This window comes from Fundulus heteroclitus, chromosome 16 (genome assembly GCF_011125445.2).
Source record: "Fundulus heteroclitus isolate FHET01 chromosome 16, MU-UCD_Fhet_4.1, whole genome shotgun sequence".
NCBI classification, from domain to species: Eukaryota; Metazoa; Chordata; class Actinopteri; order Cyprinodontiformes; family Fundulidae; genus Fundulus; species Fundulus heteroclitus.
In genome coordinates this window covers 27594257-27663927 of record NC_046376.1, presented here as the reverse complement: position 1 = coordinate 27663927, position 69671 = coordinate 27594257, and the positions used below count along the sequence as shown (strand labels likewise).

Sequence of the window (69671 nt, the reverse complement as noted above, 5' to 3'; positions counted from 1 at the left end):
AGGAGGAAACGGGGGGATGCTTTCCGTCCGCTAGGGGACAGAGAGATGAAAAGAGAAATTAAAATCCTGAAAGAAAACCTGTTACATGCTGCAGACAGCCCAAAACAGTTGATCAAGTTATGGTTTAGATTACAACTCAAACGTCCTAACAACGCTTATAAATCTGAGTCTGACGCACAATTTACGCCGCAAAATACAAACACGGTGCAGTTTGATTTTTGTCCGATGACGAGCGAGCGAGAACTGGTGAAGCAGCACAGAGTAACAATAAGTCTAGCGCTCCATAAAGATGTTATTAATCAGAGAAATCTTTCTGATTGTTTTACAGCGTTTACTTTCAGCGGGTAAACACGGCAACACACCTCGGCTCCCCGCAGCCCATTTCTGTCTCAATATGCGTTAAAACTGCCTCTTTAAAATTAACTGCATGGTGCAGTCTGCGCCTGTCTGAATCGCAATGAGAAGTATTACAGCTCCTTGAGTGAGCATAATCAAGAAATCCCCCCAGGACCGCGTGGTAACAACAGCGGTGTGCATGTCTCTGCGTGTCAGAGCTTGTCACCGGTTCAAAGTCGCGGCACCATGAGCAGCGCGGCGCTTGTGTAGGCGCTGCGCCATCCATAGAGACTGAGTCACTCAATTTAATCTCGTAAATAAAACTTTCGGCCCGAATTAAATGTTTCCTCTGCTGACGTAAACGACGTAAAGCCAGGAGAGAGGAAGAGACATTTTCTGATTCTGACTCGGTTTCTTCTCCCGGATCCGTTGCGATTCTCTCCTCTGTTGCCTCCAATTTCTCTCTCACTCTCTTCCTCTCCTCTTTAATGACTAACTTTCACCTTAGATGTCTCACCTGTTCCCCTGATTTCAGCCTATTGAGCATATTTGCGAGAACTATTGAACCAGAGACCACAAGCCATATGCGGATATACAGCACAATGTGGAATTTTCATCTTAAAATGAAGCGTAGAAGAAGATTTCTTCTAAATAAATACAGTTTATTAAGATTTTCGTGTTAATAATGTATCATTCCGTTATGACACCCAAGCACCAGACTGAGATTTTGCTGCTAACACTTTATTTTACGAAGAACAGGACAGGAAAGCTTTCACTCCGCCGGTCCCCCGAATCACGACTCCTCTACCCGGAAGCCACACATTTCTTCCGGTATGACCCCAAAGAAATTTGATTTAAAGGAACAGTAAGTGTGCAACAGCACTTAGCAATAAAGTCTAATAAGGATCATTACAATACTTTTTTATTTATTGATTAAATTAAATTTTTTTTTTTAGCTTTACAAAAGAAATGCTTATTTACACATCTTTATTGTGTGTGTGTGTGTGTGTGTGTGTGTGGGGAAACACAGTCAGACAGTTTTCGCTGCCGCACCCCCTAGTGGCAGCTCGCGCACCCCCATCGGTGCGCGCACCACACTTTGGGAAACCCTGGTTTAGATCATGTTTGACCATTAAAAGACAAATTTGAGAATGTATGGCAAGGACTTAAATATTGATGTTCATAGAACACACAAGTGAACTTTTCTAGATATGTGGAGGCATACCCAAACCAATACAAACTTTAGAGATGTCTATTTGGAAAACCTGTTTCAATACCATGACTACTTTTTCACCTTTTTGTATTTGTTTGACACAATATCGAGTAAAATGCACAGAAGTTTGAGGCTGTGACCAAACGTGATGAAGTCCAAGTAGTATGAAGCACTGTGGTGGCACCACTGTGGGGCCATTATAAAATATTGCCAAATAATTGAAACCAACCTCCCAAGGCACAGGGAGGTTGGTTTCTGAACAGCAATGACCATCTGAATTCTCCGTAAAACAAGTACAGACTGCACAGATATGATCAGTGTTTTTTTTTTTTTGGAGCTGAGTGCAACTGCTCTCCAGCTATACTACTCACCCAAGGTGTCATCTGTGGGTATCCATCCATCCCATTTTCTTCCGCTTATCCAGGGGTCCCGGGATCGTCGGGGGTAGCAGCTTCAGTAGGGAGGCCCAGACGTCCCTCTCCCCGGCCACTTGGGCCAGCTCCTCAGGAGGAATCCCAAGGTGTTCCCAGGCCAGCCGGGAGACATAGTCCCTCCAGCGTGTCCTGGGTCTTCCCCTGGGCCTCCTCCTGGTGGGACGTGCCCGGAACACCTCACCAGGGAGGCGTCCAGGAGGCATCCTGACCAGATGCCCGAGCCACTCAAACTGGCTCCTCTCGACGTGGAGGAGCAGCGGCTCTACTCTGAGTCCTCCCCGGATGACTGAGCTCCTCACCCTATCTCTAAGGGAGAGCCCAGACACACTACGGAGAAAACTAATTTCGTCCGCTTGTATCTGGGATCTCGTATTTTGGTCACGATCCAAAGCTCATTATGATAGATGAGGGTAGGAATGTAGATCGACTGGTAGATAGAGAACCTCGCCTTTTGGCTCAGCTCTCTTTTCACTAAAACGGACCGGTACAGCGCCCGCTTCACAGCAGACGCCGCACCAGTCCGCCTGTTGATATCCCCCTCATTCTTGAAAAGACCCCAAGATCTTAAATTCCTCTATTAGGGGCAGCACATCTGTGGGTAAGAAAACCTAATTTATTAAGAATTAACAATCTATATCAAGCAGCTTAAGCTGTTTGAACTCAGTTTTAGACATTCAGCCGCTGCTAAATTAAATCTACTTGGTCGGGTCTAAGGGTTGGAAAAAAAAAAAACAGGCTGTCTTGGAAAGCTTCAAAGCCTGAACAGATGAGGACACAACAGCAGACCGGGCTGCAAAAAACAAAATTAAAGGGGTGGTGGTGGTGGTGGTGGTGGTGGGGGGTAGGCATTCGTTTTCAGGGGGGGCACACTTTTTCAAAAAGCATTTTTAGGCCTCAGGCTGAACAGTGGTTCTGTGACCACTCCTACAGAGCTGAGAAAGAAATTCTCATTAAAATCTAAAAAACACAAACAACAAAAAGCATAGTGTAGTCAGTGTTGTCAAATTAGGCAGGTTTTCACCCAATTAGGCTTCTTTTGAGCACATTGAGCTTGAAAAAAAGAGCTTATGGGCAGGTTTGTAAAAATCTGGAAAGCTTTTCACAACATTTGTTGGGCTTTTGAAAGAATTACTAATGAAATATATCAAAAAAGTTTCAAAGTCTAGCAGAAACTAAAAACCATTTTAATAAAATGCCATCTCCTTGAACTCATTTTACTGGTACAATTTAGTTTTGGAATGAGTCGAATCTGACCTCATCAATGAATAATAGTTATAATGAATAATATTCATAGTTATAATAAAACAAGAAAAGGAATAATGGTTATCAAGTGTCACTGTCAAATTGTATTGGTCAATGTAAACAACCCCCAAGAGGGGTTGAGTTCCACTGATCAACTTAAAAATATTTCATGGCTGTGAAAGAGAAATGTTTGATGGAGCTATACTCTGTAAGAGAAATGAAGTTTATATTGAGGTAGATTTACAACTCATGCTGGGAAGCTATTGATAAAAGTTTTTTTCCGGTTGATATATCATGATTTTTAATCTGATCTTATGTGTTATTAGGTTGTCTGATTGTACATTTTGTGCGGAGACGGTATGCGCAACATTTTTTCTTTGCTTCAGCACAGTTGTGTACTAATGGCATGTTCTGATGTGTTTAAAAGTTCTATGCTTTTAACATGAGAGGGTTTGAGATTTGAGCTTGTTTTATTCTTTTAAATTGGGCAGGTTTTAATGGTGGTTTGGGCTGGAAACCATCAGTGAGAAATGCAACCTGTAGCACTGTCTTGACTCAAAAGTCAAGCATAAGTTACACACTGATAACATGAGCGCTGGGGATCAGGCTGAACACTGAAGTAAAAATTCATACTAGCAGAGGTTCTGTCAGCAGCTAGGAGAACAAGGATCAGAACAAAGCAGAGTTCCCTTCTGCCTGCAAGAAGAACAAACCTAAGTTTCTTCAGTTTGGCAGAGTTTTACTCCTTGGTTCTGCTCCTTGTGCTTCTAGCTGTCTAGCTAACCCTCCTATCCTGAATGTTTACTCCAGTGTTGACTTCAATGCTGACATTTCAAACAGAAATTTCAGCTCGCTCTTGCTTGCTTCTTTGTCACTTCTTGTAATTGTTTGGTAATCAGACCGAATATCCATCCCGCCCTACTGACACCGACATTGACCACAACCGAACCGCGGAGTCTCTGAAGGCTATGAATGTATGACTGAGCGACCCTCCCCTCTCCAGCTGTAATCGCCCAGTATGTTACCTTTAGTCGTTGATTTGATAGACATTATATACGTTGGCGCCCCCTTGGGCGCAGGTTTGCACATCGACGTCACCGCCATATTGTATGTGGCAGAAAGTAGTGAATATATGTTCCCTGTAAATATGTTTTAGGTATTCAGATGTAAAGATTTAGATGGAGCTTATATATACTTGTAAAAAAATATCTAGAGATTAATTGATAGAGATTGGGAACCAGATTGGCCTTTGATCGATGTGCATATATAGATTTTGAAGTATTCTAAATAAATAGGCAAGGCAAATTTAATTATATAGCACATTTCAGTACAGAGACAATGCAAAGTGCTTTACATGATTAAAATATAGGAAAATAAAACTGAATAAAAGCAAGCAGGAATAAAATGCAGAAACAAAATAGAACATGGGAATTTTTTAAAAAAAGCAAACAAGTAAAAACAGTTGAAATACAAAGTAAAAGAACTATATTCCAGTAATGCAGTTCAATTAGAACAGTCGAAGGCAATCCTAAGCAGATTTGTTTTTAACCTTGATTTAAAGGAACTCAGGCTTTCAGCACTTTTACAGTTTCCTGGAAGTTTGCTCCAGATCAGTGGAGCATAGGAATTAAATGCTGCTTCTCCTTGTTTGGTTCTGGTTCTGGGTATGCAGAGCAGGCTGGAGCCAGAAGACCTGAGTGTTCTGGAGGGTTGATACCCTGATAACAAGCCTGTGATGTATTTAGGTGCTAAGCTATCCAGTGATTTATTGACTAACAGAAGTATTTTAAAGTCTATTCTCTGAGATACAGGGAGCCAGTGTAAAGACTTTAGAACTGGGGTGATGTTCTCTACTTTCTTAGTCTTAGTGAGGACGCGGTCAGCAGCGTTCTGGATCAGCTGCAGCTGTTTGATCCACTTTTTAGGCAGACCTGTGAAAACACCATTGCAGTAATCAATTCTACTAAAAATAAACGCATGGATTAGTTTTTCCAGATCCTTCTGAGTCATTAGTCCTTTAATCCTGGAAATGTTCCTCAGGTGATAGAAAGCCGACCTTGTAATTGTCTTTAGATGCTTTTGAACGTTCAGGTCTGAGTCCATCACTACTCCCAGATTTCGGGCCTGATCAGTGGTTTCTAGCTGAAGCAGCTGAAGCTGTGTGCTAACTTTTGATCTCTCTACTATTACTATTTGTCCAAAGATTATTACTTCAGTTTTGTTTTTATTCAACTGAAGAAAATTTTGGCACATCCATGCATTGATTTCTTCAAGGCATTTATTCAGTGCTTGAACTGGTTGATAGTCACCAGGTGACATGGTGATGTAAAGCTGTGTGTCGTCTGCATAGTTATGGTAGCTGATAATGTTGTTTTTTATTATCGGAGCTAAGGGGAGCATATAGATATTGAAGAGGAGGGGACCCAGGATGGACCCTTGGGGAACCCCACATGTAATTTTTGTTGTCTGGGATGTAAAGTTACCTACTGATACAAAAAAGTCCCTGTCCTTAAAGTAGGATTGTTGAGAGCTGTACCAGAGAGGACGACCCAGTTCTCCAGGCGCTCTAACAGAATGGAGTGATCAACAGTATCAAATGCTGCGCTGAGATCCAATAGTACCAGCACGGTGGTTCTTCCACAGTCTGTATTTATATGGATGTCATTAAACACCTTGGGGCGGTCTCTGTACTGTGGTGAGCACGGAAGCCTGACTGGAATACGTCAAAGCGGCTGGTCGTTGTTAAGAAGGAGTTTAATTGTTGAAATACAGCTTTTTCAATAATCTTACTGATAAAGGGGGGGGGGGGGGGGGGGGGGGGGGGTTGAGATGGGCCTGTAGTTCTGGAGTAGTAGTTTGGCTAAATTGTTCGTTTTCAGCAGTGGTTTGATAATTGCTGTTTTTAGGGACAGGGGGGAAACACCTGACAGAAGGGATGTGTTTATTATGTGAGTCGAATAAGAAGCTATCACAGGCAAAACTTTCTTAAAGAAAACTGTGGGTAGAACATCAAGGCAGCAGGAGGAGGAACTTAGCTGCTGAATGATCTCCTCTGAGCTTTTGTAGTTTATTTGGCTGAATTGGGACATTTTGTCAGGATAAGTTCCAGCTGAATACAGCTTTGGTTCTGGAGTTGGTATGGATGTACGAACCCATCCTCTAATATTTAAGATTTTCTCAGTAAAGAAGTTAGCAAATTCATTGTCTTTAAAGGTGCGTTTTTTTTACGATGTCCCTTTGGCTAAACGAGTCACTGGAAATTATGCTTTCAAAGGTAACAAAAAAATGATCAGATAGGGCAACATCAGTTACATTGACTTTAGAAATCTTTAGACCTTTAGTGATGATCAAGTCTAAAATATGTCCCTGTTTGTGTTGGCTGTTTAACATGTTGAGTTAAATCAGAGTTTCTAAGTGTGTCACACAGTTATTTTGCACTTCTGTCTTCAGGGTTGTCAACGTGAAAGTTGAAGTCTCCCGCAATAATTAAACAGTCATAATCAACGCATATCACAGACAGGAGGTCACTAAAATCATTAAAAAAGTTTGATGTGGACTTAGGAGGCCTGTAAACATTCAGGAACGTAGTTTGTACCGGGCTCTTTATCTGGAGAGCCATCCATCCATCCATCCATTTTCCGAACCGCTTTATCCCTCATGGGGTCGCGGGGGGTGCTGGTGCCTATCTCCAGCGTTCACTGGGCGAGAGGCGGGGTACACCCTGAACAGGTCACCAGTCTGTCACAGGGCAACACAGAGACAAACAGGACAAACAACCATTCACTCACACACTCACACCTAAGGACAATTTGGAGAAGCCTCTGGAGAGCCAATGGATGTTCAAAAGATTTAAATTTTCCCAAAAACACCTTTTTACACTTTAGTGAATCATTAAACAATGTTGCTACTCCTCCACCTTTCCTTTGCTGTCTGCTCTCACAAAGAAAATTGTAGTTGGGAGGAGTTGACTCCATCAGAATATGTGCTTCATTAAATTCATGTGACCATGTTTCTGTTAATAACATTACATCAAGATTATTGTCAATAATGAAGTCATTAATTAAAATGGATTTTCCTGACAGAGATCTAATGTTTAGTAAACCCAGTTTATATGACTTGGTGGTTGATGATGTCTCTGTGGCAGGTTGCATCTGACAGTTTATGACTTTTAAGTACAATTGATTGTTCGTGTTTGTTTTCCTTTTGCTTTTCTTATTTCTGCCACGTATCATAACAGATATTCCATATTCTCCGTCAAGAGGCCCAGGCTGATGCTGGAAATGGTCTTGCCTGATAAACGTGCGGCCACGGCCCGGTGTGTATCACAGAAAAGTTATCTGAAGGTCCTGAACGTAGGAATGTTGGGGCTCTGAGGCTTTTAGAAGATGCTTGTTTAGTCACAGAGCTGCGGTTGTCAGAATGGCTATGTGGAGAGGATGTCAACTGTAGGCCAATCTTAAATACTTTGTTCATGTTGTGAGAAAATTCCAGAAAAGGAACATCTGGGCTTTGTGGAGAAGAAGGGGAGGTGGGGGCAGTACGGACCGGTGTTCGTGGCGATGGAGGTTTTTGGTTATCTTTGGGAGTGAAAGGGGAGTCCTCTCTTTGTCCTGCTGAGATCTGGGATGAATCTTCCTGTAATTCTGACGTAGCCTCTTTCTGTGACATCTTTCTGGCTATCTTTATCTTGGCTTGCTCGGGCTGTACTGGACTTATCATTTGTTTTGGCACTGGTTTGAGCTTTGTTTTGGGACAAAGCTGATGGTGCATGGTTCACAGAATAGAAGATGTTTGAAATCAGCCGTTTTGCACCTGACCTATTTAGAGAGAAACCATCTCTGTTGCACAGATGTCTCCTCTCCCAAAAGATCTTAAAGTTGTCTATGGAGGTTACGGTTGTTTGTTTGCTTGTTTTTTCCAGCCATTTGTTTAGCATCAGAACTCTGGAAAAATTCTCATCCCCACACTTAATGGGCACATGAGGGCCACTGAGAAATACGTTGACATTAAGGTCATCAACTAAATTTAGCAGATGAATATAATCCTCTTTCAATACTTCAGATTTTTTCCGGGTGGCGTCGCCCAGGGCTTCAGCTTGTATTATGAGTTTTTCCAAGGTCGCGTGTTCTTTCAAGATCCTTGGAAGGATATCTGATACATCAGACACCAGTCCACAGTTCGAATCGTTATAAATCAACACCTCTGTGTTTTTGTTGTTACAGAAATGTTCAATCCCACTTACAGATCCATTGCATAAAATCAGGGCCCTTGGCCCTGTGGCATGTTTTTCTCTGGTTGCTTAGAGCGAAAATTGTTGACATACCTTTGATTGTTGTCATGATCCTCCAGGGTCTCATGTTGGAGTGGAGCTAATCTGTTAGGTAACGGAATTCCAACATTTCCAGCAGGTTTACTCCTATTGTGGTGGATGGGTGTGGTATTGATCACGTCAGCAGTGATTGTAAGATTACCTGTTTTGCTCACCTGGGTAGTTGTCAGTGAGGGGGGTGATAGTGGATGTCTACTTTTTGCTGACCGCTTTAAGCTTTGGATGCCTTTTGTACCCTTTTTGCCTTTGATCACGGCTTGAACCTGTGGATTAATTTTTTTATGCTTCATTGCAACTGGTATTTTGAAGATCAACAATAAAAGGATCTTAACCGCAGCTTGGACTTAAGTTTTGAATAGCGAGCGCGTCAACAAGAATCCCCCTATTCAGCTGCTCGGCGACGCAGAGTTTGTTTGACTGTCGCCAATATTTGTCAGCAAAAAGTGGACGGCAACGCGAGCCCACACAACACCGCCATCCTACACCTACGAAAGCGGATCACTTGAGACGGAGAAGGAGAAGACAACGGGGGTATGTAACTTTGTGCCGTTTAAACCCAGCTTGGTTCCGCCAGGTGAAGCTGTTGTTGTGATGCGCCACGCGCCCCGCCCCCCGCTACGCTTTGCTGCTGGACTGTGGCCGTGGGATTTTGGTGTGCGTGTGTGCGTGGCTCTGCGTGATTTCAGCAAGCTGATGCTTTGAAGTTTCCTGTAATTTGGATTTTGGCAAATGACGTAAAATGAGTGGATCATCTGCTGCATCTGTTGGTGAAAAACCTGAAAAGGATAAAAGAACTATCTTTCTTACTTAGAAAGCTCACGCAAATAAAATTGAAACGATCCAAACAGAGCGGAAAAGGCATGTAAATAAAATGAAAGGTGTAATTGTGTCTCTCAAAGAGCTAATGAAAGATGATGAAAGTTATTCACAAGTAATGTTACAGTTGGATGAGTTAAGACACCTCTCTAAGGATGCCAATGCATTGCATGACTCACTGCTGACTTTAATTCCACTTGATGAGAAACATAAGCAAAACACATGGTTCTCAAGCATCACTAAGTACAACAAGGGGTTTATTGAGGATGTTGAAATATTGTTTTCTGAAACTAATAAATGCTCAAGCAGGCCATCCTACGGCATGTTACAGTCAGAGAAAACTCCAGTAGGAGGAAAAGTGGAGGTTAAAAAGCATATGGAACCTGAATTCTCTGTTAGTCTCCAGCATGACAACCACGAGGATGTGTTGCCATCTGATAGTGTTTCAAATCAAGGGAGCAGGTCAAGCTCTAAAGTATCATCAACTTCATCTGCACGTCTCAGTGCAGAAGCTGAAATGGCCGCCTTGCTCACGCGTTAAAATATGCTCAAAGAAAAACATGCTCTGGAAGATCAAGAGGAGCGACTGAGGAAAAGGAAAGAACAGCTTCAGCTTGAAGCGGAAATAGCTGCAACTGCTGCAAAAGTAAAAGTGCTGAAAACTGGATCTGCAAAGCAAAGCACAGCTTCATGGAAATCTAACGGAATGGAATCCTATTTCAAAACAGAAGGAAATGCTCTTGAGCTCCTTAAAGCAGATTCAAAGACTTGTTTCACAGACAATTCCCAAGAGAAGTAAAGATTTTGGAAATGCAGAGCTACAAGGAAAAACAGTGCAACAGAATGCGACAAGGGAAAAACCTGCACCTCTTCTTATGGGGCCTTCTGATGCTCTAACCAGGACAGCTTCATATATGCCTCTGCAGGAAGCAGCTCAACCAGTAGCCAATGAAACCCTGTTGTCCATCATGGAGAAACACAACGAGTTAACTTGTAACAACACCATACCTTTCTATGTCTTTCTTCACTGCCTAGAAGAGAAATTTAACCCCTTGATGGCGATCCTCTTCATTTCCAGGCCTTTATGCGTTCATTTGAACAGGTTATTGAAGCAAAGACAGACGATCCTTATGATTGACTGCATTATCTTGCACAGTACACTAGGGGTCAGCCCTGCGAACTTGTCAAAAGCTGTCAACATATGCCTGATGGTGCTGGATATGTAAGAGCAAAGACTATGTTGTATGAGCACTTTGGAAATGTGCATATTATTGCATCTGCTTATCTGAATAAAATTCACTCATTTGATTAAATCAGAAGATGGAAAGGCTCTTCAGGCATACTGTTTGTTCCTACGTGCATGTTGCAATGCAATGGAGGAGGTTTATGATCTTTCTGAATTAAATACACCTGCCAATATGCTTGCTGTGATTAGAAGTTTGCCTTATAAGTTGAAAGATAAATGGCGAACAGCAGCATGTGACATCCAGGAGAAGCAGCATCGCAGAGCTACATTTATTGACATCGTTTTCTTCCTTGAGCGTCAAGTTAAAATTACTACAGATCCTGTCTTTGGAAATCTATGTGATGCTCCATCAACATATTTAACAGTCAAGAAAAGTGATGGAGAGAAACGTTCTCCTCGTCCAAGAACTAGAGGAACTAGTTTTGGCACAACCATCTCTGCTGTTGAGAGAAATAATTCTTCAGAGGCTCAAGAACATCAGACTGCAGTGAAGACTTGTTTGTTTTGCAAAGGTGGACACAAACTGGATTTATGTTCTCTGTTTGATAAGAAACCTCATAATGAGAAGATTTTATTTCTTAGGAAGAATAATGTGTGTTTTGGTTGCCTGTGCACAGGGCACATCAGCAAAGAATACAGAAATCGCCTTTTATGTAAAATCTGTGGTTTCAGACATGCAAGCATACTTCATATCCACCACAAGAAAAACAAGGTCAAACTTGACACTGAGCCAGATAACACTCCTGTCACAGTCCAGACTAGTGGTCTTACTGGGGCCGGGGAACAAGACTGTAAGCTTTCCATTGTGCCAGTCAAAGTAAAATCAAAGAAAGGTCAAAGAATCGTGGAAACATGCCTTTCTAGACCAAGGGAGTTCAGCATCCTTTTGTACAGTGGGTCTTATGGACAAGCTGAATCTCACTGGGAGAAAAACAAAGATTCTTTTGCGCACCATGGGACAAGAGAAAGTGATGGACAGCTTTATTGTACCTGAACTGGAAATCGCTGGATTGCACAGCAATATGTATTGTGACATGCCTGACCTTTTCACTCAGCACAGAATGCCTGTAGACCTGAGTAACATCCCAAAGCAACGCGACCTGGATAAATGGCCACATTTGAAGGATGTTCATTTACCAGAGATAAAAGCACAGGTGGAGCTCCTAATTGGCATGAACATGCCCAGAACTCTAGAACCTTTGGAGGTCATCAGAAGTGAAGGTGACGTTTTTGCCATTAAAACGATGCTCGGTTGGACAGTGAATGGGCCACTTGAACAAGAATGCTGTGAAAAACCAATTTGTCCAATGTAACAGCAGATATCAATTGATATCTGCTGTTACATTGGACAAATTATGGAAACAACAGTTCAAGATGGACTTCCCTGAGAGCAGCTATGATGAGCATGTGGGGCTGTCACAGGAAGACTCTAGGTTTTTGGAGTTGGCTAATAAGACAGTGACCTTGAAGGATGGACACTACAGCATTGCCCTGCCTTTGAAAGACAGAGACATAAGAATGCCTGATAACCGTGTACTTGCTGAACAACGTGCCTTAAGCTTGAAGAAAAGGTTCATCAGAGATAAAGACTTTCACAAACATTACACTGTATTCATGAAAGATCTTATATCCAGAGGTTATGCAAAAGGAGTGCCAATTGCAGACTTGGAGCGACATGATGGGAAGGTTTGGTATATGCCTCATCACGGGGTTTACCATCCTACCAAAGGGAAGATCGGGGTCGTATTTGACTGTGCGGCATCATTCCAGGGCATTTCTCTTAATGCACAGCTCCTAAGTGGTCCTGATTTGACAAATAATTTGGTTGGTGTGCTGACTAGGTTCCGAAAAGAGCTTGTTGTTTTGATGTCTGATATTGAAGCCATGTTCCATCAAGTGTACGTACCAGAGGAAGACGCTGACCTATTGAGGTTTCTCTGGTGGCCGGGAGGTGACTTCAATCAGAGCATGCAGGAGTATAGGATGGGCATTCATTTGTTTGGAGCAACGTCCTCTCCGAGTTGTGCTAACTATGCTCTGCGGAAAAGTGTGGAAGACAACAAAGCACACTTCAACCAGCAGGTGATTGACACCATTCTACATAATTTCTACGTGGATGACTGCCTTGCTTCAGTAGGCACTGAAGAGGAAGCAATCTGTCTTTACACAGACCTCAGACTCATCTGCGCCAAGGGAGGCTTCCACTTAACAAAGTGGATAAGTAATAGCCGCAGGGTCCTGGCAGTAATACCTGAGGAGGAGAGAGCTAAGGAAGTTAAAAATCTAGATCTGGATTGTGACCTATTGCCTGTTGAGCGAGCATTAGGAGTTTGGTGGTGTTTACAGTCAGATGCGTTTAAGTTCTCCATTTCCATCCCAAACAGGCCATTGACCCGGAGAAGAATTCTTTCTATGGTCAGCTCCTCCTACGACCCTCTGGGATTCCTTGCTCCTGTCATTTTCACAGCTAAAAGGATACTTCAAGATCTGTGTCAGAGGGGGATTGGATGGGATGATGCTATTCCATCAGATGTTGCTCAAGAGTGGCAAAGGTGGGTGGAAGAACTGCACCTGTTGGACAACATCAGCATCAAATGATGTTTAAAACCTACTGAATTTGGAGAAAAAAACTACTGCTCAGTTGCACCACTTTACAAATGCGAGTGAGAAGGGGTATGGTGTTGTTACCTATTTGCTGCTGCACAACAGTCTCTTACAGGCACACAGTTCCTTCATAATGGGGAGGTCCAGGGTGGCACCTTTAAAACCAGTCACAATTCTCCGTATGGAATTGACAGTGGCTGTGCTAGCAGTTCGCATGGACAGACTTTGGAGAAGAGAGCTGAGACTACCTCTTTTGGACTCAATGTTTTGGACAGACATACATCAATAAGAAAACTACGAGGTTTCGTGTTTTTGAGATTCTCAAGTCTTCTGGAATATCACAGTGGAGGTATGTGAATACAACGCATAACCCTGCAGACCTTGCCTCCAGAGGTATGAAGGCAGAATCTTTTCTGCGTGACACTAAATGGTTATCTGATCCTGCATTCCTTACACAGCCAGAGACAGATTGGCCTGTTAACCCGGAGAACTTGCAGGAACTTTCACATGAAGACCCTGAAGTCAAGATGTGTGCCTCTGTGGTTGTCTCACCCACACATGATCATGACCGTCCATTGGATTCCTTGATTCATCGTACCTCATCCTGGACTCGTCTTGTCAGGGTGATGAGTTGGATTTTGAGATTCAAAACATTGCTCTTACATAGCAAGAAGAACAAGACACATTTCCAGCCTGCATCTAATACAGCTCAGTCTAAATGTGCTCATCCTAGGGTTGAGTTCTGTAATGACTTTCTCTCATTGGGAGAGATTGAGGATGCTGAGATGCAGATAATCAAGTTTTGTCAGAAGAAAAGATATGCTGAAGAGATCTTCTGTCTCCAAAAGGGAAAGAGCGTGAAGCGAAGCAGTCACATATACAAGTTGAATCCTGTTCTGACAGATAATGTGCTGCGTGTTGGAGGACGTCTCAGCAAGGCTGTCATGTCTGAAGATTCCAAACATCCTGTCATAATTCCTAAGGACCTTCACATTGCTGATCTCATTCTTCAGCATATCCATAAAAGTGTGGGTCATGGCGGTAGGAACTACATGCTCTCAAAGCTGCATCAGAAAGATTGGATTCCTGGTGCTGGAGCCTTGATTAGAAACATCCTGTCGAGGTGTGTGACCTGCAGACGGCTTCATGGAGCTACATGCCAGCAGCAAATGGCTGACTTGCCTGAAAGCAGAGTGACTCCTGAGAAACCCCCTTTTAGTTTTGTTGGAGTAGATTATTTTGGTCCATTTGAAGTCAAGCGTGGGAGAAGTCTTGTTAAGAGGTATGGAGTTCTCTTCACGTGTTTAGCAGTTAGAGCTGTACATATTGAGGTCGCCTCATCTCTTGACACAGACTCCTTCATTAATGCCTTACGCCGTTTTTTTGCAAGGCGAGGCCAAGTTCAAGAGCTGCGGTCTGATAATGGAACCAACTTTGTGGGTGCGGAGCGTGAGCTGAGACAAGCCATAGAAGAGTGGAATCAGGAAAAGATCACTGATACACTGTTGTTGAAGGGAGTGAAATGGACCTTCAATCCTCCAGCTGGATCGCACCATGGCGGAACATGGGAGAGATTGATTCGTTCCATCAGAAAGGTCCTTAATTCCACCCTGCAGACACAGCATTTGGACGAAGAAGGACTTCAAACTGCTCTCTGTGAAGTGGAATCAATCCTCAACAGTAGACCTATTACATTGAAATCTACCAATCCAAATGATCTGGAAGCTCCAACACCAAACCACCTCCTTCTGCTCAAGTCTAACCCATGCTTACCACCTGGTTTGTTCCAGAAAAGTGACCTTTACGCACGCAAACGATGGAGACAGGTCCAATACATATCTGATCTGTTTTGGAAACGATGGATTAAAGAATATTTGCCACTGCTTCAACAGCGCCAAAAATGGATGAAAATTAAATGCAACTTTGTTCCTTCCTGGAGACGTGGTCCTCATTGTGGATGACTCTGCACCTCGTGGTTCCTGGATCATCGGCAGAATCACAGAAAATGTACCAGACAAAAGGGGGCTTGTACGCCAGGTCTGGGTCAAGACTCCAACCAGCCATTTATGCAGACCCATCACAAAGATATGCCTTCTTCAGGAGAGTTCCGACCAATAAAGACGACACTTTTTTGACCTGGTTTGACATGACTCTTTGACTTGACTTTAATACTACTAGATGTACATCGCAGACTGACTATATTAGGCTAAGTGCTGGTAACCTCTGGCCTATGACTGACCACATATGGAAAAACGAAAAAAAAAAGGAAATGAGTTTATGGACTATTTCAATGTGTAATGTCTCATTCAGTGTTCTGATATAATGTATATCTTAGCATATGGTGTTGGATGTGTAATTATTACTGTTTAATGATGTAATAATTAGGGGCTGGAATGTGGTGGATGGGTGTGGTATTGATTGTAAGATCACCTGTTTTGCTCACCTGGGTAGTTGTCAGTGAGGGGGTGATGGGGGATGTCAACTTTTTGCTGACCGCTTTAAGCTTTGGATGCCTTTTGTACCCTTTTTAACTTTGATCATGGCTTGAACCTGTGGATTCATTTTTTTTATGTTTCATTGCAACTGGTGTTTTGAAGATCAACAATAAAAGGATCTTAACCGCAGCTTGGACTGAAGTTTTGAATAGCGAGTGCGTCAACAATAATTCCCCTATTCAGCTGCTCGGCGACGCAGAGTTTGTTTGACTGTCGCCAATACCTATCATTTGTTTTAAAGAACGGCCCGTTTTTGTTTCACTTGTCTTGGGACACCTCTCTGTGGTATAGGCCAGTTTCCTTTGTCTAAGTGGGGGTTTCCTTGATCCTTTGGGCTTGCACCCAGAGTGGTCCAGGGATTCTCATTTTCCTCAGGGAACTGTTTGTTCGCTGATTCGCTGGGCTGGTGGTCACCGTTCAGAATCACAGGCAGGGTTGTTTCATTTCCATACGCGGCGTTTACATCATAATTCACTTCGAGTCGGCAGATTTTCAGTTCCATAACAGCTATCTTCTGTAGAAGCTTGTCAAAGTCCACTGTGGTGAAGGTAGGCATCTTTTGAAAATCAAAATCAAAAATAAAGTAAAGAAAAATAAATAAATAAATAAATAAATATATATATATATATATATATGAGAAAAAAGTCAAAGGAGAATGAAGTAAAAAAAGGACAAAAGTGGTAATATTATGAGAAAAACGTCATATTGAGACAATTAAGGGGGAACATTTCAAAAATAGTCACAGTTTGTAGAACTATCTTAGTCCTGGAGTAATAGGGCCAGGACAGATTCTTATAATTGTTTGTATTCTTTACGAGAACAAAGTCAGAAGAAAGAAGCTAAGAGGGATACGAAAATAAACTCTCAAATATCTGTTTTTTTACTTTAAACTCTAAAAATATAAAGAAGCTAATGGTTCTTCAAAAATGACAAGAAGTTTCCTGTAGTAGAGTTTCATCAAAAATAAAAAGTTGTCTTTTTTCAAAAGGTCATGTAATGTGTGGCTCCAGATGGGTTTTATTTAGCTGGACTGAAGGGAAAAATGGCTCTTTAGATTTTAAAAGTTGCAGAACCCTGGGCAAAACATGCTTGTGTGACATGTTTAGATTTTGAGCTCCAAATTCTGAGGGGCCAAACCATTTCAGGTTCTACTGTGGCATCTTCATCACAGCCGCTTAGCTCCAACCACAGATCTGGTGTGTAGCTGTGAGGATGAGCCTGGTGGTAATGTCAGTCTAGATCAAGCTATGAAAGAGTCCAGCCATTAATATTAACCAGCCTCCAAATGTTACCTGTCATACCACTTCTAATTTTAACCACTGCTACTGAACGAAGATACTGTGAGAAAAATCCCAGATAGTGCCAGTTCTCCCACTGACAGATAAAAGGGATCCTTTTGGGTCAGGAGACCTGTCCATGGAGAAAAAGAGACATGATCAAAACTGCCACTGTATTTTGTGTGTCTATAAGATGTTTCATGCATTTCTTTGATTAAAGAGATCAAAATTTACTCTTTGTTTAGATTTCTACCCTTTCTGACCAGAAAAGCAGCAACTATGTCTCAATCAAATGGCTTCACTGTGAGTGACGAAGGGTGGGAGTCACACAAGAAAATGATGGTGGAGCCCCTGGCTATCAGCGACTCAGAGGTTTGTTTTCACAGCATCTTGAGTGAATGGTCGATTTCTTTGTAACTTTGATAAATATTGCTACAGATGATTAGGAAAAAATACCACAATAATCCCTAAATCACAGTGGTTATGTTTCAGGTGTTCTCTATCATAAAGAATGAGAAGCACAAGCAGATTTATTGTCTGGAGCTAATAGCAGCTGAGAACTTTACCAGCAGAGCTGTTCTTGAGGCTCTTGGCTCCTGTTTGACCAACAAGTACTCGAAAGGGTTTCCTGGCCAGAGGTACAGTTCCTGCTCCAGTTATTAGAGGTTTGACTCTACCTTATGGTAGATGCCATTTACCGTGCATTTTGTACAATAAATGTAGGTGTATTGCACCTGTTTAGCTACTACTACAATGGTTTGGAGTATAATGATGACCTGGAGACACTTTGTCAGAGGAGGGCACTGGAGGCCTTTGGTTTGGATTCAGAGAAATGGGGAGTCAACGTGCGTCCATACTCAGGTATGACATCCTGATGAAACTTGCCTCTCTCAAATTTCTTATGTCCTGCATTCACATGTGTCTTTGTTTCTGTGTTAGGTTCCCCTGCTAACTTTGCTGTGTACACGGCTGTTGTGGAACCAAGTGGTAGGATCATGGCCCTAGATGTTCCTGATGGAGGCCACATGTCGCATGGTTTCATGACTGATGAAAAGAAAATCGCAGCAACATCCATCTTTTTTGAAACTATGCCATACAAGGTTCGAGGTCATTTGGATGTCCAGGAAAAAGTTTCTTAAAGATTCAATTAGCTGTGGGGCAACTTATTTGGATGGAGAAATAGCTAAAGCAGGTCTTCCTTAAAAAAGCTTTGATCAGAAACAATAAATACTCCTCCACCTGACCCCAAAATCAGTGTGATTGCATAACCACCGTCCCAAAAGGAACCTAATTCCCAATGCAGTTGAATGTTTTAGGGATAAATAAATGGTCTTCTTGCAGGACAACCAATAGAACTGAAATAGGTTTTGGAGAAAGGCTTCGATTCCCAGCCTGAAGAAGACAGGAATATTCAATATACAATAGATACACAAATAAAATTGGTATTGAGAATAGAAAGTGCTACAAACAGTGTCAGTATCAGTGGTGTATCATAGTTTAGTCATATGAGCCCTAAGGACAAAGCAGACAGGAGAAATCTGAGAGCTGTAGCTTGGAGATCTAACCAACCTGCACCCTACCCAGGGATTTAAAAGTGTCTTGTGTTGAACTTAATGTGATTCAAGTAAGCAAGTAGCAAATGTGACAATAAATCTAATTTTAAAAAAAGCTTCAATTTTGAGAGCATTTGGGTGGAGATGATCATTTCTGCCCATCTTGCCAAAACCCTTGTCACTCTGATGAGAACCAGCATTCTCACTTCTCGGAAATCTGTCACCTGATTTCTGGTGCTCTGTTAGGAACATACGGGGTAATCAGAGCTCTGATATATGATGGAGCTTGATTATTAAGGGCTTTATACGCCGGGCTGGCGTGCTCTGTACCCGCGTCGGACGCCGGGCTAGCGTGCTCTGTACCCGCGTCGGACACCGGGCTGGCGTGCTCTGCACCCGCGTCGGACGCCGGGCTGGCGTGCTCTGCACCTGCGTTGGACACTGGACTGGGAACTGGGTCCTGGGCAGTGGGCTGAGCAGGTTCAGAGTTCTTGGCTGCGGTCTGAGCAGGAACAGAAACTTTGGCTGCAGGCTGAGCAGGAACAGAGTCTTTTGGCTGTGGTTGAACAGGAACAGAGTCTTTTGGCTGTGGTTGAACAGGATCTGGGTCTTTGGCTGCAAGCTGAGCAGGATCTGGGTCTTTGGCTGCAAGCTGAACAGAATCTGGGTCTTTGGCTGCGAGCTGAGCAGGATCTGGGTCTTTGGCTGCGAGCTGAGCAGGATCTGGGTCTTTGGCTGCGAGCTGAGCAGGATCTGGGTCTTTGGCTGCGAGCTGAGCAGGATCTGGGTCTTTGGCTGCGAGCTGGGTAGGAACTGGGTTTTTGGCTGCAGGCTGGGCAGGAAACAGGTCCTCCCTATCCCCGTAAAAGAAATCCCATAACTGGTTTTCATGGATCCGGGGTGCCCTATCTGGACTCTCCCGAGTAGCGGCAGCAACTGTATCCAGCTGACTCACCAGGGGAAGAGAGGTGACGTCAGCTCCAGTTGGCGCGTCAGCAGCGGCAGCGTCTGGCTGGGCATGGAGAGGGGTCCTGTGCCGGCGGACTCGGCTTCTGCGCCGGGAGCGACCAGGCGGCGGGGTTGAGGTTTCCATCAACGATGAGGCAACGGAAGCTGAGGCAGAGACTACGGCGGGCTTAGCAGCAGCAGCGGTCAGATCAGCAGATGTAGCAGGAGCAACTGACGTGGAGGAGACAGAGGCAGCAGCGCTGGGAGCAGCAGCTAAAGGCTTCACCCGAGGAACTAGCTGAGTGTCGTGGAGGTGGTGACAGAGACAACGGGGAACGAGACGGCTTCTGCTCTGGCTCGCTGGGGCAGCCGCAACGCTGTCGGACTGACTCACCAGGGACGTGGAGGTGACGTCAGCTCCAAGCGGAGGGATCACAGCTGTGCCAACCAGCTTAGCCTCAGGTTGAGCAGTGGGTGTGTTCCGGCATTGACGAGCCTGGCGTCTCCGTCAAGAAGAGCCAGGCGGCGAGAGAGTGGCTGCTGCTAGTGATGAGGTTGTGGGGGCAGCATCGACAGGAGCTACAGCGTCGGCAGGAACCGTAGCAGCGGCAGGAGCGAGATGAGCTGAGGCTGGTTCCGTGGCGGGAGCTGAGGCGGACTCGGCAGCGGCAATGGTGCAAGTGGCAGAAGTGGAGGAGGCAGCAGCGGCGGAGAACGAGGGTCTGGGAGGAGGCGTCCTGCCGAGGAGTTGAGCAACGGCAGCCTTGTTGTTCCACTCGAGCTCCTCCATCAGCCCCGTCTCTTCAAAAAGAGGAAGGAGCTCGGCTTGACTTGTCCACAGCTTGCGTATCTGAGTGATCGCGCCTACCCGCCTCCACGGTGGGCTGAGCGTTGCGAGGTTCTCCAAAACGGCCCGGGACTGCAGGGCTAAAAGTTGCTCCGCTGCGCTGTTGCTCGAGAGCAGAGCAACATTCCTCTCGCCAGCTCCTGCATGGAGGCTCTGTGTGGGGTTTGGGTTCACGTGGTCGGTTCGTTCTGTCATGTTTTGTTATTGAACCCGAACGCAACCACAACAGAGTAAAGTTTTAACAGTTTATTGAAGTTTGTGGATAGTGGAGGAAGGAACCAAGAGTCTATGCTGAGCTGAAGCAGGAGGATGGTGAAGGCAGGAACTGGCAAGCGGGACGGAGCCAGGGCACGGAGGCAGCAGAACCAGAAGCACAGCAGAATGGAGACTTGGAACTGGGTTTGACCAGCAGCACGACAGAATGGAGACTTGGAATCAGGCTGGACCAGCAGCACGACAGAATGGAGACTAGGAATCAGGTTGGACTCACAGCACGACAGAATGGAGGCTTGGAACCAGGCTACAGCAGGCTGGCGGAGAATGGAGGAACTCGGACTGGACGAGACTGAATGAGGTGAGCAGCAGAAACAAAGGTAAACAGGAAAACAGAACGAACCGACGAGGAATGACAGACTGCAGTGAGCTTAAGTAGTGAGGCTGACAGGTGTGCTGAATGCTGGATGATTAGTAGCTGACAGGTGTGGATGATTACTGAACTGGAGACTGGAGCTGGTTGGAAGGTGGCAAGAGTCTAGAGTCTGTGCATGATGCAGCAGACAGGCTGGATCATGACAGCACCCCCCCTAAAGGCCGGCTCCCAGACGGCAAAACAAAAACAGACAACAAAAGAAAACAACCCACCCAAGGTGGGCGGATGGAGGCACTGGACGGTGGGCTAGAGTCATATAAACAAAAAACGACCCACCCAGGGTGGGCGGAGGGAGGTACTGGAATGGTGGGAACCAAAAAAAAAAAAAAAAAAAAATCCACAAGAACAGAACCAAAACCAAAACACAAATCTACCCCAACGGGGTGAACAAAGGACAGTCTGGTTAGGCACTAGATGCCCAGGAGGAGGGACCTCTGGTGGGCGACCTCGGCGGCGAAGCAGCAGTGTCTGAAACGGGTGTCGCGGTGGGCGACCCCGACGAGGCAGAGTCAGACGTGGGCATCGCGGTGGGCGACCCCGACGTGGCAGAGCTAGATGCCGGCGTCGCGGTGGGCGACCCCGACGTGGCATAGCTAGACGCGGGCGTCGCGGTGGGCGACCTCGATGGCGGAGCAGCAGAGTCTGAAACGGGTGTCGCGGTGGGCGACCCCGACGAGGCAGAGTCAGACGTGGGCATCGCGGTGGGCAACCCCGACGTGGCATAGCTAGACGCGGGCGTCGCGGTGGGCGACCCCGACGAGGCAGAGTCAGACGTGAGCATCGTGGTGGGCGACCCCGACGAGGCAGAGCTAGATGCGGGCGTTGCGGTGGGCGAGGCCTCGGGCTACAGGCTTCAGGGAGCCCCGGGCTACAGGCTTCAGGGAGCCCCGGGCTACAGGCTACAGGAAACGCCTGGCTACAGGCTACAGGAAACGCCTGGCTACAGGCTTCAGGAAGCAGCGGACCCTCCTGGGTCCCCGCGTCTCTGGTGGGCGGTGGACCCTCCTCGGTCCCCGCATCTTTGACAGGCGGTGGACCCGCCTGGGTCACCCCGTCGGACGCCGGGCTGGCGTGCTCTGTACCTGCGTCGGACGCCGGGCTGGCGTGCTCTGCACCCGCGTCGGACGCCGGGCTGGCGTGCTCTGCACCCGTGTCGGACGCCGGGCTGGCGTGCTCTGCACCCGCGTCGGACACTGGACTGGGAACTGGGTCCTGGGCAGTGGGCTGAGCAGGTTCAGAGTCCTTGGCTGCGGTCTGAGCAGGAACAGAAACTTTGGCTGCGGGCTGAGCAGGAACAGAGTCTTTTGGCTGTGGTTGAACAGGAACAGAGTCTTTTGGCTGTGGTTGAACAGGATCTGGGTCTTTGGCTGCGAGCTGAGCAGGATCTGGGTCTTTGGCTGCAAGCTGAGCAGGATCTGCGTCTTTGGCTGCGAGCTGGGTAGGAACTGGGTTTTTGGCTGCAGGCTGGGCAGGAAACAGGTCCTCCCTATCCCCGTAAAAGAAATCCCATAACTGGTTTTCATGGATCCGGGGTGCCCTATCTGGACTCTCCCGAGTAGCGGCAGCAACTGTATCCAGCTGACTCACCAGGGGAAGAGAGGTGACGTCAGCTCTAGTTGGCGCGTCAGCAGCGGCAGCGTCTGGCTGGGCATGGAGAGGGGTCCTGTGCCGGCGCACTCGGCTTTTGCGCCGGGAGCGACCAGGCGGCGGGGTTGAGGTTTCCATCAACGATGAGGCAACGGAAGCTGAGGCAGAGACTACGGCGGGCTTAGCAGCAGCAGCGGTCAGATCAGCAGATGTAACAGGAGCAACTGACGTGGAGGAGACAGAGGCAGCAGCGCTGGGAGCAGCAGCTAAAGGCTTCACCCGAGGAACCAGCTGAGTGTCGTGGAGGTGGTGACAGAGACAACGGGGAACGAGACGGCTTCTGCTCTGGCTCGCTGGGGCAGCCACAACGCTGTCGGACTGACTCACCAGGGACGTGGAGGTGACGTCAGCTCCAAGCGGAGGGATCACAGCTGTGCCAACCAGCTTAGCCTCAGGTTGAGCAGTGGGTGTGTTCCGGCATTGACGAGCCTGGCGTCTCCGTCAAGAAGAGCCGGGCGGCGAGAGAGTGGCTGCTGCTAGTGATGAGGTTGTGAGGGCAGCATCGACAGGAGCTACAGCGTCGGCAGGAACCGTAGCAGCGGCAGGAGCGAGATGAGCTGAGGCTGGTTCCGTGGCGGGAGCTGAGGCGGACTCGGCAGCGGCAATGGTGCAAGTGGCAGAAGTGGAGGAGGCAGCAGCGGCGGAGAACGAGGGTCTGGGAGGAGGCGTCCTGCCGAGGAGTTGAGCAACGGCAGCCTTGTTGTTCCACTCGAGCTCCTCCATCAGCCCTGTCTCTTCAAAAAGAGGAAGGAGCTCGGCTTGACTTGTCCACAGCTTGCGTATCTGAGCGATCGCGCCTACCCGCCTCCACGGTGGGCTGAGCGTTGCGAGGTTCTCCAAAACGGCCCGGGACTGCAGGGCTAAAAGTTGCTCCGCTGCGCTGTTGCTCGAGAGCAGAGCAACATTCCTCTCGCCAGCTCCTGCATGGAGGCTCTGTGTGGGGTTCGGGTTCACGTGGTCGGTTCGTTCTGTCATGTTTTGTTATTGAACCCGAACACAACCACAACAGAGTAAAGTTTTAACAGTTTATTGAAGTTTGTGGATAGTGGAGGAAGGAACCAAGAGTCTGTGCTGAGCTGAAGCAGGAGGATGGTGAAGGCAGGAACTGGCAAGCGGGACGGAGCCAGGGCACGGAGGCAGCAGAACCAGAAGCACAGCAGAATGGAGACTTGGAACTGGGTTTGACCAGCAGCACGACAGAATGGAGACTTGGAATCAGGCTGGACCAGCAGCACGACAGAATGGAGACTAGGAATCAGGTTGGACTCACAGCACGACAGAATGGAGGCTTGGAACCAGGCTACAGCAGGCTGGCGGAGAATGGAGGAACTCGGACTGGACGAGACTGAATGAGGTGAGCAGCAGAAACAAAGGTAAACAGGAAAACAGAACGAACCGACGAGGAATGACAGACTGCAGTGAGCTTAAGTAGTGAGGCTGACAGGTGTGCTGAATGCTGGATGATTAGTAGCTGACAGGTGTGGATGATTACTGAACTGGAGACTGGAGCTGTATGGAAGGTGGCAAGAGTCTAGAGTCTGTGCATGATGCAGCAGACAGGCTGGATCATGACAGGTTTTGATGTCATCAAGACATGCCTGTAGTCTACGTAATTGATTGGATTGAACCTCTTATGACAAAAATAATATTAAGCCATTATTATTAAATAAAAACATTGGATAAATTAGGTTTTGTACTTTTTAAATAGTTTATTAATAATATTCACCATACTACTGAATGCAGGTACAGACCAAAAAGCAGGGAGTGCTGTCACCACTATATGAGAAGCTCTGGTCTATTGTTAGGTTTCTCATAACAATGCTTCACTTGCTTCTAAAAGATCACTTTAAGCTCAGGCTGCATATGTAGCAAGTAGGACAAGTTTAAGATGTATAAGCAAACAGCGGACGCAGTTAGACACTCCTTAATTTGGCTCAGACACAGCGAAAAAAAACCAACAACAACTGCCTGTTAATTTTAAAGGTTGAAACCTTGCAGCAAGAAACCTTTCAGAGACCAATTATTGACTTCTTTAATAACGCAATCTGTGGAAGCCAGCAGCTGTTTTGTCCTGCCAAGGGCAGCCATACAGCCACTAACCACCAAAGCTGCCGGTTGTACCGTTATCTTCTTTTAAAGACAGGGGTAAATACTGTTTTAGTATTATATACATTAGTACTGCAAATGTGACTATCAGCGACAATTTGTTTTGATTCCTTATTGTTGAAAATCTTCAGGTCACTTTTCTATCTATTGATTTGGGACAGATATGCGTTTGGTATAGATGAAATTAAAATTAAAAATGATTCAATGTTCAAATAAAAGGCAGATGAGTCTTAAGCTGGGGGTTTTGCTGCATTTGTTCTCAGCTGAATCCAGAAACCGGCTACATTGACTATGATAAACTGCAGGAAAATGCACGGCTGTTCCACCCCAAACTCATCATTGCAGGTACTTTATTGCACAGACACATGCAGCGTGTTCATCCTCTGTTTTGCTATTAGACTAATTCATTACTTTTTGTCTTCCACAATTTAAGGGACAAGCTGCTATTCCCGTAACCTTGAGTTCGACCGCTTGAAGCAGATTGCCAATGAGAATGGGGCATATCTGATGGGGGACATGGCTCATATTGCTGGGTTAGTGGCTGCTGGGGTGGTGCCCTCACCCTTTGAACATTGTGACATTGTCACAACAACTACTTATAAAACTTTGCGAGGCTGCCGTGGTGGACTTATCTTTTATCGGAAAGGTGGGAAACAACCCTTAAAGCATTTAAGACATAAAACCATTTTGAATATTACCACGCTACCTCTCTGCCCATTTCCATTTTTCCCCCTAATTCCTTAATGACCTTCCCCCTTTCTCCTCAAGGAGTACGGAGTGTGGACGCCAAAGGAAAGGAGACTCTGTACAACTTGGAGTTTTTGATCAACCAGGCTGTGTTTCCAAGGCTGCAGGGAGGACCACACAACAATAATATTGCAGGTACAGTTATTATTATCATTTGGCTTTCATCTTGATGTCTTTGAATCTATGTCAGAACCCGTGTCACTGAGGTAATGTCCGTTGCTGGCAGGTGTTGCTGTGGCTCTCAAACAAGCCATGACACCAGAGTTCAAGGCTTACCAGCTGCAGGTTCTGGTTAACTGCAAAGCTCTGTCCAGCGCCCTCATGGACCTCGGGTATAAGATTGTCACTGGTAGGTGTCTCAAACACAAAACCTTTTATTTGATTTAAAGGGGGCTTTTACTATAAACAGAAACATTTGTATCATCACTTACCCATACAGTGAACTTTTTCTGGGTTATTGCAACATGTGTTATTGTAGGGAATTAAAGAGATGCAAGTCAGCAATCTGCATTCCTTTGGTCTTGTCTGCTGCCTCCTGTGCAGGTGGCTCTGACAACCATCAGATCCTGCTGGACCTGCGCAACAAGGGAACCGACGGAGGACGAGCTGAGAAGGTCTTGGAGGCCTGTGCCATTGATTGCAACAAGAACACCTGTCCAGGTAAGTACAAATGACAAAGCAATTTAAAGTTCTTGAATAGTTGAAGGAGATTATTATTATTATTATTATTATTATTATTATTATTATTATTATTATTATTATTATTATTATTACTCTGTTTCCCCAGATCAGTCGATCTTTTTCTAACATTCATGTTCATCGTAGGTGATAAGAGTACTTTGCGTCCCAGTGGTCTGAGGTTTGGCTCTCCAGCTCTGACCTCCAGAGGCATGGTAGAGGAAGACTTCAAGAAGGTGGCTCACTTCGTTCATAGAGGTAATGTAAACTGAGAGGTGGCTTTTGCGTTAATCACCAAGATCCAGATATGTCTGCCACGACAATTATTTTTAAAAGTAAAAGATGTGACCTGCGTTCTCCCCGCAGGTATTGAGCTGACGCTGGAAGTGCAGAGAAGTCTGGACCCCAAGGCCACCCTGAAGGAGTTCATCCAGGCCTTGGCTCAGGGAGAGAAGTTCCAGCAGCGGGTGGCAGAGGTCAGGGCAGAGGTGGAGGCCTTCGCCGGGCAGTTCCCCATGCCTGGCCTTCCTGAGCTGTAGAGAACAGAAGACCACCCTCCTATACTTCTCAGATCAAGAGACTTCCTGATGGCTTCAATATCGAAGTACAAGTTTTCTCCTGGAGCAGATTTTTCTCAATGGATGGGAATTTGTTTTAGTTGCTATTGTTACAGAGCTTTACTGTTTCAAACAGAAAGGTGATTTTTTTTCATAGGTGGTTAGATGTTACGTTCAAATTAATGCCATAATTTTCCATCTCTGTGGAGTTTTCCAACAAACTGCTTCAGCTTGAAACCCAAACTTTGATCCACACATGGCTAATCAAGATGTCTATGAATCTATACAATTTAATTAACTGGCCAACATTGCTGCATAAAGTTAATTAAAAGATGACTAAAAGGACTTACTGCGTGTGTGTGTGTGTGTGTGTGCTTTGTTTGAAATTATCTGACTGTTAAATCACAGCCAATTCCAAGAAAGATAGTGGGTTAAATGTGACAAAATCGACCAAAATATTAAGAAAATCTTTCAATTCAAAAGTGGTTAAATCATTACGGTAAGGACCTGCCCAATCAGTGATGGTTGTCCATTTAATTCTCAAAGCCAAACATTTTATATAATTTCAATATTTAATACAAAATAGGTGGAAACAATACATTTCAGTCTTAAAAGTACTGAAGTAGTACAGCCAAACTCCAGTTGTATAGTACATCTAAAAAGTGTGGTGTTCATTTCTACTCAGAAGCCTTTACCCTAATGCTACTAAATGCAACAAAGTACCTTCAGAAGACAGAGTCCTCCCAGTTGTTATTGAATCTCAGTTTAAATCCAGCTGCTCTGTAAAGGCCTCAGAGGCTTGTCAGAGAACATTAGTGAACAAATGTCACCAGGAAGAGGAAGGAAGACAGCAGCCAGGTGTGATTTATTTATTATTGGCCTAATCCTGCTTCGCTACTAAAGGCCCATTTTTACCCCGGTTTAAGATTTGACAATAAAATAAGGAATCATTGATCAGAGGTAGAACGATTTAAATACATATTTAATTCATAGAAATTAAATATGGAGACAGAGTACATACCATTTACAAGATGTTGTTCTCACCGCGGTGGATAAATCTGTCTGTCTGTCTGAAGTAAGTTTTACCAAGACATTCCTTTTATCAACTTTAAACTCCTCCTACATGGCTCAGAGGGAGGATGACCGACCCCCTCTCCTGCTGACCACCCCCTCAGGACAATAAAACTCTATGTTTATCTTACGCTGGAGCAGGAAGCGACAAACCCCACTCTGCTTTCCTCAGTAACCCCAACTAAGATATATTTTTAATTCTCAACAACCCCTCTGTTTTGATCCCTCAAAGATCAAACCAATAACTAGGCTAAACTAAGTCTATGTCTTGAAACCCTTAAACAAAATGTAAATAGTAAGATGTAATATTGTAACCCACTGTCCCCTCTGTTGGCGACTTATGAAATCAAATGAAGTTCAAATGTTCCCCTTAAATGTAAAATAACCCAAGTATAAGCTAAAAAGCTACTAAACCTATCTGAATCTCTACCCTACTAGAATTAAGAAAAGTAAGCACCTTTATCCGAGAGGTGCAAAGCTAAGATAAATGTGCAACTACCAGAAACTATTATATGATCTAACTATGACTTTAAGAGTCCTAACCTAGATTAACAAAATGTCTTCTTAGAAATAAAGATAACCCATGAAAGCACTACACTCAGATCAAACCACAGAATAAAAAACAGATTTTCATGCAATGCAAAACCAAGATTCTAACAATACTAATATTGAACACCTTATGAATATGGAACTTATAAGACATATGCAGTGGTTACAAAACTCATTTTCTTTTCTCTCTTTTACACAATGCATTCAATTGTTGTAATGATGTCTTGCATCTCGGAGATGTCTTCTTCTCGCCTTTAAAGAAGATGGTTTAAAGAGTCAGTGTTCCAACCGCGGTCTCCACAGAACTGTATGTTAATCTTTATTAAAAATAAAAAACGAAAACAAAATAAAATTCCAGCTGCCCCTCCGTGGGTGGCTCTGCGAGATAAGTTGTTCCGGTGATGTCTCCCTGGAACTTCTGTTTGGCTGGTACACACGGCTCTGGAATCAGATGGGCCCCTGACCTCTGGCCCACCACATCTGTCTGTGATGACCTCAGCGCGCACTCCTGTAATTCCGGAGGTTGACTTCTGTCCCGAAAAGCTCCTTTCAGTCATATGGAAACATATCCTGTAATGAAATTAACTGAACACTCCCACAAGAAACACACTTCACATCTTCCATTGTTCCATCTCCATCCTATTTTAGAAATGTAATAGTTAATGAGACATTTTATTGCAATTCCTTTTTCCTGACGCTGGGCCTCTGATTGTCCTGCAAAAGAATGCCTGCACAAAAACTTTATACCTCCGGTGGGAATCGCCATGTCTGTGGAATCCAAAATTAGTTAATTTAATTTGAAATCAAAGTACATTTTCCTGTAAGAATGTCAGAATGTTCTCTGGATTAAAGATTAAAGATTACCATTCAGCAGTCACTCCACACAAAACCTTTCAGCAGTCACTACACCTCACTTCTGTACCATTTCCTCCATACTCAGATGTGTATGCTGTAAAAAAGTTCCTATTTTTAATCTGAGAGGAAAAGCAAACCCTCATTTTGTTTTATCCAGTTGTTACAAATCCTGATCCAGTTTACTGCAACAGATATACATGGCTTTGAATCCTACCTGACACACCAATGATTTTAAAGTAAACTAAATATGCAATAAGTTACCCTCTGTTTATCTCTGTTTTATCCAGTTTTTTGTAGTTTATGTAGTTTTTCTGTTTACTTGTGCCAAGGGTTAATATAAAGTTTAAGGTCTGTATAACTTTACGATACAGTGTTATCATATAAATGTTTATGTCATATCCCTCTGCTTGGAACAAAATTAATTTTGTTACAAAACATTAACAAAGAATAGTATTAGTCACCACAGGGAATCAATTAACTGCAAATAATTATCTGACTTGAAGCATGAAAAAAACACTGCCCTATATCCTGGATTCAGATCAAAACTTAATGCAATTTCATAATCCCACAAATCTACAAGAAGTCCATCAAAAGTTGTATAAGATCAGTGTACCCATTGAAATAATAATTGTAAACTAATATGCTCACAGCAAGTTGATGGTATGAGAATGCTGAGTGTTCCAAGGTACTTACATACTGATAAAATATTGGGTTTTACCTGAATAAAACACCTGGTAACGGCAAAGTCTGGTGAAAATCTGATAAGTTTTAGCATGCAACAGTTATATTGTACAATAGAAAAATCTCAATACTTATGAGTTATCAAGAGATAGCCTAACAGATCCGTTTAACCTAAAAAGTGTATCTCTGCAATGAATAGGAAACAAGACGTCTCACCCAAATCACCCCTTTGCCTGCTAGTGAGAGGCCCCCTGCGTCATAGAAGCTGATAAGAACTTCCAGTCTGTAAATTTATGGCATGCAGCTGTGAGCTTGCAGCATCACAGAACCCTAAATGTGAAAAATATCCCCACCCCAGTGGATTTTCTGCTAATAATTGTGATGGTAAAATACACCTTCTGCTGTCAATTATGAGCAATATGGTCCTGGACATAACAGAATTAAAACTCATGTTTAAAAGGAACATATCAGTTATATAATAAAAAAATTTAAGAGACAGTAGTATATTTTTCAAAACCGCAAACCTGTAGTGTTCGTATCTGCCCAATCGGCTGCCTTAAGAAGTTATTACCTGCACCAGTCCATTTGCCTCGAAGCTCAACAAAAAGTTGGAGACACAGAAAAAATATTAGAAATCACTTTCCATTAAATTTGGTCAGAAGTATAGTGGTAGAAATAGAAGTCTGAATTACCTTAACAAAAAGTCTGTTATCAGTCTGTGGTCCTTGAGATGGACTGGACTGACATGTACAGCAGATCAGGCAGAAAAGAGATTGGAGCTTAGACGTCGCACTCACAGCTTCCATGTATGGAACTCCACATTTCGTCCCCCACGTGTTGCAGTGATTCGCTGTCGATGCACCTCAATGACAAAGTTCTGGTCCACGACTCGGAAACTGGATGAGACATTCAACTCCAGTGTATGCAGACTGTCATTTTTCCTTGACAGCTTAGGATCTGTGCTGTTCATAGGCGTTGGCCATTGTTCCAGGGTGAGGAAACATTGTTCATGGGAGCGTTATCCCCTAGATGGGGCACTGACCTTCTTGAAGGTGAGGTGGTATTGGGACTTCTTGCCAGGATTTAGTGATGTGAAACAGTCCTTGGCCCAGTGTCCAGCGTAAGCAACTGTCCCAGATGTGATGGGTGCCCCACGACACACACATCGGCTGTAAATGCTCAGTTTTATTCTTCCAACCCCAAATCGGCACCGATCTGCGTTTCATGTCAGACGTGTCCATACTCCAGAACGAACAGACCTATAACAAAATTAAGATAGAAAAAGAAAAACAGGGGGGAGGGAGCTCCCCCACCTTAAATTAAAATAGGGACAGTTCTCAATGGAATTAGCTGCTTACTGTCACTCCTTCCTATATTGTTTTCCAATAACTGTAATTTTACCAACTTTTAGTAATTAACAAACTCAAGCATTGTGTATCACCCTTCCTTTGAGTCACAGGCAAATGGTGTATCAAATATTGTCTGAGCGAGCGTATTAAGATTTAAAATCATCAGCTGAGATATTGAAGAGGACACGTTGTTTTTGTTGTTGTAACACTATTACTCTAAATAATTCCCCTAAATTAGACTGATTTATTTAGGATCCACACCTATGTGTTAGATCCATCCTAATGATTTTTTTTTTCAGAAGATATCAAGAGTCCCAGTCAAACACAGGAACCTTCTGCTAAAGTGTATAAAGAAAATGCTGTGTAACTCCATCTATCAAGGAAAAAAATATAAAAAACACCAAAGGTACATTTTAAAACAGCTCTAAAATCAGTTATGCGCCTGTGTTTAGTAAATTTCGAAGTCAAATTCTGCCGGCCACACACAATCACCAGCAACTGATGTTGAAAAGTTCATTCACCAGAATTTGCACATTACCAAATGAACAAAGAAAAAAGATTCCTCGGGCTCTAAATTACTGTGTAACAAGGGCATCTGCATTTTGTGGGACTATGAAAATGTGATTACATATAATGAATAATTTGGGGACCATCCTGTGATGATCCCGTAATATTGTCTATTTCTACTAGGTTCTGGCGCTCTGCAATATCAGTATTTATACTAAAACAATGCAAACCAATAACATTGGTCATAGAGTCCTCAATTTTAGCTGCTTCTTTCGAGGATAACTTCAAAACTGACTCATGACTAAATGCAGTGTCAACAAAATCTGTCAAATTACCGCAATATTTGTTTGCACACACTATTAAGGTACAGTTTAACCCAACTTTTAACTCTGTTTAGTTCTGCTTAATGTGGTTTTCCCAGGCCTGCAAATGAGCAAAGCTGATAGGATTTACTACTCTCTAGTAAACAGCTAGATTGAAGTCTGACGGATTATATTTATTTATTTATCTATTATAACTAGGGCTATCAAACAATGAAAACTTTTTAATTACTTTTTAATCGCAAATTATATTTAATGTCTGAAAGTATATACAGTCATTAGGCATTTTGAAATGCTATTTTGCAATAGATAACGCTAGTTAAAATTACACTCTAACAGAAGGTGTTAGAAAAATATAAATGTCATCATTTCATTTTATCAAGCTACAGGCACTTGGTTTGTTCTAAGAGCTTGCTTTCAGGAAGGTACCATTGTTTTTAACCTAAGATAAAATTATTTCCCCAGATAAGGAATGTCTCCTTTATCTAACTGCACATGAAGCTGGTGATTTAATCATCACCCACAATGAAACTTGCTCCCCTCTGTGTTCACCCCCATGTTGTAAACTCAAGACCGTGATTAAATCTTCCTGACCTCATGTGATGTGTGACAAGAAAGACAAGGGGACAGAGGCAGCCCCGTGTCCGTGTTGGTTTTCCCTCCAGGACAAAGAGGCCATTCATCACAACCCTAACATAAGCCATCTTCCCTTTTTTGTTTTTTCCCAATTTATAATGCCTCAAACAGATGTTTAATGTTCTCCCAAATGTTCAACAACTTTACCAAACGTCCAACCTCTTTCTAACTTTTAGGCTACAGTTCAAAATAAAAAGTTTTCTCCAAAACTCACCAAAATGCAGGCCGTGGTCTCTCTCTCCAATGCAACTCACCCAATCAGCTTGCAGCCAATACCTCAAACGTTTTACTGCATTGAAATTCTCCTGCACTTCAACAAACATTATTAATGCATCAACCTTTTTTCTAATGATTTCCAAATTCCCCTTAGTTTTTCACCCATATTTTTACTTATCACTTTTACTTAACAAAATTAAACTGCGCCCCAGTCACCGCTCTTATCTTTAGGCCCACGCGCGTGGAGAAATTCACACACACATACACAAGAGACTTCGAAGCCGCGCACACACAGAGACAGACTCAGACCGTAGCTTCTAATCATTCAAACCATGGATCCCATTTAAACCAAAATAAAATTGTTAAACCGACCAGGACAGACAACGTTTAAGACAGACAGCCTTGCGCGCGCAGAGGGTCTTCTTTTAATACCCTTCCACTCGACGAAACCAACTATTCATTTAAATACCACCTCGGTCTAATCGTCGTGCAATCAGAATCCCCGTTCTGATGCTAGAGAACAATATAAATGTCCCCTTGGGGCCCCCTTTAATCTCTTATCTTATTTTACAGCTCACTTTAAAGGTCTTGCTGTCTTAGCCTCAACTTTTAGATGGTTTTGTATTCTTGGCCGTTCCTATCGCTACGTTTCTTTGGAGAGTCCCCTTTCTCCGAGGTAACGTTCCACCTCAGTGTTAAAACCCCAGACTCGTCAGTCATGGAGAGGGAGCGACCAACTTCCGAGACTATTTTTTATCTTTGTAATTTTATCTTTTTTATTGTCTTTTATTTTATTTTTCAACAGCCTCACAACTTAACGGCTTCTTGGCTTTTATCTCTTTTATCATTTCTATCTTATTTTACGGTTTTCCGACGTGGACATACAGATAACTCTCATTCTCTCATTTCTCGGTTTCAACATAAATTCTATTTAAACCTATTTGTACTGTTCAGCCTCTGATATTTTGAGAAGAAAGCGTCTCACTTACAGCAACACTTGATTTAGCCTACATCTAATCTTTAGCCAATAGGAGAATCAAAATCTCCTTACTTTTTTTCGGGTCGACCCTGTTTTGCTGTAAGTGATTACTTCTTCGTGCCCAATTTCAAAAGGTTCCTCCACTTTAATGTCACATCCGGGTCACGGCTAACCAAATTGTGATTTATTTATTATTGGCCTAATCCTGCTTCGCTACTAAAGGCCCATTTTTACCCCGGTTTAAGATTTGACAATAAAATAAGGAATCATTGATCAGAGGTAGAACGATTTAAATACATATTTAATTCATAGAAATTAAATATGGAGACAGAGTACATACCATTTACAAGATGTTGTTCTCACCGCGGTGGATAAATCTGTCTGTCTGTCTGAAGTAAGTTTTACCAAGACATTCCTTTTATCAACTTTAAACTCCTCCTACATGGCTCAGAGGGAGGATGACCGACCCCCTCTCCTGCTGACCACCCCCTCAGGACAATAAAACTCTATGTTTATCTTACGCTGGAGCAGGAAGCGACAAACCCCACTCTGCTTTCCTCAGTAACCCCAACTAAGATATATTTTTAATTCTCAACACAGGCCAGGGAGCAAGTTTTGGAGATGCTCAAAGCAAATTGAAAATATAAAACAAAACCCAAACGGGAAAATGTAAAGAGGGTAGCAAAGCTCCCAACTTAAAAGACGTGGCCATCCAGCTGAACCTAAACCGGCCAGCCAGGGCCATATATGCTCTGGAGGAGCTGCAGAGATCTATACTTGCACTTGGGAAAATCTGGCCTTGATGGAAGAGTGGTAATGGAGAAGCCATAAGAGAATTCACATCCCCACGGGGAAACAGGGGGGGGGGGGGGGGGGGAGTGCATCGTGGTGTTGGGATGCTTTCCGTCCGCTAGGACAGAGAAGATGAATAGAGAAATTAAAATCCTGAAAGAAAACCTGTTAGATGCTGCAAAAGACCTGAAGCTGGATAACAGCCCAAAACAGATGATCAGGTTATGGTTTAGATCATGCTTGACCATTAAAGACAACTTGAGAATTTATGGCAAGACTTAAATATCGATGTTCACAGAAACACAAAAGTGAACTTCTCTAGATATGTGGAGGCATACCCAATCCAATACGATCTTTAGAGATGTCTATTTGGAAAACCTTTTGAATACCATGAATACTTTAATCCACATTTTCACATTTTTGTATTTGTTTTGACACAATATAGAAGTAAAATGCACAGAAGTTTGAGGCTGTGACAAAACGTGATGAAGTCCAAGGAGTATGAAGCACTATGAGTGGCACCGCCGTGTGCCAGTATTATAAAACATTGCAGAATAATTGAACCTTTTACTGTACGCCAAGGTTAAAAGGAAACTGCTGAGAATGCCCAACCAATCAAAAATGCCTCACACCCACACTGAGGATAATGAAGTCCCGAAACGTTTCCTGTTTACCAGCCAATCCCCAAGAGCACAGGTCTGTCTGTACCTGTAACCTGTAAAAGGTTTCTGCCGTCTGAATTCTCAGAAAAACAAGTACAGGCAGCAGGGAAAGGATTAGTGTGTTCAGGAAGAACAGGCATGGTGTTTTTGTAGGAGCTGGGTGCATCTTTTTTCCAGCTATACTACTCACCAAAGGTATCAAATGTGGGTAAGAAAACCTAATTTATAAAGAATGAATCTATATCAAGCAGTTTAAGCTGTTTCTTTTATTGCTGTTACCAACAAATATCTTCTCGGTAAGCTTCACTCAGGGCTTGAACACACTGTTTAAACTCAGTTTTAGACGTTCACGTTCAGCTGCTGCTAGATTAAATCTACTCGGCCGAGTCTAAGGGTTGTAAAAAAAAACAGGCCTGAACAGATGAGGACACAACAGGTCGGGTTTTTGTTGTCTGACAATTCAACCTAAAAGTCCAGATGCCAGTTCATACACTGAAAGCGGCAGGCATCTCCATTGTTTTAGTATGGCTCATAACTTATATCTACAAAAATGTTTCTGAAAGCTAATGTTTGTTCAAGGAAACAGAGATAATCACTATAAAAAAACGAACCGGTAGCGGTTTTGATATATCACAAGTTGTTCAAACATCAGTAAGTGCTGTAATGGATTGATTGAAGATATTTTGTGGCCATTTATTTTGCACTTCATCTTATTTGTCATGTGCTGCTCATATTTGCTTTACGATGTCTGAATCACCTGACGTATGCAGACTGTTGTAATTGAAAACCTGTTTTCTATCTTGGTGAGACTTTTGAGCAAACATTTGTGGATTACAGCAAACAGGAAAACAGGCAAATGGACTTTTGTTCAGTTCTTTCTGAAAACGTTTCGACTTCCTTTCAGGAGTCTTTGTCAGTTCTGGCGGCTCTCACTTGAGCAACCTGCAGTTGGAGCGCTGCTATTTTTAAGGACATGGAGGCCCATCCTCCTATAGGTGCATTCCAGGTCAGATGCTAATCAATGACCCACCGTCACTGTCCTGGATCGTTAGAAGCTATTGCTTGGTGTGAGAGGAGTACTTGGTCACCTGAATGATGATGAGATGCTGATGTAATCTCTTTGGAACGTGTTGGAGGACCGAGCTGTAAACACTGGGGAGTTGGAGGCCCAATCCTTCCCTGTCGGAGGCAACCAGACTTTTGTCCGGTTGCCTCCGAGTTAAGCCTGTTTGCTGTTGCGATGACCCGGATAACTGAGAGTTTTCCACAGGCATTTGTAGATTTCCCATCAGGTGGGGGCTTTAAACTTTGATAACAAATTAGGCTGGTGCAAGGCAACCTGCAGCCTCATTGCACTGCACCTGACTTGTTTCAGTTAAGTTCAGTAAAAGTAGATTTATTGTTATTTTTTGGAAGGTGTGCCTTCTGGTAGGTTTCATGTAAAACTAACATTTCAGAAAAAGAACTATATACTCAATCAAATCTGGTGGTGGTGGTACTATGATAGTAAGACCAAATTTTCTTTAACGGAGAGTAGCCAGACTGATCTGCGAGTGAAACCTTGAAAGCTCGCGAGATCAGGATGGTCTCACGAGGCTAAGTCTGGCTACCCTCCGTTAAAGAAAATTTGGAGCCGTTCACCAAACGAACGTCCAATCAGCGTTGGCTTTGAGGCGGGTTGAGGTGTGACGCAACGGGAAGCGCGACAGTTCAGTCTAAAGAACATGGCGGCTTCAGCCGATGAAACTAGCGTTAGCGTGGCTATCGAGCAAGTTTTATCGGAATTACAGAGTATTTCTTTGCTGAGCTAACGATTGGTTTATTTGGCCCGTCTATCACCAACATAGGCCAATCAGCTAACCAGTATTTTCGCCCCTTCCCAAAATTACTTCAACGGAAGGTTTCCAGATGGATATGCGGAGCAAATCTATCTGGCGGAGTCAGGTAACAAACCCTCCACCACTTTAAGGCGGTGAACATGATTCAAGAGAGGGGTGATACATGGTGGAGATTTGACATACTGACTTAATTATTAAATTGATAATAAAAACTATATTTTGTTTCTTTCATTCTGCAATTTTGCCCTCGCTGCAGAGCCTTAAATTCTTAATTTCTGCTTTGTATGTAGTACCTTTGTGTCGGAATCTTTCCATTTACATTTGACTTTGCAGTTGTGGCACCTGAATTTCTCAATGAGGCAGAATAAAGCCTATTTCTGTTATAGTCTATCCCATTTTTCTTGTATTTCATGTTTCAATCCTCGTAAAAAATGTATTTATAGTTTTTTTATGTTATTAATTACAATATGAAGACGGCTTTGAAATATTCTACTATCCAATACACTACTTTTTCATGATTGTCATGATTGGCAAAACTGCCAAAAGTAACATTTGAAATACCAGAATATTATTATTCATAATTTATTACTTTGTGCAGTTAATGGAATTGAGGCTTTAATTAGCAACATAGTTCAATAACAGTCAATTTTGTTCTTGGAAATGAATCTGAAAGCTGCCAGAAATTAGTCAACTCGGCTCACCTGTGCTCCTGTCAACATTTACCTACTTCAGCCATCTCCTCCCTGCCAGAACGTTTCTTCCCATCTTGTCCGGTGTGATGGACAAGATGGGCGTCAAAAATAATTACTATCCACACTTGTAATGTATGTTGGGTTCTTACTGCTAATTTTGGACTGTTATTTTTCAGAGTGAACAGATAATACAACTTTAGAACGTAAAAAAAATATATATAATTAAGAAAGCACTCAGGTTTTTAAGTTTAAAATTTGTATTTTTCCATAAATCTACATATAATACAATGTTACTAACACTATCAATCTGGTATAAGCAGAGATACAAAAACCAACACAGAAAGACTGTTACATAAATGGTTTCTACGTTAAAGAGGGTAATGGCATCACAGCTAAACAGAATGCTAGGGCAGATGTAACCTACTATGAAGAGAAAAAACAAAACAGAGAGAACATAAAGCTGAAATAACAACAAATAACATCAAAATAAAAAGGACCCAAAAGGTTGTAAGTGTTGATTTTGCAAAATAGGAGTAGAAGAGTTAATTAGTCAATCAAAACCGTTTACATATCTTTTTTAAATAGTTGCTACGGTTTGGTTTCACCTATACAGGGACAACATATCCTGGTATTTTTCCAGTCAGAAGTTTACATACACTGATCGTGGAGATGAATTTTGGAAGGAAAAAATTAAGACAATCAATTTGGTGAAAAGCCGTGAATTTATTGTGAGGGGGTTTTGCCGCTCTAGACAGGGTCAAAACTTATACAGGCTAAACCTATCTGCATGTTCACCTAAATGTTTTAACCAATGGTGCTGGTTCTAGATGTGTTTGGAAACTAAATGAAAAATATCACTGAAGAAAGTTTAGCATCCATCCACCACAAAACTCCCCTCTTAGTTCAGGGTTCACCCCATGTAGCTTTAGAGGATTTGCAGCACTGGTTTGGCTGTTGTTCTGCGGTTGCCACTGATTTCCAAGCAAAATCCAACAATTTTGTGCTTGTCAGCAGTTTTGTCAAGTAAAAGAGAAAGTTTAGACAATTACTGCCATTATTCAACAAGAAAAAAGGTTTTTAGTTTAAAGATGGAGACAACAAAGTGGAGCTCTTTCACTACAGCATGAGCAGGTTCCAGTGAAAACCTGCAGAGTCTTATCAGAGCGATATATTTAGAGGAAAGTTTGGTTCTGGTTCGGTTCTGTAGAGGGAATTTTTGTTAATTTGTGTAACAAAATAAATTTAAAATATTACACTATTCTGCAAATCAACTCGTTTTTCTTCAATGTATATCTGAATAGGCCTTATGTATTAATAATTGCAGTTTTGTTTTCTTTCTTTTCTTCTGCTGTACAGCTTAACTTTAAATTGAGCTTTTTGCATTTTAATCAGTCTTGTCTGTAAGTCCGCTGTCTAGGCCCACCTGTTTATGCAACTTTAACACCTGTGGGACGGTACATCTATTTCTATTCTGTTAAAACTTGGTCAGAATGATATGAAAAAATGTCACGCCTTAATCTAAGCTAGATGTTTACCTTATTTGATAAATGTGTCATTATCATTATATTATTGTTTGTCAACTAAAAAAACCCTAGTTTAACTTTGCCCTTGCAGTGCACTAGAAGGATCTGTTTTATATAAATATATTAAAATCTATTCTAATCTAAAAAAGAAAAAATCCAGAATGTAATGTATAGGTGGAACTTGATACTTTTTGTGACTATTTTCACTACAGAGGCACTGTTAAGTCCACCACAAAGGGCTGAACTTTTAACATTTTGATCCTAGAACGTTTTTAGTTGGAGATTTATCCTTGTTATTCAGAGTGAATTATTCACCGATTTAGCATTTTTTTTCCCATTTCTATTACTCATAGAATAAGTTTAAGTAATTATGTTAAGAATCAGCACAATTTGTACATTTTTAGCAATTAAACGATTAATTGTCTGAATAATCATTAGAATAACCATTTATTAAAATAATAGTTTATAAGAGCCTTAGTTAGGACATGTACAGGTGACAGGACAAATATTAGTACCATCTGTAGAAAAATGGCCGCCTTCAGAGTTAGTTAAAATATAGTTGTTGTTTTTTTTACCGAGAGTTGTAGGATAAGAAAAGTGTAACTTCCACCAGCGAAATTACTTTTACTGACCTAATTGGATTTTACTGACCTGTGGTGGTCATTGGCTTATTGAGATAACAAATACGTTTCCTGTTTTGTTTATTACCTAACCAGGAAATGCCGTGTCATGCTCGTTGAAAGAGACGATTTTGTTGTTAGGTGTATGAAGTGTTGAGATAACGCCCGGCACATGTCTGTTCATTGAGATAGCTGATTCGTGTCCTCCTTTCCTGCTGCATCCAAGCCCCACGCGGGTGCTCTATTGAGAAACTCCTCCCCAACAGATCTCCTAAAACTGAGGTCGTGGTCCATAAACCACTGACCACCGCAGTATGAAGACGCGTTTTCTTCTCGGCTGTACTAATGAAGGGATCAGTAAATGCCTTTAGTTTGGAGGGAGGACTGAATTGAGCTTTATATAATGACTAAAGATTAAGGACTAAGGATTCCCTATTTCACCTGCTCCTCTGGATTATTTCTGCACAATCGCAACGGTGCGAGAGTTTTTTTTTCCGTAGGACCCGTATTCAGTCTGACGGGTATGCTTCTGAGCGTATATAAAATAAATTAAATAATTAAATGTGTATAAATTAATTAAATAATTTAATGAGAATAAACAAATTAAATAATTGAACGTGATTAAATTAATTAAATAATTAGACATAATTAAATAATCACGATAATAAAATTAATAATTATATAAATAATAATAATTAATATCATATTAAAAATAATAATTTAATATGGGTGGCGGATGTGGTCTGGAAGTGGGGGATGGGTGTGAATTCCGGAAGTGGGGAATGGGGCAGGAAATGGGGGAACGGAAATGGGTGGGGGCAATAAATAATCCATCAATTCGATTAATTAAAATTTGACAGAAGGTGTCTCCTATGGTTTTTCTGGCAAGATATTTCTCCCAATGTGACTTAATAATGGAAAGGGAGGGAGATTGTCAGGTTGGTGGTTTAACACGAATATTTGTGTGTCTATAAGATGTTTCATGCATTTCTTTGATTAAAGAGATCAAAATTTACTCTTTGTTTAGATTTCTACCCTTTCTGACCAGAAAAGCAGCAACTATGTCTCAATCAAATGGCTTCACTGTGAGTGACGAAGGGTGGGAGTCACACAAGAAAATGATGGTGGAGCCCCTGGCTATCAGCGACTCAGAGGTTTGTTTTCACAGCATCTTGAGTGAATGGTTGATTTCTTTGTAACTTTGATAAATATTGCTACAGATGATTAGGAAAATATACCACAATAATCCCTAAATCACAGTGGTTATGTTTTAGGTGTTCTCTATCATAAAGAATGAGAAGCACAAGCAGATTTATGGTCTGGAGCTAATAGCAGCTGAGAACTTTACCAGCAGAGCTGTTCTTGAGGCTCTTGGCTCCTGTTTGACCAACAAGTACTCGAAAGGGTTTCCTGGCCAGAGGTACAGTTCCTGCTCCAGTTATTAGAGGTTTCACTCTACCTTATAGTAGATGCCATTTACCGTGCATTTTGTACAATAAATGTAGGTGTATTGCACCTGTTTAGCTACTACTACAATGGTTTGGAGTATAATGATGACCTGGAGACACTTTGTCAGAGGAGGGCACTGGAGGCCTTTGGTTTGGATTCAGAGAAATGGGGAGTCAACGTGCGTCCATACTCAGGTATGACATCCTGATGAAACTTGCCTCTCTCAAATTTCTTATGTCCTGCATTCACATGTGTCTTTGTTTCTGTGTTAGGATCCCCTGCTAACTTTGCTGTGTACACGGCTGTCGTGGAACCACGTGGTAGGATCATGGGCCTGGATGTTCCTGATGGGGGTCACCTGTCGCATGGTTTCATGACTAATGAAAAAAAAATTGCAGCAACATCCATCTTTTTTGAAACTATGCCATACAAGGTTCGAGGTCATTTACATTTCCAGGAAAAAGTTTCTTAAAGATTCAATTAGCTTTTAAGTTTAGCTAAGCAAAAATATCAGACTGTTCTTACCATTAGTCTTTTACTTAATGTTCTGTCTCATTTGTAGTTGTTTCTGTTTGAAAGAGACCAATAAATAAAAGTTTGATTTATTGTGTTATTGCGTTAGAGATCATTGGAGTGAATTGAAACGGTGGAAAGTCCCATTTCCTACATTTAGTCTGTTTTACATAGCTTCAATTAGCTGCACAGATCTGTTGAGTAGGACAAGATGTTGTTATCCCAATAGATACCTAAGGCACCAACGAGACACTGTGGCCATCGAGTGGGTGATGGCATCCTTTGGGTTCTCAAGTGGGCGCCCTCCTTCTGAGGTGTTTCGCTGATAGGCCCACGACACCTCCAGAGGGTTCAGCATCCCAGGTTCACTCCCATCAACCATCACACACTTGAGCCCCAGGCCAGGTCCTTCCTCTTGGTCCACAGCCACTGGCTCCCCTTTTCAGCGGCCTTGGAGAGGTCCTTGATTGCCTGCCTGAGGGCCTTTCCTCGCACTCCCATTTCCCTGAGTAGCCTAGATGTTGAGCTGGCTATGAATCCCCTGCAGCCTACTTCCACCGGGCGTACCTTCATGTTCCATCCTTGTTGTTGGGCATCTACTGCAAGATTGGTGTATCTCAGCTTCTTCCGCTCAAAGGCTTCCTCTATGGCACCCTCCCAGGGTACCGTGAGCTCAATGATGTACACCAGCTTGAGTGAGGAAGACCACAGAACGGGGTCTGGACGCAGGTTGGCGGATGCAATTTCCGGTGGAAGCACAGCTTTGTGTCCAGGTCTGCCAGCATTTTCCAGTCCTGTGCTCTGCCCAGCTGCCCAATGTCAGCCCTACTGGTGATGGTAAAGCTGGCGTAACCCTCTGGAACAAAAAGTGTTGGCTGCCGGTGGGATGGAGGCGGGGGGAGCACATTTGCACTCATCCGCTGGCATTCCAGCACTGCTGCAAGACTTCTGAGCACCTGGTTGTGTCGCCAGGTATAGCGACCTTGGGTAAGGCTGCTCTTGCATCCCACTAAGATGTGCTTTAGTGGGACATCTTAGTGCCCCACATGCTTCTGGCCTGGGCACAAGAAGCATGTGGGGTCGTCGCCATACCATTGGCTTAGATGGTAAAATATCATAAGCAGCTCTGATGGTAAAGCTTGCCCTGAATGCCTCCATCTCCCATATATCTTTCCAGGAGAGCTTTCTTTTCTCAACTCCTTCCCTTGCTGTCCACTGCCCTTGCTTCACCTGTGCCACAGCTTGTGTGCGCCTTGCTGCTTCCTCTTCCCACCGTACCTCTTGGACCACCAGCTTGCGCTTCTGAGCTGGATTGGCCTTGCTCCAAGTTGGTCTGCGAGTGCCAAAGCCAAGACCACTCCTCCCCTCCTGAACATGTCCCACGATGTCCCGGTGTCAGAGTGCTGCCTTTGCCTGCTCTGTAGCAGCTAGCGGGGTCCACTTCCTCCCAGTGGCCAAGATGGGTGCTGCTTGGGACACAAGTGGGTCCCTGGAGTCTTGGAGCGTCATTTCCAGTCTAACCTTGGCACACTTGTACTCCTCTGCCAGGCTAGTGATGGGAAGTTCCAGCATTTCTCTGCCATAAAGCCCAATGCTACTGAGGCACCTGGGAAGGCCAAGCCACTTCCTGGCATAGGCGTTGACCAGCCTCTCCAGTTTTTCCACCTATGAGAGTGGAACCTCGTAGAGGGTTAGTGGCCAGAGGAAACGTGGCAGGAGTCCATACTGCATACACCAGAGCTTGAGCTTGCCAGGAAGCAAGGTTCTGTCGATGTTCTCTAGGGCACTGGCTATGTCCTTCCTGAGCTGCTCTACTTGCTCTTTGTCTTTGAGGGAGGCATCATACCATCGCCCCAGGCTCTTCACAGGCTTCTTGGTGACCGTTGGAATGGGTTCATCACCAATGTGGAAGCAGTGGTCTGACAGCCTCCCCTTGACAATGGAGATGCTTCTGGACGTGCTTGGCTTGATCTTCATGCGAGCCCGCTCGATGTTCTCCTGGAGTTTTCCCAGTAGCCGTACTCTGCAAGCCTTGGTCACAGTAAGTGTGGTGAGGTCATCCATGTAAGCCCTGACTGGGGGCAACCTCAGCCCAGGTCTTATTCGTTGTCCGCCTACCACCCATCGAGATGCCCATATATGACCTCCATGGCCAGGGTGAATGCCAGAGGGGAGATGGTGCAACCGGCCATGATTCCCACTTCCAGATGTTGCCATGTTGTGGTGTACTCTGCTGTCATCACACAGAGCTGGACGTCCTGGAAGTAGGCGCATGACCAGGGCTGAAAGGGCTGATGGGACTCTGAAGTAATCAAAGGCTGGCCACAGGAGGTTGTGAGGGACTGAGCCAAAAGCGTTTGCAAGGTCCAGGAATACTACGTGGAGATCTGTCCCCTCCTTCCTGGCGAGCTGAATTTGATGCCAGATTATGCAGGCGTGCTCCACACATCCTGAGAAGCCTGAGATGGCTGCTTTTTGGATTGATGTGTCAACCAGGTGGTTTCTTTGCAGGTAACTTGCTAACAGATGAGCAACCACGCTGAAAAAGATTTTCCCCTCAACATTCAGAAGGCTGATCTGGCGGAACTGGTCGATTTCTGAGGAGCCCTTTTCTTTGGGGATAAGCTCTCCGCCAGGATGTTGGAATCTCCTTCTTTTTCCACACAATCTTTATCAGGTTCCAGAGGAATTGAAGGACACATGGTGCATTTTTGTAGAGTCTGTATGGAACTCCATTGCGGCCTGGCGCTGACGCAGCCCTTGCTCTACGTACAGTTTTTTCTACTTCACTCCACCTGGGTGGACTGATATTCAGCTCGTGCGCTGGTGTGTTAAGGGGTGGCATGTCAGGTGGGAGTGTAACCTTTTCCTGGTGTCGTTCATCTGTGCAAGTTCTTTTCAGGTGTTCTTCTAAGACAGCCTTTGACACAGAGAGACTTCCACTCTTCTCCTTTGTAAAGAGATGCTTCACAAATTTGAAGGGGTCTTTGTAGAAGCGCGATCTTGCTTGCTCTTTCCTTCTGCGCTTCTTCAAGAGATTCTCTGCTCCTCTCAGAGTTATAGAGTTACAATAGTAATGTTGCCTTCAAAAGGTTTTTTAGGGGAATACCACCTGTCACTTCACTCATAACCCAAATGTACGGCTACAGCAGTGATTCTCAAATGCTTTCTGTGGCGCACCCCTTTGAAGAAGGAAAAATATATATAATATTAACAATATTATAAATGGCTTTTAGCCTGACTTGTACATGCAATCAACTTTGAAACGGCTATTTTATCTAATACAGTTCAGCTTTATTTATATGGCGCCAATTCACAACTTTACCAAGTCAAATTCGATCAAGTTGGTCTGATTGGTCAAACAGTTTCCTATCTAAGGAAACCCAGTAGATTGCATCTAGTCTTGACAAGCAGCATTCACTCCTCCTGAAAGAGCGTATAGCCACAGGGACATTCATCTGCATTGTCGACGGCTTGCAGCAATCCCTCATACTGAGCATGCATGAAGCGACAATGAAGAGGAAAACTCCCCTTTTAACAGGGAAGAAAACCTCCAGCAGAACCAGTTTCAGTGAGAGCGGTCATCTGCCTCGATCGACTAGGGATTAGAGAAGACAGAGCAGAGACACAATAAACACAGAAGCACACATTGATCTAGAAATCCTTTCAATGTTATATGGTAATAGCGGGTGATCTGTCTTCCCTGGATGATGTCAAAGTTAAAAGAACGCCAGACCAGGTGTACCTACTATGAAAAGAAACATTTATTTTTATGTTCCTTATAACAACAAATAATGCAAACTGGAGAACAGTAGAACTCAGTAGAGTGAGAAAAATAGATCCTGATGTCCTCCAGCAGCCTAAGCCTATAGCAGCATAACTATAGAGGTAGTTCAGGGTAACATGAGCCACTCTAACTAGAAGCTTTGTCAAAAAGGAAAGTTTTAAGATTAGTCTGACAGGGTGTCTGCCTCACGGACCAAAACTGGGAGTTGGTTCCACAGTAGAGGAGCCTGATAGCTAAAGGATCTGCCTCCCATTCTACTTTTAGAGACTCTAGGAACCACCAGCAGACCTGCAGTCTGAGAGCGAAGTGCTCTGTTAGGAACATACGGGGTAATCAGAGCCCTGATATATGATGGAGCTTGATTATTAAGGGCTTTATACGTTAGAAGAAGAATTTTAAATTCTATTCTTGATTTAACAGGAAGCCAATGAAGGGATGCTAAAATTGGAAAAATATGATCTCTCTTACTCCTAGACAGAATATTTCTAATTTTGGCAATTTTTCCAGAGGTAAAAAAGGAAACTCTGGAAACCTGTCTAATATGGGATGTAAATGACATCCTGTGGTCCGAAATAACACCAAGTTTTTTTTTTACTTTATTACCAAGGGCCAATTTAATGCCATTCAGATTAAGTGATTGATTAAGAAGTTTATTTTTTAAGGATTCGGCTCTAAAAATGACACCTTCTGTTAAAATTCATCCTGGTTTTGATGTAATCAAGACATACCTGAAGTCTAAGTAATTGATTGGATTGCACCTCATATGACAAAAATAATATTAAGCCATTACAATTAAAGTAAAACATCAGTTACATTAAGTTTTGTACTTATTAAAGAGTTCATATAATAGAATTCATCATACTACTGACCACAGGCACAGACCAAAAAGCAGGGAGTGCAGTCCAAACCCTGCAAATGGTTAACTCAATTTGAATTGATTTGGGACAGATATGCGTTTGGTATAGATGGCATGTTTTTCTGTAAAATTAAAAATGATTCAATATTCAAATAAAAGCCAGATGAGTCTTAAGCTGGGGGTCTTGCTGCATTTGTTCTCAGCTGAATCCAGAAACCGGCTACATTGACTATGATAAACTGCAAGAAAATGCACGGCTGTTCCACCCCAAACTCATCATTGCAGGTACTTTATTGCACACACACATGCAACTTGTACACCTTCTGTTTTGCTAGTATTAGACTAATTCATTACTTTTTGTCTTCCACAATTTAAGGGACAAGCTGCTATTCCCGTAACCTTGAGTACGACCGCTTGAAGCAGATTGCCAATGAGAATGGGGCATATCTGATGGGGGACATGGCTCATATTTCTGGGTTAGTGGCTGCTGGGGTGGTGCCCTCACCCTTTGAACATTGTGACATTGTCACAACAACTACTCACAAAAGTTTGCGAGGCTGCCGTGGTGGACTTATCTTTTATCGGAAAGGTGGGAAACAACCCTTAAAGCATTTAAGACATAAAACCATTTTGAATATTACCACGCTACCTCTCTGCCCATTTCCATTTTTTCCCCCTGACCTTCCGCTTTTCTCCTCAAGGAGTACGGAGTGTGGACGCCAAAGGAAAGGAGACTCTGTACAACTTGGAGTTTTTGATCAACCAGGCTGTGTTTCCAGGGCTGCAGGGAGGACCACACAACAATAATATTGCAGGTACAGTTATTATCATTTGGCTTTCATCTTGATGTCTTTGAGTTTATGTCAGAACCCGTGTCACAGAGGTGATGTCCGTTCCTGGCAGGTGTTGCTGTGGCTCTCAAACAAGCCATGACACCAGAGTTCAAGGCTTACCAGCTGCAGGTTCTGGCTAACTGCAAAGCTCTGTCCAGCGCCCTCATGGACCTCGGGTATAAGATTGTCACTGGTAGGTGTCTCAAACACATGATCTTTTATAGGCCAGTTACAAATATCCAGAAAGAAATTGTTTCTACAGCAATGGAAAACTGCTTCTAACTAATTAAGTTTACTCTTGTTTATTTGTTTAGAGTAGGGGTCTCGGATTCCAGTCCTCAAGAGCTATCCTGCAACTTTTAGAGGCGTCCCGTCTCCAACACACCTCAATGAAAGGCTGGGTCATTTGCAAGTCCTTCAGCTCTGCAGAGGACTGGAAACGAATCATTCATTTGATTGAGGTGTCTTGGGGAAGGGATGCTTTTAAAAGTTGTTGGATAGTAGCTCCTAAGGACTGGACTTGCCCCCCCGTATTTTAGATAATACGTTTTCTTTTTATCGTTTTGGGTAGTATGTGTTAAGGGAGTTTGCAGCAGCGGCTTGTGCCTGCTATACCGGTTTAACTCTCTGTGCAGGTGGATCTGATAACCATCTGATCCTGCTGGACTTGCGCAATAAAGGAGCTGATGAAAGACTAGCTGAGAAGGTCTTGCAAGCCTGCGCTATTTCTTGCAACAAGAGCACCTGCCTAGGTACGGTTGACTATATACACTCAATTTAAAATGGGCGTCCAGTAGTAACACCACGAGATAGCCTTAGTGATATAATAACACACAGAGGCATGAAGGAAGTGTTGTTGTCTCAGATGTCACCAGATTAGCAGCCATAAGAAACCACAGTATTATGATAAGAAGCAGATAACGGCAACAAAAGAAAGTACACTGCTCAATCAAATAAAGGGAACACTTAAACAACACAATGTTCCTCCAAGTCAATCACTCTTCTGTGAAACCAAACCTAACAAGCAACACCGGTTGACAATCAGTTTCACCTACTGTTGTGCAAATGGAATAGACAACAGGTGCAAACTAGAGGCGATTAGCAAACCCAACTTCCCCCCCCCCCCCCCCCCCAAAAAAAAAGGAGTGGTTCTGCAGGTGGTGACCACAGACCACTTCTCAGTTCCTCTGCTTTCTAGCTGATGTTTGGTCACTTTTGAATGCTGCTGGTGCTTTCACTCTAGTGGTAGCATGAGATGGAGTCTACACCCCACACAAGTGGCTCCGGTAGTGCAGCTCATCCAGGATGGCACATCAATGGGAGCTGTGGCAAGAAGGTTGGCTGTGTCCGTCAGCGTCACTGAGCTATATAATACACTGGAGTGCTGATTTTGCCAAAAAACTGAAGTCACTGGCTGCCATCCTGCTACTCCCTACTCTCACAGAGCCCTAGAGGATTTGGTTGCAACAACAAGCAGTTTTCTGGCTGTTTGAAAATGTTTCACAGGTAATTCTACAGTCAGTGGATGTACTAACACTATCAACTACTAGGAAATTAGGTGCTGAAATAATTTACATGTTATTCACATTAAATATATATGTATGTATATATAAGTATGTATATATGTATATATATGTATACATATATGTAAATATATGTTTTTGTATATTGTTATTTATATATTTATAAATGTTCTATATATATATTTAAATGAGTACCTGAGTACCTTAAGGCTCTGGATGTTGTGTCTCTGTGTTGGTTAACGCGGCTCTGCAACATTGCGTGGACATCGGGGGCAGTTCCCCTGGATTGGCAGACTGGGGTGGTGGTTCCCCTATTTAAAAAGGGGGACCGGAGGGTGTGTTCCAACTACAGAGGAATCACACTCTTAAGCCTCCCTGGTAAGGTCTATTCAGGGGTTCTGGAAAGGAGGGTCCGTCGGATAGTCGAATCTCGGATTCAGGAAGAGCAGTGTGGTTTTCGTCCTGGCCGTGGAACACTGGACCAGCTCTACACCCTCAGCAGGATTCTTGAGGGGGCATGGGAGTTTGCCCAACCAGTCTACATGTGTTTTGTGGATCTGGAGAAGGCATTCGACCGTGTCCCCCGAGGGATCCTGTGGGGGGTACTCCGGGAGTATGGAGTACCGGACCCTTTAATAAGGGCTGTCAGGTCTCTGTACGACCGGTGTCAGAGTCTGGTCCGCATTGCCGGCAGTAAGTCGGACTCGTTTCCGGTGAGAGTTGGACTCCGCCAAGGCTGCCCTTTGTCACCAATTCTGTTCATAACTTTTATGGACAGAATTTCTAGGCGCAGCCAAGGTGTTGAGGGGATCCGCTTTGGTGGCCTTAGGATTGCGTCTCTGCTATTCGCGGATGACGTGGTCCTATTGGCTTCATCAGGGCGTGATCTACAGCTCTCACTGGAGCGGTTCGCAGCCGAGTGCGAAGCGGCCGGGATGAAAATCAGTGCCTCCAAATCCGAGACCATGGTCTTGAACCGGAAAAGGGTAGAGTGCCTTCTCCGGGTTGGGGAGGATGTCCTGCCCCTAGTGGAGGAGTTCAAGTATCTTGGGGTCTTGTTCACGAATGAGGGGAAGATGGAGCGGGAGATCGACAGGCGGATTGGTGCAGCGTCTGCTGTGAAGCGGGCGCTGTACCGATCCGTTGTGGTGAAGAGAGAGCTTCGCCTTTTGGCTCAGCTCTCGATTTACCGGTCGATCTACGTTCCTACCCTCATCTATGGTCACGAGCTTTGGGTCGTGACCGAAAGAACGAGATCCCGGATACAAGCGGCTGAAATGAGTTTTCTCCGTAGTGTGCCTGGGCTCTCCCTTAGAGATAGGGTGAGGAGCTCAGTCATCCGGGGAGGACTCAGAGTAGAGCCGCTGCTCCTCCACGTCGAGAGGAGCCAGTTGAGGTGGCTCGGGCATCTGGTCAGGATGCCTCCTGGACGCCTCCCTGGAGAGGTGTTCCGGGCACGTCCCACCGGGAGGAGGCCCAGGGGAAGACCCAGGACACGCTGGAGGGACTATGTCTCCCGGCTGGCCTGGGAACGCCTTGGGATTCCCCCGGAGGAGCTGGCCCAAGTGGCTGGGGAGAGGGACGTCTGGGCCTCCCTACTGAAGCTGCTACCCCCGCGACCCGACCCCGGATAAGCGGAAGACAACGGACGGACGGATATATTTAAATAAATAAAATGCAAAATATTTCAGCACATGACTTTCTCAGTACTTGATAGTTTTAGAACATAACATAAAAGTATATGGCATTTGACATTTTAAAAGTTTTAAGCCCACCCCCTGAACATGAGAAAATCCTTGTTATTCAATGCTGTAGCGCACATATTCCCTAGTTACTGGAGGAAAATAGGGAGTACCAATATGGCGGCTGGTGGCTTCAAAGCAACTCATTCTAACAGCGGGCGATTAGCACTCCGGTGAATAATATAGCTCAGTGGTCAGCGTAGTGTCCAGAGCATGGAGGTGCTACCAGGAGACAGGCCAGTACATCGGGAGACATAGAGGAGGCCGTATGAGGGCAATAACCCAGCAGCAGGACTGCTACCTCCGCCTCTCTGCAAGGAGGAACAGGAGGAGCACAGCCAGAGTCCTGCAAAATGACCTCCAGCAGGCCACAAATGTGCATGTGTCTGATCAAACGATCAGAAACAGACTCAATGAGGGTGGTGTGAGGGCCCGACGTCCACAGGTGGGGTTTATGCTTACAAAAGACTTTCACTCAACAGAAGGTTCCTCTAATTATTGCTGAGGTAGTAGACAAACAGACATTGTCTTATTTTATTAAGGCAGTGATATTTTCCTAACAGTTTTCAAATTTTGTTTTCTTCAGACCAAATTTAAGATTAAGCTTTAAAAATGTTCTTATTTTTACTGCAAATACATTTTCATAACAGGTTTTAAGAGCGCTTCGCTTCCAAGTGGTCTGAAGTTAGGCTCTCCAGCTCTGACCTCCAGAGGTTTGAGAGAGGAGGACTTCAAGAAAGTGGCGCACTTCGTTCATAGAGGTAAGCTTTGGAAGAAAAAAAAGGCTTTTTTTGTATCAGTTACCAGCAGACAGATGTTCACCAGAACAAGCGTGTTTCTTTTATTTGTCAACACGTTTATTGAAGGTTTTAGATTTCACAAATTTACAATTAAACAACATTCCCATCAACCACTCCAACATGCTGAGTGCATAGACATGTCACACAGTATGAGTCTTGCTTACAAATATAGAACTGAAATACACAGTAAATACAATTAAGTATCACTACACACATATCAAAAGTAAAATGGCAGCATCATAATAATAATAATAATAATAATAATAATAATAATAATAATAATAACAGACAAAACCTTGAATTAACCAGTTTGATTGTCTAGCTTTGAAATATTGCATTAGGGAGCTCCATTGTGGTAAAAAATTTTCTGTTGATCCCCTTGTTGCATATTTAATCTTTTCCAATTACAGACATTACATTGTATCATGTAGCCAAGATATCGGAGATGGTGGTGCCCTACTCTTCCACTATAGTGGTATTTTGCGTCGAGCAATGAGTGAAGTAAATGAAAAGACATGTCTTTGTTTAGATGACAGTTTCATGGCAAGTTTGGGTACACCAAATATAGCAATAAGAGGGTATGGCTCAATTTCATGTCCCATTACTTCTGCAACAGTCTTAAAGTAGGACTTCCAAAAAGGTTCCAGCCTTGAACACATCCAGAACATGTGTGAGGGATCACAACAGGTCTGTGAACATCCATCGCATAATTCCCAGATATTTGTATATATCTTTGCCAGCTTAGCTTTACAACTATGTGCTCTGTGAACCACTTTGAATTGACCCAGCTGAGATTTTGCCCTGGATGAACAGGACTTTATGCAGCACACCACCAGTAACAAACATGTTTCAAGTAAAATGTTATGTGTGCTTTCTCCTGGAGGTATTGAGCTGGCGTTGGAAGTGCAGAGAAGTCTGGACCCCACGGCCACCCTGAAGGAGTTCATCCAGGCGTTGGCTCAGGGAGAGAAGTTCCAGCAGCGGGTGGCAGAGGTCAGGGCAGAGGTGGAGGCTTTCTCCAGGCAGTTCCCCATGCCTGGCCTTCCTGAGCTGTAGAGAACAGACTCTTACTGCTTACTGCTCAAATCAAGAGGCTTGTTGACATCTTGTTGACAAGTGGTGGTCATTTATGGTGTAAAACGAAAATGCTTGTAGGCTACTCTTAATTAACAAGAAGGAGATCTGTGATTTTCACTCAATCAGCACTTTTATTAGATCCTACAGGAGAGTAAATGTAACTGACTTTTTTCCCTTGTTGTCAAGTTGTACAGAGTGATAAAGAGAAGTTTCTTTTGAAATTTAATTTAACAATGCACCCCCTAAGGTCATAAAGGAAACTGTTATCTACAGAATACATGAATACAGAAAAACCTGTAAAATAAACCCAAGAAGTGCATAAAAAATGTATGAATATAAGAAAGTGAAACTCAAATAAAATGAACTGGATTTTAAATGTATATAAAGAAAAACTCACCAAATATTTTTATAAAGACAATGACATTTTTGCCCACAAAAATAACAATCAACCCACCACTATAGAGATGTGAAGTTCTACAAAAAAAAGCAGGAAAATAATAAATTATTTAATTGTAATAAATTTAGTTTGGAAATGGCAATGGGGGGATCCTGAGGCGAACTTTGACCTTTTTGTTGTACCTCTTTACCATTTGTTGTCTTTGTATGTTGTTTCATGTCAGTCTCATTCCATACCTGATGTCTTTCGGGTACAAAGCATAAGGGTTTACCATGAGATGTTTTGTAACAACCGTCCGTCAATTCGTAGCCACCAGGGTGACATTTTTTACCTCCTTTCTAATGATATAAATTAAATGTTTTATAATTTAGTAGCAGTCGGCCATAGGCAAACTTAGCAACATAACTGCACAACATAATGCTTCACAGGAAGTCGGTGGGATATATATATAGAGAGAGCTTTGCAAACTTTTCCACATTTTTTATCAAAGTACAACCACAAACATAAACATGTTTTATTTTTTGGTCTTTCATATATGATTCACCTCTTCTTCCCCTCACTAAGACTAAGAAAGTAGAGCACATAACCCCAGTTCTAAAGTCCTTACACTGGCTCCCTGTATCTCAGATAATAGACTTTAAAATACTTCTGTTAGTCTATAAATCCCTGAATGGCTTAGCACCTAAATACATCACAGACTTGTTATCGGTGTATCAACCCTCCAGACCACTGAGGTCCTCTGGCTCCAGCCTACTCTGCAGAACCAGAACCAAACACAGAGAAGCAGCATTTAGGTTCTATGCTCCACTTATCTGGAACAAACTTCCAGAAAACTGTAAAAGTGCGGAAAACCTGAGTTCTTTTAAATCAAGATTAAAAACACATTTGTTTAGGATTGCTTTTGACTGTTCAATTATACTGTTCTACTGAAACAGCATTATTTCAACTTTTTTAGTCCAACTGTTTATTGATGTTCTATTTTGTTTCTACATTTTATTCCTACTTGCTTATATTCTGTTTTGTTTTCCTGTATTTTAATCGTGTAAAACACTTTGCATTGTCTCTGTATTGAATTGTGCTTTATAAATAAATTTGCCTTGCCTTGCCTTGCCTTGCCTGGTGACCTGTCCAGGGTGAACCCTGCCTCTAACCTACTGACAGCTGGAGACAGGCACCAGCACCCCTCGCAACCCCAGCAGGGATAGACGTGTTAAATAATGGATGGATGGATGTTTGTTCTGTCAAGTCATGTCATATCATGTCAGAGTTTATACAATTCATGTATATAATAGTTCCTATGTTTCCCATTTCACGTACAAAATAAATCAATGTGCTTTCCATCCAGAAATAAACAGTACTAAAATTCCAAATGCAACGACACAAAATTTATGTCTGAAAGATAGATATGTCTGATAATATTGAGCAGTGTACATCTACAAGATATACAGTATACACACACACCATGATAACATATTTTTGGATTTTCTGTGTTGGAGATACTCTGGAACAGTTGTTAAAAGATGTCAGTGAAGAAATGAAAAAGCAGCTCTTAAGTTTATGGTCTGATTGTAACAAACTGAGCAAAATCCAAATAATGTTGTTTGGGAACAAGGAAATTAAATTACAGATAAGTGATGTTCTGAGGATTCAGTAAATGCTGAAATGGTATATATATATATATATATATATATATATATATATATATATATATATATGTGTGTGTGTGTGTGTGTGTGTGTGTGTGTGTGTGTGTGTGTGTGTGTGTGTGTGTGTGTGTGTGTGTAAAAAGGACCCAGAGACCCCAGACTTTAGACTTGAATGATGATGATGATGATCATCATCAAACGAAATGCGAAAAAATATGACAATAAAATACCCTTAAAAATGGGATCAACATATATTTAAAAACTAGCTGAAGGAAGAAAGGTTTTTTTTCATTACCTTTAAAAATATTTTTTTAAATAGTTGTGACTATCAGAGCTACGGATTTTTAATATAAATATTTTCAAATAAAAAGATAATTGAAGAAAAATATGTGAATACATTTCATGGAAGCTGAGTTGGGGTCAGCGTTAAAAATCTTGGCACTTCTTGTAAAGTACATGACTATTTTTACCGCTGTACAAGAGATCTAATCAGGATGGTTTGTTGTCAAGTAGCACACCGCTCGACCATCGATTAGTTCTGTCTGGGTCCGGTGCGCGCGTCTGCTCACGGAGTCTGAGAAGCAGTTCGATAAAAAGAAAAAAGAAACAAAACTCCAACAGACAGGAGCCATGTTGCCGTTACCAGGTTGTTTTTGAAACTTAGAAGCTACAAACTCCAGCAACGTCGATGCTTTGCGGTTGTTATTAGCTCGTCGGTTAGCCTGGCTAACCCTTTTAGCCGCCAGAAGCTGGTCGGTTACTAGCTAACAGGTTCGGTTTCGGGTTAGCTTAACGGCAAAATAGCCGCTCAGTTATTTGGCTTGGGAGCTTTAAACGGGAGCAGACATGCAGGAGATACTGGCCAACGTGGACCACATCAAGTTTGACCTGGAGTTCGCTGTGGAGCAGCAGTTAGGGGCGCAGCCTTTGCCTTTCCCTGGCATGGACAGTAAGTGCTACCTGCTGCTAGCCGCTGTCTGTGAAGCACGGGAGGAGCTAGCTGAAACTAAACTAAACGCACATGTTTTCCTTTAGCTTTTTGTTAACTCTGTGATGGCGTGTGTCTGTTTTCAGAGTCCGGGTCGGCTGTGTGTGAGTTCTTCGTGAGAGGAGCCTGTATGAAAGGTAAAGTAACCCCAGAGAAAACAATTTCAGCAGGAGTTGTGTTAGCAGCTCAGGAACCACGAAGCGCTCAGTGCACAGACTCTACCTCAGAGGATTAAAGCTTATTATTTAGGACTTGTTGCGTTAAATGTTTTAGATTGTTGTTCCTTCCTGGGTCATTTTTGTGAATTTTGTTTTTTTCCTTATTAAAATCTGTGAGTTAAACGAAGGGTTTTCTGCAAAAGTTCCGAGTATCAAAGTCCAAATATAGGACACGTTCACTGCTCACCTGTGTTGATCTCTAAGTTTACTGACCTACACGTAAATTAGTCAGACAAAACATTGTTAGTTGGTTAATAGTGGATTAGGTTTCCCCTCTGCTGTCAGCCCAGGTAATCCATTTAGAACTTTAATCGTCTTGTTACTGAAAAACGCTTTATAAATAAACTTGCCTTGCCTAAAAATCTAAATGTCTAAAGGTTAGGGTATCAGGTGCCTGCGGTGGGTTCTTACACTTTAGAAAGAATATGATTTGATTTACGTATTATCTATTGATCGATCTAGATATGCATCTATCAGTTAAAAGTCCTGTGGTTTTTGCTTATTCTATATAATGTAATCTGACATCTTTACAATTGCATGCCCAATTTATAGTGATTTTTTGGATGTATATTTTACGAATCGACAATAAACGGACTGGGATTTTCAGATAGATGTGATTGGACAGAAGAAGAAAAAAAAAGAAACAAGGGGATTTTTTTTTTATTAGGAAATATGTGTAGGAGCCTTGTGACTAGCCACCAGTCATGTAAGTTAAAGTGAGGTAGAGTCTAACTTTAATGAATTACTAGTGAATCCTGGACTCACTCATCTAGCACAACCTTACAAATCGGCTGAGATTTACCGTTAAAAATGTTTGATTGCATGCTGATCAATCCTGATAAAATTGTCAGTGGTCTTCAGCTTTGTCTCTCTGTAGTCATAACATCACGGGTGACCTTATTGGTAGAACTTGTAATGGATGTAATCGTTTTCAGTGCGTCCTGGTAATTGTTTCTGCCTCGGCTGGCATTTTGCAGGCGGGATGTGTCCGTTCCGTCACATCAGCGGAGAGAAGACGGTGGTGTGTAAACACTGGCTTAGAGGCCTGTGCAAGAAGGGAGACCAGTGCGAGTTTCTCCACGAATACGACATGACCAAGATGCCTGAATGCTACTTCTACTCAAAATTCGGTTTGTTCACACCTGTTTTTCTTGTCGTTGTGTTTGACTCGTGGCTGTCAGTCACCGACCATTTGACTGCCTGATGCTAATGAGTTCATGTTTTAACCCTCAGGGGAGTGTAGCAACAAGGAATGCCCCTTCCTGCACATTGACCCAGAGTCAAAGATCAAAGACTGTCCGTGGTACGACCGAGGCTTCTGTAAACACGGTGAGGTCCAGCTCCTTAATGGGCAGTGTTTTTGTTTCAATTGATATGTACTGAGGAGAGGTGTTGGTAGTTTTCATGTTTCACATTGCAACCACAGACTATTTGTATTATTTGGATTTTTCATGTGATAGATGAACATATTACATCACATAATTATGAAAGTGATGCAAAACAAGAAAAACAAAACAATGGTAACTCTGGAGGAGCTGTGGAGATCCAAAGCTCTGGTGTGAGAAGTTATTGAAAATTACAATTATTAGTTGGGCACTCCACAAAACTGGCCTTTATGGAAGAGTGGCTGGTCAGTGCTCTGGTCAGATACATCGCCATGAAACATGACGGTGGCAGCATCATGCTGTGGGAATGACTTTCTTCAGCAGAAGAAGTGTCGCTGGTCTGAGATGATGGGATGATTGATGGAACTAAGTACAGGCCAGGCCTGACAGGAAACTTCTTAGAGGTTGAACAACCACCTGAAACACAAAACAAGAGCTCCAGAGCATAGTTCAGACATAAATCCTGTGGAGCATCAGTGGTAAGACTTGGAAAATAAATTTAGGTTTGTGGTTGCATCCTGACCGAATGTGAAAATGCCCATGAGGTATAAATACGTTAGTTAGGCACCCAGAAATCCTTTTATTCCATTTCACTAACTTTGTGCATCTGCTCCTGCCTCAGGTCCTGACTGCCGGCACAGACACACAAGAAGGGTGATCTGTGTGAACTACCTGGTGGGCTTCTGTCCTGAAGGGAAATCCTGTAAATTTATGCAGTAAGGACATTATTTTATTTTAACAAACACCTATACTAATTCCTTTAGAATAATAATGAATTTTAGAAAATTGTGTGGATAGAAAACGCAAAATAAAACAAGATTTGACAGTTGCATAGATTTAAAGGGTAATGAATGTATTTCTTTCTTCCAGCCCTCGGTTTGAACTGCCAATGGGAACTTCTGAGCAGCCTCCTCTGCCACAGCAGGCACAGAACCAGACCAAGGTAACAGGATGTATGCCCACATGTAAACATGCGTACATGTTGAGCTGTTTTAGTCACGCTGGGAAATGGAAATAAAACCACGTCTAAGTTTAGATTGCAGAAGTCTCTGTCAGGCACAAGGCTGCGACGAAGTGCTTTCACCCTGCCAGCTGCTGGGTTATTAATTCCCAAAGCTTGTTTCTTGTTGCAGGCGGCGTCCACCATCAACCGCTCATCGCTCTCTCTCATCCAGCTGACCAACACCAGTCCCATCCAGCGGCTGCAGAACAACACAAATTCTGGCATTCAGCAGAACAACATGTCCGTCAACAGAGGGCCTCGTCCCCTGGACCAGGTCACCTGCTACAAGGTGAGTCTTCGCTTCAGCTGCAACGTCTCCCTGTAGCAATTAGTAGGATTACAACACCCTTTTTCTTTAATATACATTAAAGCCATAAACTGATGTTTTTTATGCAATAAACCAATGCAAATCAGTGCATAATTGTGAAAAAGGAAATTGCCTGGTTTAAGACACTTTGTATATAAAGTTGAAATAGCTGATATTTGCTTATAAGATGTTATAAAGTCAAACGTTAAGCATGGTATTAGGCATTTTTCAGCCCTGAAGTTTTTTTTTTTAACATTTAATCACTGAAACCTTTCTCCCCCATGCTGCAGTGTGGAGAGAAGGGCCACTATGCCAACAAATGTAACAAAGGCCACCTAGCGTTCCTGAGTGGACAGTAGCCTTCTGCCTCGAGGTCTAAACAATATGGCTACCAGCTGCCCTGGATGTTACAGAAGCTGAAGACGGGAGGCCTCTGTTCTCCACAGCCCAAAGACTTCCAGCTTTTTAGCAGAGCTGCTCCTGGGCGTGCGGAAAACTCAGCGTTCACTGCCACATGCAAAAATGTGAACGTCTATGAAAGACTCAAGGACAGAAGATTTGTGTTGCAGGAGGTGAAAGGGCTGATGTGCAGGATTCAGCTTTTGTTTCTCTGCTGGACAAACGACTTGTAGGACAGAGGATTGAAACAAACCCAGGCGGTCCCCTTAACAGCATCAGCATCGTTTTGACTGTACGTCTCAGGCTGTGTGACAGCACCACTACTCTGCTGCCCTGTCTGCAAAGTAACACGAACAATGGCTGCAGAAACTTTAAAGTTACCCAAAACCCCAATCTCAGATGCAGGTGAGAAACATCCTGAAGCTCTTTGTGGAGGTCTCCTATCGCCCTGCATCAAGTCTCAGCAGGACGGATCAGCTGGGGTTCTCTTCACAGCCAACCGATTCAGTCTGGATTTACTGTCTTTACCAATAAACGGCATTTTTGTCAAACCTTTGGTGTTGCTGAACAGAAGACAACAGTCTCACATTTCTACTTTTTATTGGTCACAACAGTCGCATATTAACACAATATAGCTGAAGGTATATAAAGAGCAGGGAGGGGCCGGGAGCTCGTGGTTGGACCCCTGATGCTGTGATGGCGGCTAGAGGCGCTCAGTGGTGCTTCCTCCAGCGATCGTGCTCTAAAGGAAGATGAATGAAAGGATGTTGAGGGGGAGAACACTTAAAAATACAGCGGTAAAGGTTAGATAAATGAAACATTTCTTACTGAGGTGATCGTATGACCACACGTAGCTGATGACCACGTATCCGGCCAGCAGCATGGCGATGCCACCGATGCCTCCCTTCTTTACACCGATGTACTTATTGTAGTATCTCGTATGGGCTGAAATAGGACAGTTGAGAACAATAAGCTTCGTCGCCACAAAGTATATTAGAAAATGGAATAATTCTATCATTTGATCACCATAAACCTACTGAGTGCACCTTCTAAGAGAGGAAGAGAGTTTTCTGAGGTATGAATTACTGGGAGACTATCAGTGTTCAGCCCAGCTCTATACGGGTATTTACTGTAACCTTCACTGTTAAAGATGCTGTGAACAAGAACACTGATCTTGGGAGACCACAAATGGGCCGGGTCATAAAAGCTTTTCAAAGTGATCTGAAGGTGACCACAAGCACCTGAGAAGACAAACGTGGTCAATGATCAAATTATTCAAGAGCTCGTCTACATTAATTTTACTAGTTTCACTCCCGACTGAAAGGAGGGCAGTTATGGGTTTTGTTTTTACTTTTTATGCAGTACACAAATGCAAAAGTTGACTTAAAAAAACCTTTTGAATTTTAGAGGAAAATTTCATCTGCTCTAAAACAATATTTTGATTGAATAGAGCTGAACAGTACTTTAAATTACAATAATTACAATGCTAAATTTGTAAGGCTGCAACTTTTGAGAGGCCAAACATCCAAACAGCGTGCCGATAACCCATTGGGCTAGTTGGTGGGTTTTCACTGTCCTTTATGCCTTCTACTGACGAGTCTTCAGTGATCACTACACTGAAGCTCAGGGAGTGTGGTGGAGCCATGGTGGCAAGGGGCTGTACCATATCTGGGAAATATGTCAAAGCAACACTGTTGAGATTTCCGCTGTCACTTCATGCTTGCTCAGTATCAGGGATTGTTGCAAAGCCATGGACAATGCAAACGACTCTCCCTGTAGCTCTACAGTTCTCCAGGAGTTAATGCTGCTTGTCAAGACGATGCAATCAACTGGGATGCCTTATATAGGAGATTTTTTATGTATAATCTGATTGAATTTGACTTTGTAAAGTGCCTTGAGATGACACGTTTCATGAATTGGCGCTATATATATATATATATATATATATATATATATATATATATATATATATATATATATATATATAAATAAATTGAATGAAAAAAAGTCAGCACTGCTTTTTGTGAGCTTTAGCTCCAGAAATACACATAAAATGTGGGCATCAGGCACAGCAAAAGCCAAATTATGGCGTGCAGAAATGACCTGCATGACAATTTAAATAACATATTGCATCTAAACAATCCTTTGCAATTGTGATATTGCAAGGCCAACTACGCATCCTTAATTGTTGCAGTGGGGAAAAATGTAGGTTAATCAGAACCGGTCTGGTTATAGCAATGTTTCACTTGTGCAGCGCAGTCCAGAATCAGTAATTCTAACCCTATTAAAAATATATATTTCCACACCCTCTGCTACCGTGACAACTAAGCGCGTCTCCATTATGAGAACAGAGACTTTTCTCCTACAGACGTGTGGTCAGCTCACCTCGGCGGAACATCGAGACGATGCCGTTCGGGCTGTAGTCCCGACCTCCGAGCCAGGTTCCCAGCTCCCCCAGCTTCACCTCCATCAGGCGCTTCTCAGCAACAGGAACTGATCAGAGGAGGGAACAGAGAAGCACAGAATGACAGCATGCTCCTCCACAGCCTCGTTGATTTACTTGCAGGAATACATTTAACAGTTGTTTTTAACCACCGCCATAACGCCATCGTTAAGCTTTTCAGCTTATTATGAGTTAACGGTGCAAGCTAGCTAACCCCAAAATAAACCTTTATATACAACAAAACGCGGATATAAATAAGTCATCCTAAGGGAAAGTTAAATTATCCGTTTTGTGACCGTAAAGCCTCTCGGTTAAACGCCCCGGGCCGCCGGGGAGCTGCAGCTGAGGCAAAGTCCTTGACGAGAGTCAAAGGTTTCAGCGCGGCCTTCGGCCTAAAACACGGCGACAGCTGAACGAATCAGCACCGAGATGACAAAATAACAACAACAGCAGCTCATGGTGTCGATATGCGCACACAACAAGACACAAAACAGAAATAAAACCGAGATTAATCCGGCAGCGGTCACACTACGATACCTGGTCTGTCCGCCATCTTGACTGGTGCGGGGAGCTTGCAGCGGGGAGTGATGGGAATAAAAGGAGGAAGTGCATTGTGGGAATTGGAGTTGTGATAATGTGTCTTACTCGCGCTAGAGGTCGTCACAAGCACCTGTGGACAAGTTATTGTGTCTTTATGACGATTGAAAACGATTCTGACGCAGTTAGCGCACTAGTTTAGTTTAAGATGATATAAAACGAGCAAGCTCGATGATGACTGGAGGGGGAAGAAAACAACCACATGATCTAAGATAAAAGAAATAGATGAATGAATGAATTGAATGGAGTCATGGGATTTCTCATGCAGAAATAATCACAATTTAACAAGTGGATAAGATAAAAAAAAGTGGATTTGTATGAGTCTAACTTTGGAGAGCCTCCAAAGTCAATTATTACAAAATCAATAATTATAGCATAATTATAGCACAACGATGAACACCGAAGTTGTAATAATAACAGGAACAGCTTCTGTTACAGATATTTTCTCGGTCTTCTCTGTAGTTCATGCGCACAAAAAAAAGTAAAACAGAAAATAGGCACCCTGGATACATAATTGACAAGTTTGCAGTTTCCGCACAGAAGTATACAGAAAGTATACATATGGTGTCAAAATCTGTTTCAGAATTTTACAAGAAAGAATTTGGCCGCATGATATTGGTCAAAAATAGGCTACTAATAATACAACAATTAATTTAGATATTTGTAAGAACAACTCCATATGCCCACTTCATTCACACCTGCAGTTAGTTACACATGAGAGTCAGAATAAGTCTCTCTGGGATAAATTGTGAACATTTCCTGTGTTTTTGATACAAGCAAGAAAATATAGCCTGTCAACAGGAAAGCTGATTAGGGCCCACAAAGTGGGGAAAGAATCCTTGGTGATAAAATGTTAAAACACAAAAACACCGTTGTTGAATATTTTGTACGTCCACTAGATGGCAGCAGAAAAGATCAAATCCTTACGTCAAAGTTCTGTAAATAAATAAATTCCAACAAAAACAAATGAGACATACGCAACATTCACACTTTGTTCAATGCCTTCAACTTTGCTTTGTTTTGTATCAATAATAATAGTATTTCCTGAAATACTTGGCAAAAAATAAAATAAAAGAAAGAAAAGAAAAAGAAAATGAAAACTTTTTTTATCAAGCCTTTCCCCCCACAATCACATAGCTGTCTGCAGCTGCAATCATTGGCTAATTATGTACCTCTATGCCTCTGACACCTTCAGCAGATAACAAGTCATCACAGCGTACATCTGTCGCACAACTGGCCAGATATTAAAACATCTAGCTTTGTTTTACATTGGAAAAAAATAATGTAGTGTTGTAGATGTAGGGAAATTTGTAAGCTGGTAAGGATGGCTTTTATTGTGGCAGAAAAATATCGCACAGAAAAATTGAGGAACAATCCAATTTTTAACACAAGTTAATTTATGAGAGAGTAGGAAAAAACATGTTAAGATATATTGCTCTTTAATAAAATCAGCATTAGTAACTTCTGGCCTTGGTTTTATGCAGCACTGGCTTGGGATTCTATAGCATTTCACAAGGTTGGAGCTCGCGGAGAAGACAGTTTGTTTTACAAGATTTAATCTGGGGACTTGTATGGACAAGATCCTCCACCATATCTAACATTAACCGTAAGGTGCTTCTCCACATATTTACTCTTGGTTTCACATCAACCCATGTGGAGTGCTTGTTGTTTCAAATTGTTAAAGACAAAGTACTTATTTGATTTGCTAGATACGTTAAATTTCTTTTTTTACTTTTTATATAATTTCTGCCAAATTACTGAAATCAGTTTGTACAGAAGTGAAAGCAACAATTACGGTATGTAAGGTTTTCTCATTATGACATATATTTTTGTTTTTATAGGCTATATATACCGTAATATTCAATAAATTAGAGTATGCATTTCTAAGAGGCTTGTTTGTCAGATTGAAAGTACTTTTTGGAAAAATCACCCTTATGCTGGCATTGAATCTACTTTTCATCAAGCTCCCATTTCTGTATAAAATTGTTTTCTTTTTTATTGGTCTGAGGCAATGCTCTAATATACAAGCTGTGCTTTTATTTGCTGAAGGAGGAAATAAAATAATAATTTACAGTAATAAAGGTTTTAAAACACCATCAGTCTGTGTTTATCTATAATAATGCGTTTCCCTGAGTGAACCGAGTTACTGAAATAAATGAACTTTTCAAAAATATTAAAATTTATTGAATATTACTTTATTTTCATTAGTTTTATAGATGAATAACATAAAACATGCATACAACAGCCACCTTTCAAAGAAACGCACATTTATAGAGCTACACTATATGTTCTTCATGCACTTCTGCAAAACGTCATCAGTAATTGCCCCCCACCCCACTCCCCGGTTCTTTCCGCCACTGCTCTCTAAAGACATCAGAGGAAGGACTGTGTGCACTTAATAAAATATTGTAAAGGCAGAAGACAGCTCCTCTTGTGTAGCCTGGTACAGTAAACGTCAAGCTGTCAAGGACTGAACGCTGATGCATCATTTCATGATATGGATTAGAGGCTTTAATAAAATATTGCAGCGGGAAAAATCTGAAGAAATGTGAACTTGGAAGATTAAATTTCACGCGTAATTGCTGAGAAGATGCTAGATGTTCATCACTAAATGTCTTTGACGGAGCAAAGCCCCTTCCCCTGCCCTGTCATAAATGTGATGTCCTCAAGCGAAGGCCTAAAGCCATAATTATTTCATATCGGGGGAATTTAGATACATTTTAAGAGCCTTTGCTGTGCCCAAGACTTGGTTCCAGACCTTCATAGGATTTTAAATTGAGGGATTTCTGCCATATAGTGTATTTTTCACTTTTATCAGCCTATTAAGCAGGACTGGAAGGCAGGTTTGCCTACAAGGGAGTTGTTCAAGCAACCCATAAGGACTGCTGCTCTTCCAAGTCAGCACCAGGGGTACATCTACAGCAAAAAGGGGAAAAAAAGTATGCAGACAGATAACACAAGTTTAAATTTGGAAGTCTGAGCCCACCGTTAGTCTTATGGTTATAACAATCTATCTTTTTTTTTTTTTTTTGCAATGGATTTATGTCATACTGCACTTTGCTACACATTCTTCTTTCTGTGTATGGTTTGTGCTTTATGCCAAGTCCTAAAAACCTTCCAGTTCATTTTAATCAAGGATTTTCTGGGATTTAGGTCGCTTTTTCTTTCAGAAAGAAACCGTGATTACAAATTAACTGCAACAGTCCAATTGGCATCTACAAGTTTCATGCAGGATATAGAACCGCCTGAAAAGGCATTTAATACAAGACATCACCTCCTTTCTTTAAAACCCTTATTGCCGGAACCTCTTCCCACTTAGAAAACCCCCCCCATAAGTATTTTTGAAACAACAACCTGAAGGGTTTAGCACTTTTGTGTCTCCCGGTGCTCAATCAGAGGAATCATTTTTCTCAGAGCGAGAGATCGATCAATGGGGAGCTCAACAGCCTGTAGCGCTGAAACAAAATGTTCCTGAAGATATAGCTGTGCAGACCAGGACCCGGGTTGGTGTGTGAGAGAGAGTGGCAGAGGCGGTGCAGTGGAGCTCATGTCCCAGCTCAATGCAACCACTAATCAATAACCTCAGTACACACACACACACACACACACACACACACACACACACACACTGAGTGAGTAGGCTGCACACAGAGCCGTCTGAGTCTGAAACGGGCCCTCATCCAAGAATCACCACTAAGCCCTTTGCCTTATTAGACAGATTTTTCCTTCTTCCCTTTAATGACTTCCAACAGATGGAACGCCCTTTCCAACATTGTTTTTTTTTTTTCATCTCTTATGTCCTCTGATGTTCAGGCAGATTGTTCATATTGTTACTTAATATGGAATATTATAAAGACACAAAAAAGGTGATTTACAAAGCTTCGTTTTCTTCTTATTATTAACAATACTTTTTATTGTTAATAATAAGAAGAAGAAAATTAAGCTTTCCAAATCAAATTAAGCAGACATTTTGATGATTGCAAACACACAAAAAGTCCCAACATCCACATCTCTGCTCCCTGTCAGAACCTGATAGCCTGATATTTTTACCCAAGGTAAAAACTAATTTGCTCACAAATTAACGACAGCACTGCTCTCTTTCTACTGGACCACCTTTAACTAAGATGTTCATCTTATTATATTTCTATTTCAGATGTGTCTCCAGCCTTGCAGCACAAATGCTCTTAGTTCAAATCCCGGCATGGGGTCTTTCTGCATGGAGTTTGCATGTTCTCCCTGTGCATGCGTGGGTTCTCTCCGGGTACTCCGGCTTCCTCCCACAGTCCAAAAACATGACTGTTGAGGTTAATTGGTTCCTCTAAATGCCCCTTTAAGTGTGAATGGGTGCATGGTTGTTTGCAGACCACGCCCTTCGCCCAGTGACTGCTGGAGATAGACAGTAGCGCTCTAGAAACCCTGCAAGGATGTGACAGATGTTCTAGTTTATGTTGACACAACAATGAACAGGATAGTCAAGAGGTCACAGCAAAGAGAAGGGTTTTGGGGTCAGGAAGTTCTTACCTCTATGGGGTCATTAACTGGATCCGTGTGGTCAGGTGTTAGATTCCAGGTGGGTTAGACATGAAACAGATGCTGAATATGTGCCCTCTGTTAAGTATGCTGGAGGATCTGTTATGCTGTGGGCCTGCTTCTCTTCCAAAAAGGCTTTTTTTAGAGAGCATTGCATCATGGTCTCAGGCTCCAGACCTGAATTGTACAGAAAATCTATGATGAGCTGAAGAGGAGCGAGCATAAAGGACAAGATCCAGAGAGACAGGGTAGCCGGGAACGACCAGAGATCCTTCTCTCGGTATGCTCTAACCCAGTGAAATGTTTGAGGAAGGAGGAGGAGCTGCCACTTTAACGAAAGTATTAACCGCAGGGGTACCAGCGACTGACCCGTCAGTGATTTAGTTAAAGCAGTTGTTTCTTAGCAAGAGTTTTCCACCCACCGGATAAATGTCCTCAAAGTGTCTGATGAAGCTGCTCTTTAGGCTGAGCCACAATCCGGTCTCTTCCCATACCATGAATACACCTCCAACGTTGCAACTTTCCTAAAGTCCTCCACCTTCTCTGTCACAAACATGAAGGAGCATGAGCCCAGAGCCGCCGCGCAGCACCGACACTAATGACATAACCGCGCAGGTCAGCAGAGACTGTGTGACATAACCTCATTGAGAGCAGAAGCAGAACCCGTGATCCAGGTTCACCTTCCAGTTTATTGGTTTTATTTGCCGTGTTGCTCTCACAACGCTCCAGTGCACTACAGAGGAGCCTGATCCGCAACCAAACACACCCAGGAAAGGGGAAAAAAAAAAAAGAAAAGAAGAAAGGGCCGTAAGATTGTTTTTTTTTTTCCTACCTCAAGAGGCAGGCGCCCTCGGGGTCTGCCACTGAGACAGCTCTTTGAAGCTGATGGAGAGAGATGGAGGGAGAGAGAACAATAGATGGGTGTGGGGGGGGGGTGGAGATGCAGGACAGAGACAGTGAAAGGAGAGGACAGGGACGAAAGAGGTGGAAAATAAACCGGCAGAAGACTGAAAATGACGGAAAACGAGAGAAACGGCGATGCCTGCCTAGAGCTCTCTGTTCTATTTTCATCTTTTGTGTATTTTCTTTCGTTCTCTCTTCATTTTCTCATTGAAGAAATGAAATGTGCTTTTCACATCACTGTCCTTCCTCACCTGGTCTCTGCTTCTGTCTGACGCAGAGACACGCTTCAAGCAGCAGAAGGGATGGTTTGTGAGCTCGACACTTGAGTATTTGCTCTCTACTGTCAGAGATATGAGAATCAGCAGAGCAGAGGCAGGAGCTCAGCAGGCTGCTCAGCAAAGCGAGTATTGGAGCATTAGGTTCCTGCCTCTTTTACTGAGAACCCCCGTTCTTGTGCCGACAGAAACTCTGGCCTCCCACCAACGTATCATGACTCATTCACATTACTCTGTGCTCTTTTATGCCTGTGCACATAATGCATGTGAAAGCCAAAACTTACAACCTTATTGGTCATAAATAGCTTGTTCATCCACACTTGTGTGCAGGGATTAGGTTTCAGGATTCAACAGCTCATACAGACTCGCTCTTATTGTGCCAACAAGCTGAATTGAATAATATGTCCTTCTTTTTGGGTCAGTTTTCTTTGCTAAATCTATTTTCTTTCTCATTAGTTGCCTGGAAATTATGTGCATCACAGCAGCGGATTTTTATGTCGTCAGTACCATTCCTCCGAGAAGCAGGGTCCGTGTAAACACTGCAAAACAGGACCGGGGTTCCCTAACAGGTCATGCTGCAAACACAGGCTAAAATGAAGATATATTGATCATTTCCAGACCTATTTATGTTGGGTTTCCACAGTTTTGACTCAGGATTTTGCATCAGGCTGAGCTTGTGTGCAGGGAGTGCTGGTTTTAACAGATTTCTCAAAAAAGAAAATAAATAAAAGCTTAGCTTAGATGAAGCAATGTTCTTCTGTCCTTCTTTGTTGTTTGATTCTAATTGCATTAAGGCACTTTTAACTGTCAGGTATTTGTGCATATGGCGTTATTAAAGCTTATTCTGCCTTTAACTGGTAATCTTACACATGCTTACCATTTTGAAAATGTGTAAAACATGTCGACTTTTACACTGCCACAGACTGAGAGACTTCTGACCTAAAAAGGTAGCGCCTGCTCCAAAAAAAGCCAAAATGTCTTCTGAAGAAAGGGGTTATAGTCAGATGAGAGAGCGATTGAGCCGTTTGTTCACAGAGACAAGAAGTGTGCGTTTGGTAAGACAAGGTGAGGCTTTCAAAACTTAGAACGCTGAACAGAAATCAGGACTCTTTTACAGCCAGTGGTGCTTCTGCGATGCATATAGCGGATGGAATAATAAAGGAGAAGGACGACCGGAAAATCTCCAGCTTCATCTCAACTCCAGCTAGTGGGTTAAAAGGGCGACATGACGACGTGATTTGATACCAAACACACATCAAAACTGGTTTTGTGAACTCTGATAGAAATTGGGGTTTGAGTCAGAAAACCACTGAACGTTAATGAACTCAACCAACACTGCCAAGAAGAGGCACCAGTTTCTTTCATTTTGGCCCGCTGTGTATCCCAGTTTGACACCCCTGCTTTGAAATGTCACAAAAACTCTCATTTGAACTCAATAGGGGGGCTTGAGGAGGTGTGAGACCACCTTATCTATGGTATAAACCAGCCTCTTTCAGCCCTGTTTAGCTCAAAACCCCTGACAAAAACAACAGCTGTTTAAGGTCTAACATCACCTCTGCTTGCTGTTTGGTGCGGAGAGAGAGATTTGCACAGCAGTGTGTAAAACGCAGGAAGAGACACAGCAATGCACACGCTGCAGCAAACACGGAGCCAGGAGCAAACAGAGCCGAGTCAATGAAGCTTGTTGCTCTGGAGGAGTCTTCTGTAAACAGCACCTGTAGGATGGAGATGAGGATCACATCCATCCATCCATCCATCCATCCATCCATCCATCCATCCATCCATCCATCCATCCATCCATTAAAAAACTCCGAGACAGACGCTGAGCCTCTCCTCGTACTTGTCGGATAATTCCAGCTCAGAGCAGCAGATCACAGCCAAGCACAACAACAGTGTGGATTTACAGCAAGTGTTTTCCAAGTGCTCAGGGCACTCTTCAGTTTTTACGGTCTGTTGGCGCTGCTGTGCACGTGTGCCAGTATGCCT

At 43.0% G+C, this 69671-nt stretch overlaps 4 protein-coding genes across 9 annotated transcripts; 3 read left to right on the top strand and 1 right to left on the bottom strand.

Annotated features, from left to right (window-relative positions):
• Positions 1–8964: 8964 nt before the first annotated feature.
• On the top strand, positions 8965–27069 carry LOC105916055 (serine hydroxymethyltransferase, cytosolic). 2 transcript variants are annotated; one of them, XM_036148340.1, is made up of 12 exons: positions 8965–9085; positions 17238–17364; positions 17485–17630; positions 17735–17853; positions 17932–18092; positions 25006–25087; positions 25176–25388; positions 25511–25624; positions 25716–25838; positions 26033–26149; positions 26315–26425; positions 26534–27069. In XM_036148340.1, exons 2-12 carry the CDS (start codon positions 17272–17274, stop codon positions 26704–26706), a joined length of 1452 nt encoding a protein of 483 aa, XP_036004233.1. In that variant the 5' UTR covers positions 8965–9085; positions 17238–17271; the 3' UTR covers positions 26707–27069. The 2 variants fall into 2 exon arrangements, with proteins under 2 accessions (XP_036004233.1, XP_021165106.2); XM_021309431.2 differs by lacking the exon at positions 8965–9085 and having other exon boundaries at positions 17206–17364.
• An 8324-nt stretch (positions 27070–35393) lies between these two features.
• On the top strand, positions 35394–53080 carry LOC105916057 (serine hydroxymethyltransferase, cytosolic). Of its 5 annotated transcripts, none has more exons than XM_021309434.2 (12): positions 35394–35545; positions 41042–41168; positions 41289–41434; positions 41539–41657; positions 41736–41896; positions 46823–46904; positions 46996–47208; positions 47321–47434; positions 47523–47645; positions 48088–48204; positions 51368–51478; positions 52401–53080. In XM_021309434.2, the coding sequence occupies exons 2-12, from the start codon at positions 41076–41078 to the stop codon at positions 52571–52573; spliced, it is 1452 nt and encodes a 483-aa protein (XP_021165109.2). In that variant the 5' UTR covers positions 35394–35545; positions 41042–41075; the 3' UTR covers positions 52574–53080. The 5 variants fall into 5 exon arrangements, with proteins under 5 accessions (XP_021165109.2, XP_021165108.2, XP_021165110.2 ...); XM_021309433.2 differs by having other exon boundaries at positions 35394–35549; XM_021309435.2 differs by lacking the exon at positions 35394–35545 and adding an exon at positions 40301–40490.
• A 2073-nt stretch (positions 53081–55153) lies between these two features.
• Positions 55154–59488, top strand: cpsf4 (cleavage and polyadenylation specific factor 4). The gene is made up of 8 exons (XM_012850361.3): positions 55154–55586; positions 55712–55762; positions 56821–56973; positions 57077–57172; positions 57851–57944; positions 58099–58171; positions 58362–58520; positions 58829–59488. Exons 1-8 carry the CDS (start codon positions 55484–55486, stop codon positions 58895–58897), a joined length of 798 nt encoding a protein of 265 aa, XP_012705815.1. The 5' UTR covers positions 55154–55483; the 3' UTR covers positions 58898–59488.
• A 32-nt stretch (positions 59489–59520) lies between these two features.
• atp5mf (ATP synthase membrane subunit f) lies at positions 59521–62045 on the bottom strand. Its single transcript, XM_012850362.3, has 4 exons — positions 61918–62045; positions 61323–61430; positions 59766–59882; positions 59521–59679 (listed from the first exon to the last, which is right to left on the bottom strand). Exons 1-4 carry the CDS (start codon positions 61931–61933, stop codon positions 59651–59653), a joined length of 270 nt encoding a protein of 89 aa, XP_012705816.2. The 5' UTR covers positions 61934–62045; the 3' UTR covers positions 59521–59650.
• Between the last annotated feature and the right edge of the window lie 7626 nt (positions 62046–69671).

What these genes read in the sequence shown, in the direction of transcription:
- LOC105916055 (XM_036148340.1), top strand. Translation starts at nt 17,272, where the DNA reads ATGTCTCAATCAAATGGCTTCACTGTGAGTGACGAAGGGTGGGAGTCA. An exon ending in CAACGTGCGTCCATACTCAG is followed by an intron (nt 17,854 to 17,931) that starts GTATGACATCCT and finishes TTTCTGTGTTAG; the next exon opens with GTTCCCCTGCTAACTTTGCT. An exon ending in TTGAAACTATGCCATACAAG is followed by an intron (nt 18,093 to 25,005) that starts GTTCGAGGTCAT and finishes ATTTGTTCTCAG; the next exon opens with CTGAATCCAGAAACCGGCTA.
- LOC105916057 (XM_021309434.2), top strand. Translation starts at nt 41,076, where the DNA reads ATGTCTCAATCAAATGGCTTCACTGTGAGTGACGAAGGGTGGGAGTCA. An exon ending in TGGCTATCAGCGACTCAGAG is followed by an intron (nt 41,169 to 41,288) that starts GTTTGTTTTCAC and finishes GTTATGTTTTAG; the next exon opens with GTGTTCTCTATCATAAAGAA. An exon ending in GGCGCACTTCGTTCATAGAG is followed by an intron (nt 51,479 to 52,400) that starts GTAAGCTTTGGA and finishes TTTCTCCTGGAG; the next exon opens with GTATTGAGCTGGCGTTGGAA.
- cpsf4 (XM_012850361.3), top strand. Translation starts at nt 55,484, where the DNA reads ATGCAGGAGATACTGGCCAACGTGGACCACATCAAGTTTGACCTGGAG. An exon ending in CCGAGGCTTCTGTAAACACG is followed by an intron (nt 57,173 to 57,850) that starts GTGAGGTCCAGC and finishes CTCCTGCCTCAG; the next exon opens with GTCCTGACTGCCGGCACAGA. An exon ending in AAATCCTGTAAATTTATGCA is followed by an intron (nt 57,945 to 58,098) that starts GTAAGGACATTA and finishes TCTTTCTTCCAG; the next exon opens with CCCTCGGTTTGAACTGCCAA.
- atp5mf (XM_012850362.3), bottom strand. An exon ending in CGTCTCGATGTTCCGCCGAG is followed by an intron (nt 59,883 to 61,322) that starts GTGAGCTGACCA and finishes GTCCTATTTCAG; the next exon opens with CCCATACGAGATACTACAAT. An exon ending in GTGGTCATACGATCACCTCA is followed by an intron (nt 59,680 to 59,765) that starts GTAAGAAATGTT and finishes ATCTTCCTTTAG; the next exon opens with AGCACGATCGCTGGAGGAAG.